General features: G+C 35.4%; 2 protein-coding genes and 1 long non-coding RNA gene across 3 annotated transcripts in view; all 3 read right to left on the bottom strand.

Moving 5' to 3' along the window:
• The window catches only part of LOC140164203 (uncharacterized), a 7,677-nt gene extending 4,451 nt beyond the window's left edge, over positions 1-3,226 (bottom strand). Inside the window, exon 1 of the long non-coding RNA XR_011860502.1 lies at positions 3,065-3,226. This is a non-coding gene — a long non-coding RNA (uncharacterized lncRNA). The remainder of the gene's footprint in view (positions 1-3,064) is intronic.
• A 10,100-nt stretch (positions 3,227-13,326) lies between these two features.
• Positions 13,327-13,767, bottom strand: LOC140164192 (uncharacterized). The gene has a single exon (XM_072187436.1). It carries the CDS (start codon positions 13,765-13,767, stop codon positions 13,327-13,329), a length of 441 nt encoding a protein of 146 aa, XP_072043537.1.
• A 1,660-nt stretch (positions 13,768-15,427) lies between these two features.
• Positions 15,428-55,722, bottom strand: LOC140163890 (bifunctional arginine demethylase and lysyl-hydroxylase JMJD6-like). Its single transcript, XM_072187203.1, is given in 5 exon segments — positions 15,428-15,522; positions 17,480-17,609; positions 20,424-20,559; positions 54,905-55,007; positions 55,010-55,722. Coding segments are annotated over 5 exon segments (1,077 nt in total). The 5' UTR covers positions 55,632-55,722; the 3' UTR covers positions 15,428-15,436.
• Positions 55,723-72,089: the final 16,367 nt, after the last annotated feature.

Raw genomic sequence — 72,089 nt, 5'->3', positions numbered from 1 at the left:
GTACAACTAAATTCATCAAATGTCTAAATAAAAGTATACCTCAGTTCTAAACAGTGGTGGCACTACTAGGGGGCAGGGGGCATTTGCACATAAAAAATAATTTTATTAAAGAACATCCATGGATCACTTCGCAGGGTCTTAGGCAAGATTTGAAGGTTTGGGTGTGTAAATTGAAAAAACTGGGTGTGTAAATTTAAACATTTGTGTACAAAGTATAGGCCATGTGGGCAAAAACTGGACGTGTACAAATTTGGGTGTGTAACATTTGCTGGCTGCCTAAGCCCTACAATCAAAGAAATTAATGTTGGTACACTCGGGCATACTAAATGTAAATCGCCACCCCTCTCCCCAGTTCAATGTTGATGAAAGCACTTTTTCCATTGGGCTCTCCAGTCTCCCCAACATTGATTGAGGGGGAATGGCGTAGGGAAGAGGAAAGGAGAAGGTATGTACTTCTCATCAAACATAGTTATACTAATTTCACTTAACTCTCAGAGCGGCAATGAAGAGTTCCAACATATTGTCAAGGTGTACCAACTATTAAATTCCTTGATTGTAGCTTCCAAGACTATTTGTGGTACTATTTGTGATTTATCCATCAGAATGGATAAAATAAAAATCAAATCAAATGCCTTGATCACACTTCATCCAGCAGGAATATCTCCAATATTCTACATTTCAATTTTTCATTTACGATTTAGCAAAGGAATATACTATAGATAATGCATGATGTACATGTATATATCGAATTTTTTATATGATGTATTTTATTGACACAAAATTTTATACAGGTAAAATATGCCCTTCCTGACTGCCATTCTGCCCTTTTTATGTCCTCTACCAACGGCTAAAATAGTACAAAATATTGCACCAAATGGCGTCATTTGCACCTCAAATTTTTAAAAATCGATAGCTTCACAGGGGGGACACCCCTCTGGCTCCCCCACCCCAGGTGCTAAAGCAGCCATTGAGTGGCACTTTGCTGTTTTCTTTTATTTCATGTGGCACTTCAACATATTTGAGGAAGCCTTATCTACATGATACTTGTGAACGCAGCGAGCAGGAAATTGGCAAAGTGTTTCCGTAACTGTTTTCCTTTATAAAGCCATTTTAGAGTGTTTTATTTAAAAGGTGCCCCTTACTTGATAACTCTAGCTTCGAATTTCAATTTTTTTTGCACACGATAGTTACGCATTCGATGCTAGAGTGCATTGCTAAAATGTTTTTCGGTGGGACAGCGGTGCAATCTTTTGTTATATTTATTCTGTTTAAATGTTGAAATTTGGATGAAAATTATTTTGATGAGTCAACTACAGTACGGTATCTTTTGAACAAGATTTGCCTATTTTGAACAGTCTAAAATTTTGCTAAAGTTTAATTTTAGCAACATTTTTGATGCGATCGTCTGTCGTGATCAGCTGTGTAATTTACTATTTTACTTCTGAACTTCCATTGCTTTACACGGTACGTGTCATGCTTCAGCGAATCCGACTAGATTTTGAATGCAATGGTCTCTAGAATGTAGGTATGCTAGGTGAATTCAAATTTGCCATCAAACTGCATCATTTTATATATCAAATTAAAGCCCTTGAGTAAACAAAGCCAAAACTGAAAACCTTTTTTTCATAGCACTTTCCGTAGCAAAGTTACATCTTGTCAAAGATTGACTTTCATCAAACAATGTCAAAAAGATTCAGCTAGCAAAATTCCCCAAAACGTCATTTCGGGGGTGTTTCTAGATCTTAGTCTCATTATGATAGCAGATTTTTTTAATGGAACTGCTATCAAAATCCCTCTAAAATTCCATGTGCGAGTGACTTATCACCATAAAAAATCATATATTTGGGTCAAGTGAAGTATAGAAAACATATTTATGTAGGTTTCTTTCTTCGGGCACAAGTTTTAAATTTCTATGTAAAAATGCATTGACATTGTCGGCGAATTTGGCTGACTAGCAAATGTGTTTGCCTGGCATACCTATAGAATGTGAAGCTATCGGTGAACAAATTATTGGCTATCTCTTCTCGAGCAAGGCACCCATGTGTGCCAAAAATCACTTGCTCCCCCCCTCGGCTCGGCTTGCCAAAAATTGCTTGCCCCACCCCTTTCGGCTCGGGAAAAATTTCTTGGCCCCCCCCCCCCCCCCATTTTACCGCCAGGAATTTTTATAGGGCATTAGGGGGTGCTTATTTTGTACAAGTGGACTTTTTTTCCAGGTGGGGGGTGGCAATTTACATCACACCCACCCCCCACCCCGCAACCCCTGGGCTCATAATTATTGCACAGCCCCTACGTCAGAAGTAGGTATAGTGCAATAGATAGAACAGTCCCCGGCATGCCCGGGAACAGCCCCGACCGAGAGAATGCTAAATATCTTTATCATGTTTACTAAAAGCTTACCCATGTTGTACATGGATCGAATCCATGGGTTTCTACAGTCACCCATGGAAAACAGTGTACTGAATAGCTGTACACCATGTCCATATTGGCCAAGGGATGGTTTGTTTACATGGCAATAATTCCTTCAGAATAGGCAATACAGATTCCAAACATATAAAACTTACCTTATATCAGTTTTAGTTGCCCCTAATAACTCCAAATTGACATGACAATTAATTCTATTTGCTCAATTTCATACCAAAATCAAGGAAAACATGGTTTTGTTATTGCAAAACAACATGAAAATGAGAAAGGTTATATCTGGTCATTTGCAGTAGGCCACTTCAGGTAATCAATATTGGTCCTTGAATTGCGTACCTGAGTGACTTTTTGCTCATTGTAAGAGTGATAGTGTTGTAAACTTGATTGCATAACATTAAGATTGCCAACTGACATCCTTTGTATTTGAGTTGTCTGATGATGGTATTAGAACTGTCATGGATGTAAACATTACACAAAATGTCAACAAAACATGCTACTGCAGAACTCTATGCCTGTATGTGTGTGTCTGAGGGCCGATCTGAGGGCTGATGACACACATTCAATGGGTGTACCCATGTTGTTACCCGGGCTAAGTTACTAAACACACGTCACACATATTTTTAGACTGAAGTACGGTACTTACTTATAGGTGATAGCTGCTAACGACGCCTCTTTCTTTCTCCAGGCATGCCAGGATATCAGTAAAAGTAATATTAGTGGTTGAATTATTCACTAGAAAGAATAAGATGACTGGAATTCTTCTTCGCATGTGTGTACATACCAATCCAGCTGATCAGCTGATTCGTTGATTAGTCTCCCACCAGTCGTAAACCAAACTGGTTACGGCATGTATAGCAAGTCAACGCTGCCATAAATCGTTTTAAATTGAAAGAGATGAAATTCCCCTCAAATTCGCATTTTGAAAAGGAAATTTTTAACTTTATCTGGCTGACCTGATAGCTTATGATTTTCTTAAACAAAATATGGCAAAAAATGTTTTTTGGAAAATTTTTTTGAGGGGTCTTGGACCACGCCCATTCCACCTCCCTTAATGAAATGATCTGAGATAATAAAACAAACCAAAGCTACAAATGTATGTATTATATAAATATAATATTTAAGTCTACATTAATCGAAGTGTCATTTGAAACTACTATTGCGTGCCAATTTCATTTTGTTTAAACAATCATGTTATTTGATTAGTGATTATTATTATCACTGGATGAATGATAACACTAGCGACCTATAATTTGAGGTACGTCAAGTTGAATATGAATAAACAGGAAAGGTCTACTGAACTACATGAGCTCGATTTGTGCAATACCTAAATTCAAATTAATTTGTATAACATGCACTACATTAGAATTGGGTTCTTTCTATCTCCGGATTTTTTTCATTTTGAAAAATTTCATAGTTTTAAGATGGACTATTTTAGCAGTGATTTAGGCGTTTGCTAGTTGGACATAAACATTACGAAACCGTACGTATTATAATATACGTTGGATGCATGTATACGCAGAGGTTTTGCTTTGTATGATGTTGAGAGATTCTAAAGAGTTAGGGCTAATGTAGGCCTCAATGTAGGAAAATATAGGCTAATTAATATTTTATTATGGAGCGAAGTTTTACGGACCTGGCCAGTAAAACACCCTTGCCTACCGGTCGTGGATAGAGTACCTGGGTTGAATCCAGGAAAATCTCCATTTTTTCATGTTCTTTGTTCATCTTCTATCCTTTTTCGTTCATTATTTCCTTTCCGATAGCAAAAAAAACAATTGACACCTCATTTGTAGCAATTGTCTAAATATTGACGCCGCACCGTACATTTAAATCAATGTAACCCAAGATTTGAAAGTCGCAGTAAATTCTATTGATATGTATTCAGTAGGATGGAAGGAAAACTGCTCGGCTCTCATGGGAATGTTCGTTTTGTTTTATGCATTTGGGGTAAAAATGTCGGGAATATCAATAATAATTGTCATTATTATTATCGTTATCAATATTCACTTAATCTCTAGTTGAAACATGAAGAGTTAACATATTTTTAAATGCCCCGCCAAGTTGTTATTTCAACGGTTAAGTTAAATCAGGTTAGGCTGCATGGCCATATTCGTAACATCTCACCTTTTGAACATGCCAGGGTTACAAGAGACTTTATCTTGATGGACAATAATGCAACTCCACATAGGGCCAATGGCGTAGCGGTGGTCATCACATGAGGTGGGGGGGGGGGGGGCACCGACCATGATTGGGGTAGTGCACCGGGTCTGATTGGTGGGCACAAGCCGTTTTTCGGCACTTTTCCTATTGGATGTTTTAAAATTTCAGATCGATGGGGAGCACGTGCCCCCGTGCCCCTGTGACGCTAAGCCACTGCATAGGGCTAGGATAACCAACCAGTTTCTGGAACAAAAGGTCATCAATCGTATGTAATGGCCTGCCCAATCTCCAGACCTGAACCCGTTGGAGCATTTGTGGGGATATTTAAAGTACAGGGTAGACAAGAGTATCAAGCCAACAACAACTTTGATTGGACTGGAACAAATTCTGAGACGGGAATGGGCAGCAATAGACCAGGGACGCATCAGACGTCTTATAAACAGTATGTGACGGAGGTGCTCGGCAGTTATTCAGGCAGAAGGAAGCCACACCCGATATTAACTGATATGAAAGTGAACATTACAACAACAGTTACAAGAGACATTTGTAAAAACCATTGAATTACATGAGTTTAAAACTGAAAATGTGTGTAATGATACCGTAGAAACCCGTCTACAAGGAATAGTAGCGACGGTGATGATAGCATATTTCACGCTAGCGCCCTCCACAATATTATATCATTATGGAATTTGAGCAAATCATTTACCGACACAAGCAGGTATACAATGTATTATTTTATCTTTATTTCGCATCTCACGAGCATAGCTCACTTGGCAAGGCATAAGACTTTGGTTCTTTAGATCGGAAGATGGCGAGTTCGAGCCTCATCACGGTCACACAAACTTTTATAAACAAAATATTGTTCAAACTTTTCATTTATATTTTCTTGCATTTTCTAAAGACTCCTTTCGTGATCATTTGTTTTTCATATTTAGTTTAATTTATTCTATTGTTTTTCTTTTATTGTTTCTTTTCTTTGTCTTTTTTTTCTTGTTTAATTTTATTTTTCTTTATTTTTCTTTGATTCATATAATATTGGCAGGATAAGGAGAGGAGGGAACTAAAGACCCATTCAGTGATTTGCTCATCCGGACGATCGTAAAAATCATCAAAATTCACCTTTGTCATTGTCATAGATGTGGTAACATAGCCTGCTAGTGGTTCAGCAGAAAACCGTGTGACACATAATATACATTTGGCTACATTTTATTATATGATAAATACGAATTTATTAAACATGGTAACAAATATTCTCTAGCAGATCGGTTATACGATGGAACTGGTAGGCATAGGCCTATTATAAATTCGGGATATTAAATATCTTCCTGACGAGACAGATCTGCGCATGTGGTCAAAGACGATTCCTTACTAGCCACAGACCGTCCGCTGGAATTAGTTGAACATGAACCATTCGCTATGGCTAGCTCGAGATACTCTAGCTAAAATACAGGTTTACATTTACTATCTTACATTATCTTGCTGTATTTCAGCTAGAGCTCCAAACGACAAGCTTCCGGGTTTTTTTGGAGAACAATACTGTTACGTAAGATGAAGAAGAAACCCACCTCGGAGCCCGCCCTACTCATTATTTCATTGTACTTATTGCAATTTGCCTCCACACATTACGTAATCAACACAAAGCTTTTGTGAGGATTAGTGAGTGGATAAGAAATTGACAGTGGAGGATGCGAAGGACACGCCGATTGTTAGTTGTCAATCATGAATTGCCGCAACGTATTAATATTTTACTGCATGGCATTCCGCAAACACCAAGACAAATTATGCCGTATTTTTCCAAAGATCATCTCATATGAAGTAAGCTGAATGCGATCTGTACTTTTGTAACATTCCGATCGCTTTTGATCACCTATTATCGGCGAATTTGCTTGAAAACACGTGAGTTCATGTTGTGTAAACATAATTAGCATAGACACAAATGAAATTACGATGCAATACAATGCAATTTGAATGCGCAGCAGATCTATAGAAATAACTTTGCCCGGTTTTATGCAGAATTAGACCCTGTCTGGCTATGGCTGTTGGTCGGACCTCTCATCTCTCCACATCGATTGTGACCTATAATCCCCGACATTGCCCTTATGAACTCACATCCTCCTGTTTTATTCCAATACGCTGGCGAAGTTACGTAATAATCGGATTAACTACCATAGCAATAGGTGAAAACAATTTTTGAATATACCGCGTTATACACTGATACGTTCAGGCGGTACCTCTTCATTGAACCATATCATGCTGCACCTGTAAGATTAGTATCTTTGAAAAGACCAGTATTGTATTCAATCTATGATTGCAGACATACACAGTACAGGTGATGAGTGTAACCTGCTTGTAGCGCAGCGCGATATGTTCAAAATTGTTTTCACCTATTGCTATGGTAATTAATCCGATTAATTACGCAACTTCACCAGCGTATAATCAGAGAGTTGATATTGGTATAATGGCCGAATAAATTCTGACCATCACTTGGCTTGTTGGATTCGTCTATACTACAATTCGCTGTCGAAGTGACGTAATAATCGCAATAACTACCATCAAGCAGATTGCACTAATCACCCGCGTATGTCACCAAACATAGATTGAATACCACTCTTTTCATAAATACTAATCTTACATGGCGAGTGATTAGCATTTCTTTGACAACTATGGTTTAATGCATAGGTGCCACGTGAACGATGAAGTGCAGGGCTATATATTCGAAATTGTATTCATCAATTGCTATGGTAGTTAATCCGATTAATTACGTCACATCGACAGCGAATAGCCTAAGTGGAACAAAAAATAGTGTATGTCCATTGCTAGCTATGGTAATTAATCATGTTAGTGTTTACATCACTACTTCGGTGAAGACAAGAGAAGTGTGCCTTCTCTACCAACGCCTGTGATATAACAGGTGCAAGCGAAACAAAATTGAATGACCAGAATAGTTTCCTTTGTCAGATGAATTGATTGAAGTTTTTGAAGACACTCTATTCTTGATGGGACAATAGATTCAAATATGGAATAATTATTATTCCTCATCTATTTTTTTTTATTGAAAAACTGCAATTGTGGCAACAGAACAATATTTATTTTGATTTCATTTCAAGTAGAATCAAAATCGTGCTTAAGCCAAATACGCACCCTACCTACCATTCCTCAAGAATTGGGATGGCACAAAGGTGCAACATAGGTTGTTATTTACAAAAACGAGGACAGACAAGTACATTAGTTACAACACATCTGTCTAACCGTGGGTTTCGCTATTATTTAGAATAAATGCTTTTACTATATCTATAAAACCACAAAATTACTAAAAAAAACTATAAAAAAAACTATAAAAAAAATTAAAAGTAGAAAGGTAGATTTGAAGAAAGATAAAAAGAACATGTCAAAAGTTAAAATTAAACGAGAATGAAAAAACGGAACCGGTGCCCGGACCATGCTCTCTTCAGCATGTCTTCAGTTCCAAAGTCTGACGCTCTATCAATTGAGCTATACGATCCTGATATACGAAACAGTCGTTATTATGTCAATACAATTGATTGGTGTTACAACATACTTAGATGGAATGCATAGCCACCCAGTGCCAGTATATATTTGCTCAAACTCCAAATACAAAAACCAACCAATTTTATTGAGGGCGTTTCTTAGGTATATCCTTGTAGACGGGGTTTTACGGTATTTGAGTGTTTTTGTATTGTTCTAAGTGCAACTTTCAAATCTGGACCTTACTACATTAAATTGACCGGCGTTTTATTGTTTTCTGGGCTATCGCATTAAATGAGGTGTCAAAATGCGCAGAAATAAATTCTGCTTTCAACACAAGTTACCGATTTGTAATACAATAGCCCGTTTTTCAATAATAGCCATTATTTAAGGGAGGTTAGTTACTGTTTTAAGCTGTTTATTTCTATTGCATTTCCAAGGTAGGCTCACAATTATAACGACTTTAGATTTACTAATTATTTCCAAATTTACGTCATCCAATGCAATATTGGTTTTTAAATGTTATGAATATAGAACAGTGGCCCTAACATTAAACCTTGTAGAATACATACATTTGTACATTCAGGGGAAAATCAATCACTCGGCGTGATATTTTAGGCCCAACGGACGTACTAAAATTAACTTGATTAGAACTTCAGTTTGTTTTACCAGAGTATAACAAGGAAAGTAGTAATGTCAAATTAAACAACATGAATAATAGAAGTAAATGCTTTGCAGAACAACCTCAAGTGGGACATCCAGGTTAATAACATGCTTAAAAAAGCCAATAAGAGGTTATTTTCTGAGAAATGTTTTGGTCCATCCAAAAGATAAACGAGATGTAACCCAAACTTCAGACTGTGTATACGAAATACCGTGTCTCAACTGTGACAAGTCCTACATAGGCGAAACATCTAGACTATTCGGCACCAGACTAAAAGAACATAAAACTGAAGCAGAAAAGACTTCAAAGAAAGCCTTCACTAGATCTCAGAGACAGACCTCCATTACAGGGGAGGATAACAAATCGGCAATAACTGATCATGTTTCTGAGGAAAACCATGTTACTGGATGGGAACAGTCAGAAATAAAGGACAGAGAACAGAACAGAAATAAGAGATATATCAAGGAAGCCATCTGGATAAGAAAGAAGGGGCCAAAACACTCAAAAGAGACCAAGGGAACTACTTTCTTCCGCATATTTATGACCAAGTCCTAAAACAAACAGCGCCACCAACGTCCGCTCCGCCAGGAAGCAGCCGTCGAGGTGCAGGAATTGGTCAGTCAATTTGAGAAAGTGCTAAGTCTTAGCACGAAACTGTCATTGATCGAGGTATGTAACATCTAATTCTGGATTTGCTAAGAAGAAATTTGCTATAATTATTTCATTGACAATCCTGATGAACTTATTTGCGGAATATGTTTAGAAAATGTACTTTCACATATTGTTAACCCAAAGAGAAAAGTATGACAAATATTCTTTGAGAGATTAATTGATTGGTTGATTTTTTTAAACTCGTAACCAGTATGACTGAGTGTTTACTTCATTTCTTTTTGTCCGTTCTAAACTATAATGCAGCACATTAGTGTTTAATGTGTATTGCGCTATTGGAATGGTCCAAAAATGGGTCTTTTTGTATAATCCAATTATCTCAGTGAGGCGTGAACGGATTTTGATGATTTGTGCACCACTTTAAAGAAGAAACGTCATGATTTTGAATCTTTAAAAAAGTTTTATTTTTACTGCCGACATTTAAGTCCCCCAATCCACACGGCCTATTTCTATAGAGACACCCTGTAAATATAGTTATATTGTTCAGCTATAATGACCTGGATATAAAAACTTCATACATCCAATTGGCTCCATAAAGTTATATCTCTCGATGAATTTGAATGTCTTACTGATTCCTACTATGCCTACGGTTATTGTTTAATTTAAAATAATGGTACAAACTCACCATGAAGAAATTATAGTTTTCCTTTTTTACAATGCTAGTCTTCGTACGTATAATCTGCAATGCTACGTAAAAAGATGCTATTCATGAGTTCTAGCCATCATGGCTTATGGCTGATTTGTGAAGCGCCACCGATTTATGTCCTCATGAAAATTGATGGCGTTCCTTAATATATAATAATGTTCAGTGGAAGTATTAGGGGCGCAAACCTCCAAATCCAAATAACCTCCCATGCATTTAAAAATCGTAAATAAAACAATTCTACCCCAATTGGTAATATTTTTCAGCTCTAAGTTCTCGTACCTGTGATAATTAAGTCGGATGTAGCTTGCGTATTATTCATGATCTGTTAACCAATGATATATCTAGCCCTTTTCTATTCATATATTATCCATTGTTATACAGGGTGTCCCAGAACAAATTACCGGGCAAACTAATTTGGCCGTGAGTTGAAAATTAAGTAACCAAATCAAAAAAAAAAAAAAAAAAAGCAGCGTGTAGCCCATCTTATTTTGCATCTTACATGTCAAGTTTACTTGAATCGGTTGACCAATTGCGAAGAAATGAGCGATTACATAATGCATGCGTCAATGCAGTTCATTCCAAGTTTGATCAACAGGCCCTTTTTCATGTTCACCCACCTCTTCCTAAGTTCTGAGTATCTCATTAAATCTAGTCCTCGTATCTATTTTATAATCGATAATGTTTTGTTATTCATGCTTTCACCTTTGAAGGTGGGCGACCTGAATTCAGTCAATGAATAAGGATAAAGCTGATGAATGAAGACATTACATCTCAAAAACTAACAACAAGCCCAACAACTCATCCCGTCTTCAACAATGGTTTTTGATATTCCGACAGGTTGGTTGGAGTGGACATTATTTTATAAATGATGGTTTAACAATGGGTTTTTAATTAACATGATAATAACTGGACAACCAGCATAGACCTAGCTGTCAAACTCAGATTGTACTTGTGCAGTCTATGCCCATTTCTTGAATGTTTCTTGTCAAACATGGTTGGCGAACAGTTTACTGCTCGTCAAAGGGCCTTCGTTGTCTTAAGATATGCAGAAACACACAGTGCTGTGCAGGCCCAGCAAGATTTCAGACGGCGATATCACAGAAGGCCTCCTTGTGAAAAAACAATCAGGAACAATTTCAAAAAGTATCAGGAGAAATGTAAGGGCAGGTCAGGGAGACCAAGAACTGTACGTATTACTTTGCACAACATAGCCGCTATCAGACAAGCCCTCCAACGCAATCCCAGAATGAGTGCAAGGCGGAACAACATAATGTCCAAATCCTTATTTAACAGGGTTACTCGTCTGGCCATTTCCTTCCATCCCTACAAGATTTAAGAAGTTTGTATAACCATTCCTTGGAAATATTCCAAAAATAAGAAAGAAAACCGATACTTTTAACCAGCTCGAATTCATTCTTTACGTTGTCCAATATGTTAGCATTTTCCAGACGAAGAAAGATATTTAAAGTACTGAGTATCATGCAAGGTTTCATTTTAATATTGTAAAGTTTGTTGGTAAGAAACAGATTGTTTAATAAGAACAAGAAGGATTTCACCAAACAAAATTTAAAGCATGTTAACCACTAGTGCATTGTGTGGAGTGAACTTTCTTGCAAACTTGGAATGAAGTGAATTTGTAATGTGTTATGTAATCGCTCATTTCTTCGCAACTGGTCAACCGATTCAAGTAAAATTAACATATAAGATGCAAAATAAAATTTTGCAACACACTGCTTTTTAAATTTTACGATTTGATTGCTTAATTCTCAAGTTATGGGTAAATTATTTCTTTCTGGGACACCCTGTATACCTCATAATAGATTCCTGTCATCTAATTGGTTAAAAGTGCAGTCATTGAATTAGCTATGCCCTCCTTTTTAAGAATTACGTAAACAGTGAACTATTCCCCGGACAATGGTCTTTTCAAAAGACTATTGCCCGGGCATAGTCATTTTCACGTCATCGGTGTGCGTCCGATCAAACTCTACGCGCGCGATGGCGTGTTCGCATTACGCACGCGGCGCCATCGCGCTGCCTGCCAGTTGCGGTGACGCGATGGATTCATAACGAAAAACCAGGGAAAAACTTTCTTTGTAAATTTACCATGGCATATGAACAATAAAATAGGCCAATCAGATGACAAAAATCTATATTAATGAGGTATATAAAACAAATATTGACTGCTTTATTCAGGTCATGGTTAACATTATAGGCCCACGGTGATCTCAAAACCATGCTATGACCCTCGTCTGCGCCTCGGGTCATAGCATTGTTTTGAGATCACCTGAACCTATAATTTTAACCATGCCCTCATAACAGTCAATATTTGTATATATTCTATTGTTCCAAGTTTTCCATTCATGTATTATCCATTGTAATTCTATTGTTCCAAGTTTCTGAGGTAATGTAGTTAGTAGTAGATGACATAATCATCCTATTCATTTATAATTATTCTTTTTAATGTGTCTCATTATCATTTGTTGTTGTACAAAGATTGGTGAATAAATATGCTTAAATGAATGACCATTTTTTGTACTTGGGCAATTCGTCGGCTTCATTCCATAGTTACGTATATTGATTTTTGGTCATTTTGTTTTTAATTGGTAGATATGTATTTAATAATGTTATCTTGCATACATTTATGCATCACATTTTAAAACTGAAATAGCAAAAATATATCCAGTTTTGTTCTGCAAAATTTGATGTAAATGTTTTGCCATAGTGACCCTTAATGAAAAAGATACATATTCAAAAGTTACACCTAAACTCATAAAATGTTGCTTTTGTTAAGAGCGTTTCTGTTCGTCACTGGTTATCTTTGACCAAATATATAGAGACTGTAATTGTACACTGACGGGAGCAGCTTTTTGAATGCAACTTACTTTTGATTCTGCATCTTTTTGCATTCAAGTGAGCTATTCAGACAAATGAGGTGTTGAAATTTGCAGCACTAAGATTAAAATTTGATGCAAAGATTTGGAGTTACTTTTAGTGATGTGTTTATTATGTCATTAGCAGATACAGTATCTTGAATGTTAAGTAATAACGATGCCAAATACTTTACTTCATATTCAGACCCAAATGTGTTGTTGAATTCGACATGGTGAATACTTTGTGTCATAAGATGCTCCTTCATTACATGCGGGTGAATATAGTCCTTCATCGTTTCATATCATTCCGTACCTATTCCAGTCACATTCTGATTCAATACTACTACTAAGGTGACGCAACTCAAGTTCAAGAACATGAGGCGTGTGACTAAAAGAGTTATAATACACAGTTATTTAACAGATCCCACAAGTCTCTGCCATTTTGTGCGGTTTTGCGCTACTCTGAAGGCGTCCTTAATTGTCAAGTTAATGGCGTTGAGATCGCCTATGAGCTGAGCTAGATATGTGCGGCGAAGTGCTCCACCACGGCGATAGGCTTCTGTGGCCTGATTGTTAGGATGGAGGATGATGGAAAGTGGCAGTTCCGGTCTCCTTATTGCGTGGCCCACAATCCGTAGCCTGTTGCGTGTGAGTGTCAATGTCGCGGGTGCAACTTTTGCCCTGGCATACAGATTGTCGTTTGATAGGCGATCTGGAAAATGCACTCCAAGGCAGTAGCGCATCAGGGCACGGTGAGAAGCGTCAATGGAATTGCCCAATGTGTCTGTGATAACCAAAGCTTCACAGCTGTATAGGAGAACAGATTCGACAGTGGACCTGAAGAGTTGCATTTTGGCGCCGTACTATTCCACACAGAGGTAAGTCGCCGAGCTGTGACCCATGCAACCTGTCTCCTTCGCTGGAAAGCACTAGTGTTATCTGCCACGTTACAGCCTAAGTAGTTAAAGTCATCGCAGACCATCAGGGTGGTACCCGATGTCGTGTGAATGTCCATGTGAGTAGTGTCGCCAATAAACATGACTTTTGTTTTACTGGCATTGAGGCGAAGGCCAACTTTTGCGGATGCTGACTCGAAACGTTGCAATTGGCGCTGGGCAGCCTCTCCACTATCGGCAAGCAGTGCGGCATCATCGGCGTATGCGAGAGCAGGGATTCTGATAGCAGGGTGATTGATTCAATAGAGATGCTAAGTTCTGCAGGATAATGATTTGTGTAATAAAATGCTCATTCATTACATACAGGTGATGGACGTCTTTAATCATTATATACCATCCCATACCAAATTCAGGCTCATTGAGATCAAACAGAGATTATGATTTCTGCAGAATGACTAATTTGTGTCATGATGTTCCTTCATTACATGCAGGTAAAGGAAGTCATTCATCCTGTCAGTACCATCTCATACATATTGTAGTCATATTCAGACCCAGCAGTGAGTGTTAGCTCTATGTGATGAGGATTTGTGGCATAAGATGCACCTTCATTACATGCAGGTAAATTAAGTTCTTCATCATTTCATACCATCCCATACCTATTCCAGTCACATTCGGATCCAATAGAGATGCTAATTCCTGCAAGATGAATAATTTGTGTCATAAGCAGGACATTTGACATTAGTAGAGTGCAGCGCCTGTGTCAGGTCGCTCTCACTTTGCTCTCAAGTTTTTTCATATTGAGTGTGTTTTAAGATCTTTTGCATGCTCAAATTCAACATGTTGGATATATAAGACATAGAGATGTTCATGATGTCACTCATTTCTAGAATAAGTGTGCCATTTCGATGCATTTTCCTACTACTTTTGGTAACATTTCTGCATGTGTTTTACGCTCTCATAGAGAAATACCTTCAACTGGTTGTAGGACAAGATCTTCCAAAGACACCACATTACTAAAAGCTCGTGTTGGTAAAAAATGCATCGGTGACAAATCGTTTTGTGTTGCGGCACCTTCATTGTGGAACAGCCTCCCACGTAACATCAGGGAGGCTTCATGCTTCATGCTTCATGCAGGTAAAGGAAGTTCTTCATCATTTCATACCATCCCATACCTATTCCAGTCATATTCAGATCCAATAGAGATGCTCATTTCTGTAGGATGAATACTTTTTGTCAAAAGATGCTCCTTCATTACCTGTAGGTGTACGAAGTCAATCATCCTGTCATATCTAATACATATTTAAGTCATATTCAGACCCGATAGTGATGCTGATTTCTCCAGGATTAATCGTTGTCTTGTGATACCATTGGTTTGAGTCCACTATAACTGCAATAATTAAACATATGAAATAAGAATAAGAACATTTAGTTGTGTTAAAAATTATATTTATTCACTGAATTTTAAAACACATTATGGTTTGCTGCAATTTGAAACAGTTCATGGAGCTGCTTATGTATAACAGTTTACATGTGTGACAAATTCTGTTAATGACAAGTTTGAGCAAAATATTGAAGCAAAAGATAAGTTTTGTGTACCTTGTTTCAATATCATCTCATACCTAATTCAGTCATATTCAGACCCAATAGTGATGCTGATTTCTCCAGGATGAATAGTTGTCTTGTGATACCACTGGTTTGTGTCCACTATAACTGCAATAATTAAGCATAAGAAGTATAAACATTTAAGTTGTGTTCATTTTTTCACTAAATGTTAGATCATATGGCTTGCTGCACTCTGAAACAGTTCAGGGAGTTGCTTGTCCCTCGTGTATCATACATGACGTGACCTTTAGCCAAACGCCACAAAAGATAATGAATTAAATATATGAATGCAAAACCCACCCAAGTCCATACGTTGGCCAAATTGAGTTAAGCATGGGAAATTGTTGTTATACATAGGCCTGACATATGTATGAAAGAACAACTCAAATTCATCATCTGTGTCTATTGAGCATGTGAGAAATAGCATGTATGAAAGAACCACCCAATTCCGTGATTTGAGTCTTGTAACACATTGATTGAAATCCAGTATGTATAAAAGTTCACTTGTAACACATTCATTGCTGGAGAGTGACTTTTGAAAAAAAATGGGTTTAATAAAGGAACGTGTGTGGTTTATATTACATGGTAGAATGCTTATCAACATCATACATACCTGTGTGCTTTATTTTGTATTATCTTACTAGTGGTAATCTCATTCCAACGTTGTTGTCTTTGTATATGATTCAAAAAACCACCCAAGTCCAAAATTTAAAATGAACCCTACAAAGTCCCTGAAATGCTAATCGTCATACTTTATATGGTTTAATCCACTCATTTGCACGTAAAACTTACCATATTGACCAGGTAAATCTAACTTAAGGAATTAAAATGATACACAGGTTTTTCTCTCAAAATCACTTCCCATGGACTTGGGTGGGTTTTGTATTCATGTATTTTGTACATTGTTTTATATTGTGATTTAGTTAATCGTGTCCCTTTTCACAGTCACTTTTTCAACCCCTAAATTTGTTACATCCCTTTCTGATGTCTTTGTTTATCATGTGCACTGTTCTTGCAGTTGTTTTGCTTTTCTTGCGTTGTTTTAGCTTTAAATGTCCTTGTTTTGAGCAGCTTCCTTAGCATTTATAACCAAATAACACCAAATGAGGTATAGGATTTAGATGATAATTATTTCAATTTGAGACAGCTTAAAATCATTGCAAATGATGAGAATCATCTTTTCTTGAAAAAAAATCAAATACTAGTACACTGAAAAGGTGTTCTTATCTCTTGATAGTCCAAATATTTGCATTTAACTGTCATGAAATACTATCATAGTGTCATCTATATTGTCATCGCTTTAGCATCAAAAAGTGTGCCACAAGGATGTCGTGAGGAAAAACAATGTACATGTACAAGCTTTATCATATAGAGGAAAAACAAAGGACATAATTTCACAATTTTTAATCGTATAGATAGAATCAGACGACGATTTAGTGGCCTCGTTCAATTTGGCAGTGATCCCGATCGGCCGGCTATGTATTTTAACCATTAGTCATGTAAATTTATTCGAAAACATTTGTAACATTGGAATCTTTTCTCCGATTCCAACGGATTTTTAATGACAAAATAGTGTTTCATGACATACTGCAAATTGACAACAAAATAAAATGTTTCTGAAAATGTCATAACTACGTGTTAAACCAAAAGAGTATGATATCTTGGCCACCTCACCCGAAGATTTTTTTTTAATCAATGCAATATAACATATTTTTGCTTCTTCAGTATGTTTCTGTACAGAGATTTTGAGGCATTGGGAATTATCATCATTACCATAGTAGAAGCAAGTAACCTCTATATTTTATAGAGTATTATACACAATTGAAAATCTCACAAAAATAATCTGTATTATTTTGATGCATAACGTGTAAGAATAACAGCATTTTGTAAGTAGTCATCTTTTTATGAAGCTTTGCTGCGAGCAATGTTGTAGGATATGAAAGATCTTAGACAAACTGAATTGATTATCTACATCTAACATCTTACACTCCATGCAAGTCTTAGAAAAGTTCAGACTAGAGTTCCCCATTTATAGGGTCACATGTGATATGTTCAATGCACGTACTAATATCTCCTTTGTTGACAGTGACTTCCACTGCTTGACAAACATTTTCACATTCAGGTGGTGGTATCAGCTGCCATGTTTTCTTGCCTGAGATCTGTGCTTGCCATGATGGCTTGTCAACATTATCAATCTGTGAGAGAAAAACATGAACACAACATAAGTCGTGAATACAAACTATAAAATTATGATTTGACTACAAGATCTTCTGGATCAAATGTGTGCTTCTCTTGCACAAAATCATTCAATATTCTCCTCAATATGGTTAGAGCCAGTATAATTGTTCTTCTCGATGTGTTGTTGTTGCTACCTATGCATTGGCGATTTTGTTGCAGAATTCAGTCTACTACTAGTAATTAAATTGCAAGAGACAGGAATTATCAATGGGTCGTGTAGCGAGTACCAATATCACCCATCATTCTACTAGCCATTGAGAAAACCCGAAATTTCTAATGCTAATGCTGCGATAAGTAAATAACGTTTTCAATGGAATCAAGCAAATTTCTTTTGCTTGCGTCCATACCCTTTATGGTTGTTTGACTTGTTTTCCCGTTTTAGTTTATTGTTTGTAGTTTAGTTTGTATGTAGGACTTTCCTTTAATGTATTGCTTTTTTGAGCACTATTATGTATTACCTCCCGGCATTTGCTGTGCTTTTTGCCAATTATAATAAATATAGGTTGTTTAAAATAGCATTGCGCTAATAGTAAGCATATGTGTTGTAACCTTGTTAAAAATACCACAATTGCACTAATATCACGAGGTACGATAATTAATGTTTATTGCGGAAACATCACTTTTTAAAAATAACACCGTTTTATGACAATTTGTATATAAAGTAATGATGAAATTGCGCAATTGCTATATATAGGTAGTAATATGGCTACTGTCAGTTACAGTGCCTTTCTCCTCAATATGGTTAAAGTCACTATATAGTGTAACATTTGCTTCTTCTAACATTCTTTGTTGCTAAAAATAATGCAGGGGTAATTTTCAGTATTCAGTTTAGTGTTACCAATGGGTCATGTAGTGATCGAGGGCCAACATCACCTATCAACCCATGATGTTGCCTCGCCACTGAGAAAAATCAGAAATTTCATCTTTCATTGGTACCTTAGTATGTACCTTGGCATGTCACAATCAACATGATCGAAGTATATTTGCATTGAGCATACACCGCCTTACCTCAAAGTGCTCACTACTATCGGACTAATTTACTAAGTGTGATACTTGAGTGTTGAAATGCTTACTTTTCCGTTTACATCATAAGTCACTTTGTTGAGTTCTATTAGAATCAAGTATTTGATGAATAGCAAATCCTGTTAGTTGAGTGTCACGTTCTTAAGTCATCCGTGATAAATGCATGAACATTACTAGCCCGCTACGTGTTTGAGGTGGTCTGGGCAAGATGGACCTCTTTGAAGATATCTTGAAGAAATCTAAATGACAATTATCTTCAACCTTCATATTTTTCATTTCCTTTCATGGGGCAAGTGCACATTTCCCTTTGCTAAGTGCTTGGGAAATCCAGAAAACAATATTTCCATACATATATTTTGCTTTCTTCTATTCAAGAGACTTTTCTCATAGACTTGTTTACAAGCGAAATGAACTTAATAACACATATTGAAAATCAATTTCTAGTTTTCCTAGAACCGGTTTTCATCAAGTTTGAAAACGTGACTATGTTTTGAAGATTTTAAATTTAAAATCATTTATCAAATTCGGTTGAACTTGGGCCATTTTCAAAATGTATTCCACAATTGGCCATCAGTTGTTGTTTTTGCAGCTAGAGTGTTAATTCAGCAGCACTTTCTTATCCCATTTAGTAATCAGTATGATATCTCAACAAAAGTCAGTGCTAATAACTCCAGATTGATTCGTCGTAAATAAGTATTATTTCTTTAATCTTCTGACTAGAGAAACATTTTAGAACAGGTTTTTAATTTTAACCCCTGTGCATTTTTTTACCCTTGATATCTTGGAATACCCAATGGTGCCCATTAGGTACCTGTTAGATTGAAGTTTGGAATTAAATCAAAATACTGGACTTACTATTTTTAGCAAACTTACGTGTGATACCATCACACTTCGTCAGGCAACTGACCCGCTGGACTGGTCATTAGAGCGGGCATTTAGTTACTGTTCACCTAGTGCATGTCTGTCTCTGATTATTTTAATGTTTTTATCAACAAAGAAAAATGGAAGGTTTAAAAAGCAATTTTCTACCTCACATGTGCCTGTTGTATGTTCAAATTTAAAAAGATATGAAAAAAGTATCACAATTCCATTGCAAGAGGGCACATTGCAAGAGTTCATTCACATACTGCAAATAGGCACTTGAATCTGAAATGTTTCAAGGGTGTTTCAATAAAAACGCAACCCATCTTTAACGCTTTTTTCTGCAGATATTTGTATATTCCATGTCGGGTGTTGTATTGTTTTCTACTGACAGTTTCGCCAGAAACGTTCTTGCTTTCTCAAAGCGTTGATAGTTGATCCATCTGCTTGGTCCAGGAACCTTGACCAGATGTTTTGATTTTCCCAGAAGTGGTACTCCTGTCTCCAGTTATGGTCTTAAGCAGAGTATCAAATATGTGACTCAGAAAGAATTCATGTGCCCTCTTTTCTTTTTATGATGAGAAAGCCCAAAGGCGTCTGCCGAAACTGTCAACAGCAAAACGTCTTGGTCATGACAAACGAACTCAGAATAGCTGATTAATAAACAGACCCGATGAACCTCTTCAATCACGTTGTGTAATCAGCCTTGGCATTCCGAGGGCCAAATTCCTGATCATTGGCAAATCTGTCCAAGTTCGAGGAGAAAGAGAATTCATAAAGGACTGATTATTTTTCCATCCCCGCATCCTCTTTGAAATTCTTGCTTAAGAAATTTTGTAAAATTTAGGCAAAATGAGTTAAAATCCTAAGCACTATTCTTAGCTTACATGAATATCGGCACCAGGCCCTGGACCACCCATGAACATCCAGTCTAAGGCACTTGACTCTGATGTAGGTGGTATAAAGTAAGGTCTCTCGTAATGTTTTCTTAGTTCTGTTTGGACGCGCTGGTCACAGTTACTCCTGTGTGTAGAAAACAAGAACACAAATGGAATTAAATTAGATTAAATAATATTCAAAATTTCAAAGGTAATATAATGATACAGGTGTCCAAAAAGGCCTGACGACCCGGGCTATCACCTTTATCCTGAGAACAAAAGGTTTGAAACATTACTTAGAAATTACATTACACGAAATGAGTAAATACATGAACAAGGTACTCCATTACATAAAAATTAAAATTGTACAACATCGCTATTATGTTTGCTTATAGTGTGGCGTACACTATAGCAGTTCTGTTTGATCAATAATATCTAGCATTTAGACATGTCTCCAGCAACAGAAAGCATACGAAATAGAAGCAAGTGCCTTGTCTGATGTCAAGATCTCACAGACATCCAAAGGAGCTGCTTTTGAGATCCTTTCCAAGTAATACAGACTCGCGTCTCTGTACAACACATCTCACTCAAACTCACGTAGCCATAATTTGCAACACCTGTCTGAAATGTAAGATACGTTATTTGAATCCCAGAATTCATTTTTTACATGATGAGATGTGTGGTATTTACCTATTACCCTACAATACGCAGACACAATATTGTATTGATCAGAATTCTTTGCAGTATACCATTCAATCAGGGACAATATAATTCAACACAAGCGTCACAAATTGCAATTCCATTCCCTTGAGAAAAACCTCCTGTACAAAAACTTCAGTGCTTTGTTGAATTTCATCAAGAAAACAAGATGTATAAAATGAGAGAGAAGATATCCAAATTAGATTAAAGATTCGTCAGAGGATTAATTCACAAAAATTGATCACACATATCCCAACTGAAATTAGATTAACCGTTACAACTAACAACACGCCAAGAGTCAACAATCTACTTTACCTAAGTAGTTTTTTAGTTCAATAAAAAGTGACAATTTCTTATGAAATAGTTTTCATCTTGATAATCGTAAACCCATTCCATATGATTAAAATTCTTATTTCTTATAATCCATGTATTTATTAATATATTTGTCAGTGTTCTTGGTATTTTGACAGGGACATCTTGGCATTTATTTTCAGATGTTTTCCCGTTATTTTTAGGTTAGGCTTACTTCAAGATTAAAAGATTAAGAGAGATTATAATCTAAAAATTTAAAAATTTAAAACTTTTGTACCTTTCAGCAAGACTTTAGGGCGTATTACACTAAATCACTGCGCGAAAGGTGCAATGGTGATGAGTTCCGGTTAAAAGTATATGGCTACTGGAGACAATGTGGTGTCCTTAGGGACCATATTCTTCGTGAGGTTGACATGTTCTGATTTAAATGAAAGATGCTAGCCTATTAATGACTAAAATAGATATGAAATTATACAAATCGATTTCACAAGAAAAGTAGGCCCTGTCCGAATTACTGCTAACGGAACAAGTTTTAATGCTAGTTTTGGCGTTGAAATAGCGGCGTCGCTTTTCAACATTTTTTAATAAAAACTGATTCTATAAAGTTCCCCAAAATTGAAGCTTAAATAAAATGTCAGTCCTTAATTAATACAGGGATGACGTAAAAAAGTGAAAAAATATTGTCACGCCTGGTAGAAAACGCCGTTTAAAAAAGTTGATTTTTACGTGCTTTTCAATGGAGAAGTTATTTGGTGGTTTACGCCCTTGAAAGCATGTTAAAAATGGTGGAATGAGCCATAAAATTCGGAATTTAAAGTTATTAAAGAACGTTTTCCCCTTAAACTGATTTATTTTGAAATGAGAATATTCTATTTTATAATCCCGAAGCTTTCAAACAAGATTTTAGAGTATAAATTTCTGGAAAATTCGCTGGAAACAGGGTTTGGTACCAAAGCTGGCAATGGCGGCCATGTTTGTTCAGATATACCATTTTGAGCTTAAAATCGAATAACCATTCAACTTTTAAAATTTTTGTTTAAGAAAATGGTACAATAATTGAAAAACGTATAACATGAAATGCGTTTATAAGATACTCTCGGAAACATTTATCCCATCAAAGTTATCCAAGTACCTCCAACTGCCTTATCAATAGCGTTTAAGGTGACGTTTCTATTTTCCTCTCAATTTTAACGAAATTTGGTCGGTATCTGGCGTTATTATATACAATGCGGCCGTTTTCAATTCTCTAGAGGGAAATTAATTAACAAAGTTTGTGACGAGTTTCTTTGATTGAAGATATTGTAATAATTATTATCAGACATTGGGAGAAAATATGCACGCAAGGGGGGGGGGTGTTGTGTCTTTATACCCCTACCCCTAACGTTTTCGACCTGGGCGTATACTCGTGCAATGAGATGATGCTTGTCGGGGGGGGGGGGGGGGGGGATTCAGAAACCTTTGTGCATTTTGCTTATGTAATGTGCAACTTAAGTTATTTGACTCACTGTTGTTAAAGTTTTAACTATTATGACGTCATAATTGTATTTAATGATCGATCAAACCTGCTATAAACTCTGTATATATCCATAATTGGTCAAAAGTACCCAAAATGGCGGGTTTTTAATGTATCAAAAATTGTTTAGAGAACCCTTTATAGCAGATTGGTGTAATGTATGAATTAAAGAAATGACACTTTTTCTTAGAATGGTTTATAGTTTCCAAAAATAGAGAAAAGTTAAAAAAAAATCAAACCTCTTGTGCGGTTCAAGGGCGTATTACACTAAATCACTGCGCGAAAGGTGCAATGGTGATGAGTTCCGGTTAAAAGTATATGGCTACTGGAGACAATGTGGTGTCCTTAGGGACCATATTCTTCGTGAGGTTGACATGTTCTGATTTAAATGAAAGATGCTAGCCTATTAATGACTAAAATAGATATGAAATTATACAAATCGATTTCACAAGAAAAGTAGGCCCTGTCCGAATTACTGCTAACGGAACAAGTTTTAATGCTAGTTTTGGCGTTGAAATAGCGGCGTCGCTTTTCAACATTTTTAATAAAAACTGATTCTATAAAGTTCCCCAAAATTGAAGCTTAAATAAAATTTCAGTCCTTAATTAATACAGGGATGACGTAAAAAAGTGAAAAATATTGTCACGCCTGGTAGAAAACGCCGTTTAAAAAAGTTGATTTTTACGTGCTTTTCAATGGAGAAGTTATTTGGTGGTTTACGCCCTTTAGTTGAACGAGTTACCAATATCCATAAATCTCTCATGCTATAGCTGTCTCTTCCCTCTGTACTCTCGCTCTCTCATCTATCCCTCCCTCTCTTTCTCTCTAAACCTCCTTTTCTCTTTCTACTTTCTTCTGTCTCCCTCTTTCATCTCCTCTGCCTTCTCCTCTTCCTTTTATTCTCTCTCTCACTTACTCTTCTGTTCTGTCCTTTAATTCCACTGTCTTATCTCTCTCGTTCTCTCTCTCTCCTTTTAGTTCTCCCTCATCCCACATATTTCTGCCCCAAATTAGAGGAGTTAAAAGCATCTGATGTTATTAATGCATTAAATTCAGGACAAGTGGTTTATCTAGTACATAGGGGCTGTAGGTCTCACCTATTTGTAATGTTATTATTTTCATTGTGGTCGCCCGAGACATTCATTTAGGTTCTCTTATGAGCGTTTATTCAGTTAATGTTTTGAGAGCCGAGTCTACATTGAACTTGAGTATTTATGTCTGCACTAAATGCTTGCAGAGTTGCCGGGGAGCAGAGAAATACACAAACAAACAAAATAAATGTTATTTCTTGTCCATTAGAGGCTCTATAAATTTCTTTAAACTTACAATATCAAATTAAGTTCACGTTAAGTTTTATGATAATCAATGAAATCATTAAATTAATATATCACTTTGATTTTGAATCAAATAATAACAATCGTTATACGACGTACATATAACCTAAATTTGGAAACTTTTTTTGTTTAAGTTTTCATTCTATTTTGTTTAACAAAGCAATCAAATACTGCCCTTTTGTCTCATTTTACCATACCTGACTATATTTTACACAGTCACTGTTTTACAATGTAATACATCAGTCGCAGGTGACGGGATAACACTTAAAGAAGTTGATTACATTTCTTCAGATCAATCGTTTTCCTCATCTCATAGAGCTTTGAATTGTGCATATTTAATTACGAATATACTTTATTTATACATAATGTAATGCAGCTTCATGGTTTCATTTATTTCAGAAATGTATTAAATATCACCCAGCTGAAAACTGAAGGTATAATAGGTTTGTCTGGTTGACCAGATTAAGATTAAATCTTAATTTCAAAATAATCAGATGACTGGGAGTTTACACAATTTTATAAAATATCAGCATAATAATATATCACAGATAGGACATAGTTTTGTATATTCAGTATGCTTGCACACTTTGAGAATATAAAAGCCCATTATTGGCTTTGCAAATTGACTGATTCACATGTACTTCTCTTTATGTGTATACGATGTATTGTTGGTCGAAGCAGCCAAAACAAAAAGTAGTTCGCAGCATCTTGCGAATGGTAGTGAGCTTTAGCAAAAATTGCATTGCTCAATTCGTAGCGAGCGTGTAGAAGAATTCAAATATCACAGATATACTTTTGTAGGTCCTGTGGTTCTTGAGTTATGTCGTAAAGAGGGCTGAAACAACAATACTTTTGTAAAACGTACGTAACTCATTAACAACAATAAATTAAGCAAGTTTTCAAAGTATATGATTTGTAGAATGAACTTTTGCAAAACACCAAAGTGTTATTTTTCAATAATATATTGATTCAGATAATAAAATGAAATGAAATATTTCGGCGTAAAAATGGTGTAATAATCGGATTAACTATCACAGCAATTAGGCCAATCAAATTAAATAATCACCCACCATTAATTGTCACAGAAACCAATTAATCACCATTCATTTTAGAAAAGTGTATTAAAGAACACATTAAAATTCTCCGAAAGTCCAAGTCGTGGAACAGTGCCTAATTTGCATTAATCCAAAATGGCCGCTTATGCAGGGGTGAAATTTAAAATTTGGTCAATTGTTGTTAAAAACCATTCCAGTGTATTTCTTTCGTCAGTATAGTTTGACCTATCTCCGATTCTTGAGTTATGGGGAAAAGGTCAAAAACGTGTCATAACACATATCTCTCATGAAATAGCTTTAAGGGGTACTACACCCTGCCCAATTTTGTGCCTATTTTTGCATTTTTCTCAAAAATCATAGCGTATTGGGGACAAGTAAGATTACTACAACTACTGCACTGGAAATTTTATTTCAGCACAGACAACAGTTGTGGAGTTACAGTCAAAAATGAGGAAAACCAATATTTAATCAATAAATCAATAACTACTTACTTTGAGTTGCCGAATTTTCAGTACAAAAGTTGTAGTCCTTGCCCCTATAATATACATATCCTAGCAAACACAAAAACGTTTTAAAAACGTTTTAAATAAGTTATATTTTGGCTTTTGGTTTAGGTAAAAATGTTTTAATAACATTAAAATGTCGGGTTATATAAAGGTCATGATAACGTTTTAAAACGTTTTGTACGAAAACACACTACAGCAATATTTTTAAAATGTTTTCAAACTGTTATTGTAAACTATTTTTGCAAACATATTTGGCCAAATATTTTGTCAACACTTAAATAACATGATGTTAAAATATTTGCATCCAGCAAACACAGAAATGTTCTTAAAATGTTTTTTACAAAACGTTTTAATAACATTCAAATGTCGGGTTATATAAAGGTCATGAAAACGTTTTAAAAACGTTATTGCTAATATTTTGGGCAATCATTTTTCACAAAATATTTTTTCAACCCCAAAATAACATTCTTTTTAGAATGTTTTGTATCAAGTTTTCATAACTGTTTTTGGAATGTTATTAAAACGTTTTTATACCCTTTATATAACCCGACATTTAAACGTTTTCTGTAAAACATTTTCTGTTTGCTGAGCAGTAGATAATCAAAAAATGTTTTTTAATTTATGGAAACGTTTTATACCCTTAGTATACCCTTTATATAACCCGACATTTAAACGTTTTCTGACAACCTTTTATAACCTTTTGCGAATGATGCCGAAAACGTTTTGTGTTTGCTGGGATCTTACTTGTCGCCAATGTGCTATATCTTTTGAGAAAATGCAAAAATAGGCACAGAATTGGCCAGGGGTGTAGTAACTTAACTTGTAAACAAAGATAAATGATCAAATTATATTACTCAGGGCACATACCAGTATACACTGCATAATTAATTTGAAACACTTACAATTTTGACCAAAAGTGACATTTGGTTAAAATAAGTGCACAATATATAAAACTAAGTTCCATAGAAGCTGAAACATTCTTGTCAGAGCAAAATATTCAAATCATTGCAACAAATTGCTAATACACTCATATCATACTCAGAAAAAAAAAAAACTTACTTGTTCTTCGCTAAAAGCATGTTGAATTAAATCCATCACAAATCCATCAGAAAGAGATTAAATTAGCAGCAAAAATCCTGCATGATTGATGACTCTTTTATGTTAGACTCCTTCCGTGTATATGTTGACTAAAATTGATTGGATGTGTTTTTGACACAAACACTCAGGAAACGAGTCGTGTAATGGCATAAATAAGCAGCACACAATAAAAGCCTATGCGTGCCTATACAGGCTGTAAGACTTGCATGAGTGATTATGATTGTAAATTGATAACCAGGGGTTCCCAAAGCAACGTGTTTTCATCTCAATTTTTGGCAGTAAGGTCCAGTCTAATTATAGTCCAACGTTTTTGTAGTTTTTATAGTCCAATGTGTTTTTTGTTGCAGCAAATACCATTATTTTCTGCTCTCTGTTGCAACTTGGTTCTCGGCTACAAATGAATGTTTAACGTTATTTGGGGCTCTGTTCGGCTTCCTAAAATCTCGAAGTGCAACAAATGCAGTGGTAAATTACCTCCCCAACTGTTGTAACAGCAAAAATCACGCAAAATGACATCAACCCATATACTGGCCCTAAAACGCTAACAATTCTTGTTGTTGTTTTTTTCCGTTGTTACTCATAAAGTCTTGTGTGACCAATATTTTAGCTCACAATTGCCAGGTCGAGATGTCTTTTGGGGCTAAAACCCATTAGGATGGACTGAACGTTAATCTTAATATCAAATCACCTTTTTTTGGATTGTGTTTCACCTCCAAACAAGACGCAATTATCTGAGGGGCTGTGACTGTGATATTGTGTAGGTTCGGTCACTAGTGCATTTTATGACACAAACGCACTGAGTCTTTTTACACAAGTTTTTGGTGTCTCCACAAAATGAACCAAAATGGCAAGATAATTCCTGCATTTGCCGGTATCCATTTCATTCATTTACTGAGGATGGGGACATAAGTGGGTTGGAGTTTATGTTCATCACTACACATTTTTACTCTACTTTTCAAGTACTTTCATGGTACTGTATAACGGAATATTTTAGCTGCAAACATTGTTCACAAAATATTCGATTGAGGGTTTTATTCAGTTTCAAACAGCTGATCGTTAAAGCTTTTGAGTCAAACATTTTTTTCGCGGGCTTTTAAATTTGCGGTGACTGAAATCAGCTGTGTAAAGTGAAAATAAACACCTCGCAAACAAATCTATTACACAGAACTTATTTCTAATGGATTACATGTTACCATTGCACTTATGAGTGTCCTTATTTAGGACAAAGCACTTTACCAATTTATGACAAAGATGAAGCGAGTCGTTCCTTACCCTATTGACTCAAAAAGTACAAAAGCAGAAGCATTATAAAGTAAAATATCAGAATATAACATAATATTACTAGTATAGGGCGGCGCTATGGGGAGATATTTGAGTTAGCATTTTGTCCTGCTACATTAGTGGAACCAATAATTTTTTGTCATCCTTACACCTCAAAATTTGCCTCAAATCTTCAAAATTATATCATGTTTCATTTTATTAATAGGCAATTGTTAAATAATCCCCCCCCCCCCTTGTGTCTTGATAACATCAGTGTCACAACCAATGGCTCTAAAAAGTCGAGTCAACTTGTTATGTTTCAGATTTGTAGGAACAGGTTCTGGGTTTGCAGAAACAGGTTACATCATACATGTGTATAAAATACAAGCTACGCTAACCCAATAGGAACACATTTTTCATTAGTCCTGTTTTAATTCTGGGTATAGGACTGGTTGTCTTTGCCAATGGCACGCTTTGTTTACAACAATGACTTCAGGCATTTCAGGTGTTTTTGTAACTTGACACTGTTTGGCAGTTTTCTTGTAGTAAACATTCTTAGTCCCTGGACTTTTCCTCATTTAAGGAATTCACTGTATAATGCTATTAGGTGTCACATACTCAACACACTTTGTGATAAGCGTTATTGTAAGCGGACACTTTTGACCCATTTTCCTTAAGTATGTTGAGTGCGATGCTCGCTATGAGAAGAAAAGAAGAACTTTAACATTCGACCTCTGGGAATTCAATTTGTTGAAAAAGAAAATAAAAGCTTCTTTAAATGAAATTTAAGGTAGGCCTATACTGAAACAAGTTGTGCTCCTTTCTCAAAAAAGTTCTTAAATGAGCTATGCTTAGCTTTAGCTCTGTGATAATTTGTTTTTCTGATACTTTATACTAAATAGATTTATTCTTGGTGCATTCAGCCCTGCACGAATTGTGAAAATTGAAACTTAGTATCATGTATGATATTTAAACTACACTCTAAATTATGTGTTCATTAAATTATTTGTGCGACAGTACCTTGCTCTTCTGTGCATCACTGCACTAAGACAAAGACTTTATAAACACAACTTGATTGCAATGAGATACACGTTAATATCTATTCACTGTAAAAGCAGATATTTTTGCAAACATTCAGTTTCTGAACATATCTAATTCAACTTGATAATTAGATAATGTCATTTATTGACAAGCAAAAACAATTGTGAATGTGATGTGTGTTTTAATTCACTTCATTTTAATATAATCAGTGATATAATAATCATACTACGTTTATCCATGTGTTTACCTATACCAGAATACACCAGCACTACAAAAATGTTGTAATCAAAAACTACACATCCTCAATAGATATTATTTATGACTGCAACTCATCAATCCTTCAGGTTGACCTATATCTTGGCAGATAACAACCCTTGTCTATCCAGATTTCATTTGAAAAAAAAAAAAAAAACTTTAAAAAACAATGTTGTGGGCCATAAATAGACAACACCTTCCACACACCTCTCCTACGCGGTCTGAATCATCAAACATTGATGGCTACTCCCAATTCCAAAATTAAACATCACTAGATTTTTTTAAAATGAAGCATATACAAAAAGTATATAATTATTTGAAATGGTATTGTGTACACCTGTTACATGCTTCACGGTGTATTTACTTTTCGTGTGCATCACGCCGTACAAGTCTAAAAGTCCAGTAAACAAAAAGTAAAAGTGCATTTTGAGGAAATTCAATCTGTTTGACTTCCTCCCTGTAATAGACTTGTTACTATTATGGGATGACGATGATGGATCATGGGTAAACAGGGTTCATTGTCGTGCGCCTGTAATGGGTTTCTATAGTTTCAGTTAGCATTTCAACTCGTGTGCTATTTCCAAGCTTAGTTTATTATTAGTTAAACCCTGTTTGTTTATGCAATACGTAAAGATAAGGTCGTATCAAATGAGAATGAAACGAGGCTATGTAAACCACAAATGTATGAAAAATGTCTTATTCCAGAGTTTTTCCCCAACCTCATATGGAAAAAAATTACATCAAAAAAGTATTGATAAATATTGTCTGATATATCAGTTTATGACACTACTAACTCCCGATTGGAGATTTTAAAGAAAACAATTAATTGTTACACCTAAATCTAGAGACATGTAGAAGTTCAATGGAAATAAATACCATTCAAACTACAAAACTGCATGTGGTATATTTCAAAGAAAAAAAAATGTACACCTAAATCTTGGGACACGTAGAAGTTCATTGTTTAAAACAAATAGCATACAAATCACCGAAATGCAGACAGATACATTTGAAGCTAAATGTGAAAGTACATTGAGTAAAACGAGCTTAATTTTGTACATATTTTACATATTGAAACACATCCCTTTTGTTAAACTGGAAATACAATTTAAACTTTAACATTGGGCACCTTTTGGGAAAAAGGGGCGAAAACATACAGTAATATTGTGCACGTTTTCTTACATTTGCAGTCACAAAATTTAAAGACATGGTATTGGTATATAAAACATTCAGAATCTTAGGTAAATTGGCTAAAATATAACTCTTCATTTTGATAATTTATGTTAATGTTAATAATTGATTATGAGAGAGGATATAAAATGTGTTTCCCAAAATAAAAATAAAAACGCATTAGTCTTTATGCAAGTCTTTGGCCTTGATTGTCACAGAATTAAAAAAAAAGACATATCCTAAAATACATGTAGTTGTTTGTTTGCCTTCATTCTAAACAAATGGCCAAATATTAAACTCCTATTTTATTTTCAGTTACATATAGTTCCGACGAGCGGGTTGAGCTATGATTCATTTGCCATAACAGTATTTTTCATCCCCAAAATTCTACAATTGGCACTTCGCTTATGGATACAGAATTAAGTGCTAATGGGAAAAAAAAAGAAGAGGAATCGCATCCAAAGCAGAGCAACTAAGAGCTGTCTCTTATGACACTGTAGACTCACAGACTAGATTAAAGTATTCTCTAGGGGTTAGAGGTCAGACATTAAGATGCATCTTTTATTAGGAGAGAGATATTGAATATAGCGTTGATTTCACAAACTTTGGTCAGACCAGGAAATCCAATGATTTTACTAAGACTTGTTTGATTTGTTTGTTTTTTGTAGGTCATGCAGGATATGTTGTGAATATTATATTGGCAGGGAATGGCATTTCCATAACAATTGCAGTCACAAGATTCAAAGACTTGGCACGGGTCTACTAAAACATATAGTATATAGGTTATGGTATAACTCTTAATTTTGATAATTTTTGGCGGTTGTAATAATTGAATATATGAATACAAAAGCCACCTAAGTCCATACTTAAACCAAATTGAGTTAAGCATGGGAAAGTGTTGCTTTACATAGGCCTGTCATATGTATGAAAAAACAACTCAAATTCATCCTCTGTGTCTATTGAAAATGTGAAAAATAGCATGTATGAAAGAATCACCCAATTCCATGATTTGAGTCTTGTAACACATTGATTAAAATCCAGTATGTATAAAAGTCCACTTGTAACACATTCATTGCTAGAGAGTGACTTTTGAAAAAAATGGGTTTAATAAAAGAAAGTGTGTGGTTTATATTACATAGCAGAATGCTTATCAACATTATACATACCTGTGCGCTTTATTTTGTATTATCTTACTAGTGGTAATCTCATTCTAACATTGTTGTCTTTGTATATGATTCAAAAACCACCTAAGTCCAAAATTTAAAATGAACCCCACGAAGTCCCTGAAATGCTAATCGTCATACCTAATACAGGTTAATCCACTCATTTGCACGTAAAACTTACCATATTGACCAGGTAAATCTAACTGAAGAAATTAAAATGATACACAGGTTTTTTTCTCAAAATCACTTCCCATGGACTTAGGTGGGTTTTGTATTCATGTATTCAATTGCTTATGAAAGAGGGTAGAAACTGTGTTTGCCTAAATATAAAACGCATAAGCCACTTAGTCTTTATGCAAGTCTTTGGGCTTGATTGTCACAGCAGGAACAAAGACCCAAAGACCTATCCTTAAAATACATGCTGTTATTTGTTTGTCTTTAATCTCAAAAACATTGGCCAAATTTTAAATTCCTACTTTTATTGTCAGTTAGTTCCCACGAAAGGCTTAGGATTGAGCTATGTTACATTTGACAAAACAATATTTTTCACCCCCAAAAATTCTACAATTGGCTACAGAATTAAGTGCTAATGGGAAAATAAATAACAATTGTGCTAATTAAGTAATGCATAATATCATTTTCCTAATATCACTGAAAAAATCATGAAAATCGAACAACGCGTTCAAGAGTTATGGCGATTTTATCATAGAATATTAATAGATTATTTTTTCGATTTTATCAGACAATCCCGCGCGAAATGCTTGGGACAGTTTGTTTATTTTACGCATCCCCGCTCCCCTGTTGAATGCTGAAAAATAGTAAAAAGTGGTTGCGCTCAATGTGTACACCAACATTGTTTCCAGGGGGAGGGGAGGGGGAGCAAGCAAGTACATAACATGAGCTATGAAACATATCATGTTTTTTCAGCCTAATGTTCAATTCACATGAATTTGATCTATAAAACATCATCTGTCCCAACGATTTTCGCACAAGATTGTGAGTCTACTTTCCGAAGCAGTGGTCAAAACCTAACAATTCTCGCCGATTACGAGCTGATTAAACTATAAGTGCTAATAGGAAAAAGAAAGAAGAGAAATCGCATCCAAAGCAGAGCAACTAAGAGCTGTCTCTTATGACACTGTAGACTCACAGACTAGATTAAAGTATCAAAGGTATATTTTAAAACTGGTCAACAACACTCACTTTTTGAACCGAATATTTCAGAGAAACCATTCTCCGTCATCAGCGGTGTAATGCTGTTGGTAGACTGATGATTCTCCAGTGTTTCTAGATGTTATTGACAATGTCCTTTTTGTCCTTTGTGATGGTGTTTCTAGTAGAGAAACGAGAGAATGACGGAGAATGGTTTCTCTGAAATATTCGGTTCAAAAAGTGAGTGTTGTTGACCAGTTTTAAAATATACCTTTGATGTCTATTCCCAACACGTATAAATCTCTTCATTCTAGATTAAAGTATTCTCTATGGGGTAGAGGTCAGACATTAAGATGCATCTTTTATTAGGAGAGAGATATTGAATATAGCGTCACAAACTTTGGTAAGACCAGGAAATCCAATGATTTTACTGCTATGAGACTTGTTTGATACGTTTGGTTTTTGTAGGTCATGCAGGATATTTGGTAAATATTATATTGACAGGGAATATGATTTCCATAAAACAAACTGCCTTTTGTGCTGATATTTTCCTAACTTGGATGGGATTGCATGCAGTAACCAATGCTATTTTCGCATTTTTGTACGTAAGTACGTAAGTTTCTTTCAACTGCTGGGGTGGTAAGTAGGAGGTGCTCTATGTATTACCTGATCTACCCCTTTCAAGGAAGACACTCAGGGTTGAGACAATAAAGTTATCAGATGTAACCCTGCTGGGTGATAAGTAGGAGGTGCTCTATGTGTTACCTGGCCTACCCCTTTCAAGGAAGAGACTCAGGGTAGAGATTATAAAGTCATCAGCTGTAACCCTACTGGGGTGGTAAGTATTAGGTGCTCTATGTGTTACCTGGCCTACCTCTTTCAAGGAAGACACTCAGGGTAGAGATAATAAAGTCATCAGCTGTAACCCTGCTGGAGTGGTAAGTAGGAGGTGCTCTATGTGTTACCTGGCCTACCCCTTTCAAGGAAGACACTCAGGGTTGAGATAATAAAGTTATCAACTGTAACCCTGCTGGGGTAAGTAGGAGGTGCTCTATGTGTTACCTGACATACCCCTTCCAAGGAAGACACACAGGGTTGAGATAATAAAGCTATCAGCTGTAACCCTGCTGGGGTAGTAAGTAGGAGATGCTCTATGTGTTACCTGGCCTACCCCTTTCAAGGAAGACACACAGGGTTGAGATAATAAAGCTATCAGCTGTAACCCTGCTGGGGTAGTAAGTAGGAGATGCTCTATGTGTTACCTGGCCTACCCCTTTCAAGGAAGACACTCAGGGTTGACATAATAAAGCTATCAGCTGTAACCCTGCTGGGGTGGTAAGTAGGAGATGCTCTGTGTGTTACCTGGCCTACCCCTTTCAAGGAAGACTCTCAGGGTTGAGATAATAACGTCACCAGCTGAAGAGCCTGTCCCAAGACATTCGATATATTGACAAAGGGGGTGATGCTCTGCTTGTTGGTATGTTCAGGGGTCATTTGAATCTTTTGCATGTGAGACAAACTGTTTTAGCATTATTTATTTACATACTTGAATATTGCATTTTGTAACTTTTAACCTCTATATGACACAAACCTACATGTTTAAGGGTTTTTTTAATGTGTATACACCATATCATGCTATATGGCTGTTTTTCATCTAGCTATGCATCACTTGCTTTGTTTGATATTACCCATCACAAAAATAGAAGATAATATAAATAATTAATAACAATAGAAAATGTTGACACAGTTTCTTGTTACTAACACCTATCGATGCAGAACTCCCTGAAAAGTAAGAAAATAAAATATTGTTTGTAAAAATGCTATGAATTTTTTTTCTAAAGACTACACAAAAAGTAACGCAGCTGTTATAAATATGCCTATAGCTTCAAAACTAATAATTGTTTTCACAATATTTTAACATAATATAGAAAGAAGGATAATTATTTACTAGCATTTTGATACCCCATTCGTTCAATTATTTTAATATTTTGGTATTTAAAAGCACTACTGTGTTGTTAATATTGAACGACATTTGACAAATGGGATATCAAAATGCGCTTAAATGAATCATCCTTCTTTTTATGTTAAAATATTGTGAAAACAATTATTAGTTCTGAAGCTATAGGCGTATTTATAACTAAACAGCTGCGTTACATTTTGTGAAGTCTTTATTACAGTTCTGTGCTCTTCTATGGTTTGCATATCTGATGCGATCAAGCAAAATGAGTCGGATGATCGGGAATATTGATTTTGAGATTATATTGTATTTTATTGTTCTGAGCAACACTAAAATGGCCATATCTCTGGAACCATTAGTCTAATTATAATGGGGTTTTCAGCAAAATAAAGCTCTGAAAATGGCTCATTAACGAAATTGAAAACTGCATTTTGATTTTGATCGACATCAGACTCATTTTGCTTTAGTTTTACATCATACATTGTCCTTGTACTATTGTTCCCCTATCGGGATGGTATACCTGCCTCAAATCCTTTTATACTCCTCTAAGGCTTGCATACTGCTTTAGTTTTATATCTTTAATACATTGTCCTTGTATTACTTGTTCCCTCATCAAGTTGGTATATCTGCCTCAAATCCTTTTATACTCCTCTAAGGCTTGCATACTGCTTTAGTTTTATATATATCTTACATTGTCCTTGTATTACTTGTTCCCATCAAGTTGGTCATAGTGCAGTTTTGTCCACGGCAAATTCACCGTGACATTTTCAGCCATAAACCCGCTTAGTGAAGATTAAACCGAAATATGCAGTACTAAACTATTATAGAATAGTTTGTCCAATGCACATTTCTTACCACGTGATAATATTTTGTCTCCTCAGCTCTTCAACATCTATGCTGAGAGCATCATGAGAGACGTTTTAGAAGACTTTGGAGGAGGTGTTACCATAGGTGGTCAGCGGATCACAAATCTCAGATATGCAGACGACACACCCCTGGTTTGCAGTAGCAAAGAGGAATTGATGGATCTATTGAAAGCAATAAAATCGGCAAGTGAACAGAGGCGACTCATCTTGAACACAAAGAAGACGAAAGTCATGATTGTAGACGCAGGACGAAATGACATAGATACAAACTTTTCCTCAGAGGGTGATTTCATTGAAGAGGTGGAAAGCTTTGAATTTCTGGGTTCCATCATTAACACCAAAAGTGACTGCACCCAGGAGATAACACGAAGATTGGCAATAGCTGGAGGCGTAGTCTCAAACCTGACCAAACTGTGGAAAAGTAAACTTCCTTCATCCCTCAAGGTTCGTTTGCTAAAATCAACTGCATTTGCTGTGGCATCATATGGATCTGAATCCTGGACGATGAAACTATCTGACAGGAAGAGGCTGGATTCTTTTGAGCTGTGGTGCTATCGACGAATCCTGAGGATTCCATGGACTGCGAGGAAAACAAATGAGTAGGTTCTCCAAGAGCTTGGAGCTCAGAAGACCTTGCGAGCCGATATCATTTCTAGAAAGTTATCATACTTTGGCCACATCATCAGACATTACTGTCTTCAGAAAACAATTGTCCAAGGAATGGTTGAGGGAAACGCAAGAGAGGCAGACCTGCAGCGAGCTGGCTTGACGACATCAAAATTATCACAGGCCTGAGCATCACTGAGGCTACCAGGGCTGCCGCTGACCGCATTCGATGGCATACTCTCATAAGAACCACACCTGCATACGTGTATGCAATGTGACCTTAGAGAGAGAGATAATATTAATCCAATGAGCGATCGAATTGTCCGCTACGGTCGACTAATCCAATCGATAATGACGCTATTGACATGCACAGGCGGAGCTCCACTGACTGAGTTTTGGGGATTTTTCACTGGTTAACGTGCTTTATATGGAAGCTTATAAATAAAGGTCCATAGAAAAAGCGTGTTCAAATAAACGATCATTCAGGTTAAAAACAACTTTCAGAACAAGAAGTCTTCGCGTGATCGCCACTAATACTTGACAAGTGCTATATTAATACAGGGTTCAAAAGAAATAACCCCCCTAAAATTACGAAACATTTTGTGCATAACTTGACATACATTTTGTTGATTTGAAAAATTCAAAAAGCTGTGAATAGAGGAATCGTTTTGCAACCCTCCCAAAGTTGTTTCATTTGCAAAAACAATATTTTTGGTCAAAAATAATCACATTTTCAAAAAATGATAAATTCAAAAAAAGTTGCACTTTACGACATTATGTGCAAAACGTTCTCGATATTAATGTTAAGGTTGATTTAAGTCTTGGTTTTTCCTTCACCTTTCTGTCTCTGATCCTTCAGGCACCCATGCAACCATAATTCAGTGCAAAACAAAGATTTGTTGAACTTAATTTTGACGTAAAATGATATTTTCTTTGAATTTTTTAAACAGCAGTTGTTTCAAAAATGGTAAAATCACTAAGAAATGAGCTCTCCACGCATACATTTGACCAAAAGGGTGAACATTTACCTGTATTGGGTCGGTTGAAGCATCTTGCATTTTGATTTAAAATGATGACTTTCTTGGATAAATGTGTAACAATCATGATGTGGCCACAAGAGATTGGCTGTTGGCTGGATGCTGACTTACAACCTCCAATCTCTGTTGGCTATTTCTCCTTTTCATGTACGCCTTTATTCAAGATAGCCGTTGCTATAGATCTTTGCAACTGTTTCAGTCTACTTTGCAAATAAAATTTTCATCTCTTCTAGCCAACGAAAGAAATAAGCATCACACTACAAACCTTATTTCTACTCTAAAATTGGTGATTTTACCAATTTTTAAACACCGACTGAAAATCCCATTCATGTCAATGAATCATTGTTTTATACTGAAAAATGATTGCATGGGTGACTGAGTAATTGGATACATACAATTTAAGAAAATAAACTAACAATTAAATCATTCAAAACATTGATCACGTTGATATCGAGAACGTTTTTGTACATTACATGTATAGGATGTTGAAAATGTGATAATTTTTGACAAACAAAAATGATTTTCAAAAAAGAAGAAAATTGGGAGGGTAGCAAAAAGATTCCTCTATTCACAGGTTTTTAAATTTTTCAAATCAACCAAATGTATGTCAAGTTATGCAAAGAAATGTTTTGTAATTTTAGGGGGGAGTTATTTCTTTTGAACCCTATAATGGTCACATGGTCACACAAAGTAGAGACATGCAGTAATGCAAAGTCCAAATATAACTGCGGAATTGTAGATTTTACTCAATGTACATTTGAATCTACAGGCCACCTTGAGCACTTGACATGCATGTTCTACGGCTATTGGCCTCGTTAATGTTATCACTTCAAACCAAAACCAATGTTTACTTCAGTTACTAAGTACACTTCTGATTCATTGGTTTTACTGAAGTGTTAAATAAAGCACTATAAAGCACATTGATGTCAACACTTCAAACCAAAAGTAATGTCTGCTTCAGTGACCAGTACACTTCTTATTCATTGGTTCAGCTGAAGTGTTAAAATAAAGCACTATAAAGCACATTGATGATAACCATTAACCAAAACCAATGTTAACATCAGTGACCAGTATGCTTTTAATTCACTACTTATTTTTTCTGAAGCGTTAAACATAGCACTATCAAGTACATGTGAGATTTTACCCTTCAACTGTGCTCCTGGATCATAAGATCGTCTGATTTGTGTGTATGCGCAATATTGAAAGGGTGCCTCAGCATCAGAATATTGTGAACCAGAAATTATTTTGTGGTTCTTTTTGATATACCAGTACCAAAATAAGCTTTTGCCTTTAGGCCAGCCACAAAAATTCTTACCCTTTGACTAAATACAAATCGCTCCCCTTTCTTGAGAACACGTAATATACTTCACCTCTCCTGTCAAGAAAACATGCATTCTGAGGAAAATAACAGGGGCTATTTATGATATGTGTGTACATATTTCATACAGAATTGGTGTTTTAATGAAACCATGAACTTCTTTGATCATTGTAAAGATACTATGCAGATATTCTAGTTGCAGATATACTATAGCTACCAAGCAATCTGTGTAAGCATTTGTATCGCATCGTGTTTGAACAGACTCATGATAAATGACATGTTATATATCATTGTATCCTGTCATGACCTAGATTTAGTAGCTCAAATTGCTGCTACGTAGTACGTTTTACCAAAGGATATTATTCAAAGGGAGAGGAGAAATTTGCACTTATTTATCCCCAAATTTCTTTGTTATGTAATAATTAGGGTTTATTGATCCAAGGAACGTTAATATTAATTCTTTACCAACCATAATAATGTAATATCAGTAATAACTGTTTTCTGTCGTCGAAATAATGAAGTAAACTAAACTAAACCCCACTGGCAATCTTGGCATTTTATGTGGAGTTTTATGTGGAATTTAATATCACAATTAATTCAAAATAACTCTGTAATCAAAGAAATTCAATGAATTTGGTTGATTCAATTAAGCGTAAATTGGAACACGTGTAACTTTACAAATATGCCATATGAAGTTATAGAATATAATGCCCCCTCATATAATTTTTTGCAATTTTAGGACCTGGTCTCATCGCTTTTATTTTACATATGATCACACAGCAGCTATATTGCTTAGCCTCTCATCTCAAGAACCCGGTGTTTGCTATTACAAATGAGCATATTGATTACAGGAAACCAACCACTAAACGAATGGTTACTATGGAATGAAACTGAAACACAATCTGCTGACCAGTGTCAGGATTTCTTGATAAGATTGACAATTAAACCATCAGACTTGTAATGGTGTTCTAAGATATCTTACGTTAATATTCTCACAGCTAGTGACGTGTACCTCTATTTAACCATCAAGAAGATCATGTTGAAATACCAGGCAACTAAGGGTCGTTACTAGGTGAAGTTTTAGTGCACAACTAAGTGCAGGGTTATTTACCATGTGAATGCTGAAATAAGGGAGATTTCTTTTGTCCTTAGGAAGTGATCTACACTAATAAATAGATATGTTGTGTGGGGAAAAAGAGAAAATGACAAAGAAAACAATTTTTATATTTTAACTATATATAATATATGTAAATAGTAAAGAAGAAGGCGGAATACATTTATAATAAATGTAATTAAAATACAGTTTTATCAGGGGTAGAGAACAACATACTTTATATAACAAAGGTATAGCGCTATCAGTAGTAGCTAGCAACTCACTACATAACATAAATATACAAGCTGTTTCAAATGTTTGGTACCCTTTGTTTTTATGTTATGACAAGCCTAAAGCATTAAATCCTCTTGAAATGCCCAGGATTTATAGTTTTATGACCTTTCATAGCATTTATCTGTAAAGAAGGTAGCACCTATGTTGCATTTTGTTGTGGTAGTCTTTTCCATAATTACTGGAAAGTGATAAGTACGATCATTTTGATACATCTTGTAGTGCTATCAGGGGTAGATACCAACTTACTATAACATAGCTATAGTACTAGGGGTAGATAGCAACACAACACACTATAACATATAGCGCTATCAGTAGTTAAAAGCAACTAACTATAATAGCGCTACCAGTAGTTGATAGCAAGTCACTAAAACATATAAATAGTGCTATCAGAGGTAGATAGCAACACATTATAACATAGATTTAGTGCTATCAGTAGTAGATAGCAACTCATTATAACATAGATATAGTGCTATCAGGGGTATATAGCAACACATTATAACATAGATTTAGTGCTATCAGTAATAGATAGCAACTCACTATAACATAGATACAGTGCTATCAGGGGTAGATAGCAACATACTAAATATAGATATAGTGCTATCAGGGATAGATAGCAACATTCTAAAATATAGATATAGTGCTTTTGGGGGTAGATAGCAATTTACTGTAACATATATGCTGCCAGAGCCTTTGGTTAACTTTAATTAATCAAAACACACACTTATTGAAATACACTTGTTTGATGTTTGACCTTGTCAATTAATGAAAAAACAAATCTTAAAAACAATGTTGCTATTTTAATTATGTTCATATGACAAACAATGAATCACCTGCTATACCATTCGTGGGTGCTTTCAAACAAAATTATACGTGCACCACTAAAACTAAATTGCAAATTGGCAAAAGGAAAGAGAGTGTTATAATAAAGAACACACTTTCACTGTTAAACTGTTAAGCAATTTCATACCCGTATTTAATATAGCATTAAGGACAATTATGTGATGATGCAGTTATTTGAAAAAGAAAACATCACATGTCTGTCCTACCATGTCTAAAGACAGTATTTGATTACTTTATGAACAAACAAAATCACATTGTAATGACTCCAAAATGTAAACACTCTATCTACTGTGTTGTTTACTTGTGCATATTACATTTTTACGTTAATACCTGATTAAAAACCACTTGTCTTGTCTCCCAAGTAAATAGCAGTATCATGTCTTGTTCTTTATTTGCATCATACTTCATTTTACTTGGAAGGCAGAAGTATAAATATGGGTGTCATTTTCTAAATGTCATTCCATGAATCAAGATAATCATAGCTATACATGTATATGACGTTCACACACATGCATATTGTGACAAAATCTATGGCTTATATTGCAATACTTCCGGTCAATTTTTTAATATGCTTTGTATCATAGATAAAGTTATTACTCTTCACTAAGCCAATGCAATAACATAAATCTAAAACATGTTATTCTGGTTTCTTCCTATCCATTCCACTTTGTAAAGGTTAATATTAATATCTTTAGTTCTGGTACCAAATCAATTCTTGATATTTTCCTATGAATCTTATAATTTGTTATGTTGTGCTTCTCATATTCTTTTATTATGACTTCTATTTAAAGTATGTAATAAAGTATATAATCTGTGTTGATAATCTATAGATGACACCTTTGATCTAAAGTACCTTAATCAAAATTGGCTATTCGTGGCTATTTCAAATTACAGTAATAATTAGATTGATATTAACAGAGAGCTCAATGGATAAAAATAAAATACCAGATCGATGGATCAGGCCAGTATTATTAAGGCGGCTGTCACGTCTCAGAAATGCATTGAGTAAAAGTGTTGTATATCAGCTTTATTAGATTCCTTGACTCTTTGTCTTTCAAAATATGTAATTTTGTTTGCTGTGTATGAATAATTAATTTCAGGAATTTTTACTGAATGCATTTCGGACTTAATGCATTTCTCACATCCTCCTTAACACATGTTTTAAATAATTTTGTTGTAGTGTATATTTGAACAGAAAATTGCAATCCTACTTAGGTAAATAACTTGACAGTATTTTGACCAAACCCTTAGATTTGTGTTATTTTGTAGCAACAGAAAATGTTCTTATTAGAGAGGTCTGTATTAGTAGCAGTCATGTGTTCATTAGACGGGTATTTATTCACTAATGTGACCCAATTCAATCCATATAGAACAAAGAAGACAATTTTTAAATTACATTATCATCATCAACTTATACAATAACCAAGCTTGTTGATGACATCCCTACACCCCCTAATAACACCCATGTGTGCTCATTAGAGGAGTATGTATTCAACAATGTGACCCAATTCAATCCAACGAGGACAACGAAGACAATTTGTAAATTACATTATCATCATAAACTTACACAATCGCAAAATATACTATTGCTGGAATCCCAATATCCCTAGCATACTACTACTTGGTTGCAAAATTGTGGCCTTTTACAATGCCAAATTTGTATGTGTATTGTTGGCTCCCTATTTTGCCTGTCAATTCCACAATCACCACTACATTTGAGCTTGTTGTAGATCATGGGTTTTATATTTCAGGCAAAAAGAGTGCATTGGTTTCAATATGTGTATCGTTTTTTTATCTATATTTATCTGCAGAATCAAAAGAAAATTATAAAGACCAAAAAGTGTGTTATCTGAAATCCTTGCACACATTTCTTCAGGTAGGTGTTCCAAGAAAATATTTAAAAAAATAAATAAATAAATAAACAATTATAGTTTTACCTTTGTCTTACATTAATTCATTTTCGATCAATCATTCATTTATTCATTCATTCATTCGATCATTTATTGATTGATTAACTCACTTATTTCATTATGTTATTTTTACTTTTTTATTTATTTTATTATTCACTATTTTACATGTTTTTTTATTAATGTATTTATTTAGAGTTTATTCATTATATATTTCTGATGCAAGGATAATAATGAATACATGCAAAATCAAATTCTTTACAAACGAAGACATGCACCTAATGTTGTTTTGTTTAATTCCAAAACAAAATTATTTTTCATCATCGCTGTCATCATCACTTTATTTCGCTCTGGGTCCTAATCCAAGAATGACCCTTAACATTTGAGTATCAAATAATATTATCTCCAGTGATGCTATCAAATGACAATAACACACAGAATTAAATTGTTAGCGCAAGTTACCGGTCAAATCCCAAAACAGTCACCCAATTTGTCTCCTAATCATTGGTTTCTATGTGACAAAAAATTATTACAAATAGCCCAATTGGGCTATAAATGTGCAGTTTCGGCAACTTGGAATTAAACATCCTGTTATTTGAAGCAATCCTAGCCAGCCGAGATTTGAATTGTGTTTAATTTACACAATATAAATCCCAGTTGATTATAAAGCTTTTACAAATGGCTATTGGATTATTTCATGCAATATCATCAAGTAATTCTGTGCTATCAGGGGTAGATAGCAACACATTATAATATAAGAGCCAAACGAATTGAATAACTAACAGTGATTAATTCAGTCTACCTCTGCTTCTCCTTCTCGTTTCCCTTTTCTCTGTCCCCCTTTCTCTATCTGTCTCAATGCCTCTCTTCTCTCTCTCTCCCTCTCACCCCCAATACCCACACCACCACCCCCCACACACACACACCCCCCACACCCTCACGCAATCACCGTCCATAGCCAATGGTGTTGGTTTTATGATACTACTCAGAACCCAGGTATGTAACCAGCTTTGGCATTCCATGGGGGGACCCATTCACTGAGAATTTGGTCTTATTTAGAGGAGCAAGAGCTTCCAAAAACGACTGATTCAACAAGAAATCTGTTCTTATTTCATCGGAAAGCATTTTTCATAGTGAGCAGTTTGTGCATCCTTCCCCGCTACTTACCATCCGTCACTATCTGAACTATTAAACCATTGCTGTGACGTCAGTCTATTCAATAAACTGTAGATTATTTTCTACGAATCAACACTTTTCTGCACGAATCTACAGTTAAGTGTGGATTCGTACAGAGAAGTGTGGATTCGTACAAAACATGTAATCTACAGTTTATTGAATAGAATTACGGCTGTTTCTAAATTAAGTGATAGGAAAAGGAACATTATCATAATATCATGAACAAATAAAATAAACTGAAAGACATTCAAAAATTATGAAACCATTTTACACTAAAAATACAATGAATACAATACTTTATTTGTACATGCGCCTATAATAGGCCTACCGAGCTTTTATAATTGTATAGGCCTACAAAATTGTATCTGTAAGTAAAATAATAACGCAAATTGTGCATTTTGAGTGTAATTCGGCCATTACACTTTCATTTGTGTCATAAATATATTATTCCGCCAAGATTTGCATAGACCTATGTTTTTCTTTTTCAACTTATTTTTAATTAAAAATATTTTATCTTTTGTGTTTTTTTTTCTTTTCTGTTCTCTTTTCTTTTTCTTTATTTCTTTTATTTTCTTTTATTTCAGTCGCTTACGTATTTTTTATTTAGGAACTTTGCTACATAATACACATTCTGTATCAATGCATTTAGGCCTATCTGTTTATTTATTTGTTTGTTTTGTGCATGTTTATTAATGATATTAGCCACCGTAGATCTATTTTCTGTTTAATTTTTATTTGTCTTTCGTGTAAAACTACATTTTGTTTCATCTGGTGGTATTTTGGCATGCTAGAATATTTACCTATATCGATCAGTAGCCAGTAGGCCTATCCGATATTATTAATGATTAAATATTATAAATATTTATTATAATTACATATTTTAATAATATGATGAGTATCATTTTATTATGAAATGTAAAGCTTAGGATACTCTGAGACAGGTTTTTCTGTCTGATATTAAGGGGGTACTACACCCCTGGCCAATTTTGTGCCTATTTTTGCATTTTTCTCAAAAATTATAGCACATTGATGACAAGTAAGATATGTATATTATAGGGGCAAGGATTACAATTACTGAACTGAAAATTCAGCAACTCAAAGCAAGTAGTTATTGATTTATTGATCAAATATTGGTTTTCCCTCATTTTTGCCTGTAACTCCACAACTGTTGTCTGTGCTGATATACAATGTCCAGTGCAGTAGTTGTATCCTTGCCCCTATAATTTACATGTCTTACTTGTCCCCAATAAGCTATGATTTTTGAGAAAAATGCAAAAATAGGCACAACATTGGGCTGGGGTGTAGTACCTCGATATTTTATTTATTTTATTGCTGTTATGGGTGCTAAAGATAAGATATTTTACAAATTGTGTGTGCTTACATTAATGCAGCTTTTACTGTTCGTTCAGGTATTTCATGTGAATTTATTTTATGTTTATTCTAGTACATGTAGTGTTTCTAGTTATTATACTGCTTTTGACTATACCTAGTTGTGTGGTAATTGTCAATAAAGACCACATAATTATTATAATGTTAGGGACACTCCATTTGACTTGGGGGCTGGAAGTTGAGGTCGAGGCTTTTTTCCGCGTCGAAGTTTTGTTGTGGTTTCTTTTTTATTTGTTTGTTTTTTGCCGCTTAAGTTCAGGGACATGTAGGTATTATGGTTCAGACCAACCAAATAAAACGAATTCTTCCTCTGTTTACAAATTTAAAATAGGACACATGCTTACCTTTGTTCGACTAATATAGAATCATGTTTTTGGTCCTTTTCCCTTTTCGAAAGACATCTTCAAAACAAATCCCGTGAATCAACAGTATATCCTTTGAATGATTCCATCGAATAATTGCAATTATCCAAATTTATTATAACGGGATGCATTTGAACGAAGATAACAAATAATTTCCATAATTGCATGGTTGTTCCTAAACCGAACACTCGATACACGGAGAAGAGTTTCATTGCTTAGTATCCTTACTTCTGAGTATATTCGATAATTTCCGTATATGGCAAATAAAACAAATCATCATGAAGATCTCCAATAAAATTGTGTGTAGTAATATACAGAATGCAACACAGGTCTAGCTACCTTCAGGTGCAACGCTGTAATGATTTGTTATTGACCATTTGATGTGAACCCGTGACTATTATGGCAATTGTCCTTGTTATGCAAAATAGAGACCTATTAAACGCATCAGAAGTGCATGGCTATTGATTGTCTAATCACTTGAAGGACATTATAATTATGTACGAATCTACAGATATAGAAATTACAGGTGTGTCCAGTCTTGCGTGCGTGAGATACCGTGTAAATGTAAATATATCAATAATACTTTAATACGAATCAACAGATAAAGAAATTACAAATGTGGAACAATGTAATGTTTGCTTTCTCCATTTATCATTACTAGTAACTTACAAATTCACAGCTTTAGAGAATATTATTGTTAGTATAAAGCAATGGTTTAAGTCAGAGAATACACTCGAAACTGTTGATTCTTGAAAATAATCAACTCGCTCCGCTCGTTGATTATTTTCAAGAATCAACAGTTCCTCGTGTATTCTCCTTAACATAACTTTGCACAATTATTGTGTGCATGCAACTATTCATAGATTGTCTCGGCGTGTGGTTTTGTTATTATTTTTGTGTCACTTGTCATTAATCTCTTTAAATTAAATTACAGATCAACTGAATATTGACATTACATTGCTATTTAAATACCATGGTTGTTTGATTCTTATATGTTTGGTCAGTCCACACTGACGGTCAACCTTCCACAATCAATTAATGCAATCACTGAACCATACATTCATTCATCCAAAATGGAAATACTTTGTCACATTTATGCTCCTCGCATTTCTTTTGCCGTGCACGTGCGTCTCTGCGAAATCAGAAAGTAAAGGTTTTGTTTGTTGTTTTAATTTTTTCCCTTTTACTTATTTTCAATTGTGATGCGATCAAGAAAAATCAGTCGGAACTCGGAAATATTAATTTTCAGTTTCTTATAGGACAGCCAAATGCATTTGCATAGCTGCATTTTGCAGAAAACCCCATTAAAATTGAACAACCAGTTCCAAAGATATGAGCTATTAAAGAGTTTCCAAAACAATAGAAAACAAAAGGAAATATTTCCTTTGCTTGGCTATATCTCAAACTCAATATTTCCGAATTCCGACTGATTTTGCTTGATCGCATCACAATTGTGAAATCTATTCCAAATCCTTATTTTGTGTGTCAATAATTTTCTTGAACAAAGTACTGTTTTGCACACTATTTAAACTTGAACACTCATGTTGAGTATAAATTTACAGCCCTCTTCTTGTAAAGTTCATTCATCAGCTGCTGATGTTGGTGCGCACCAATATCAACAAAAGCCTCATCATATTCACATTTGGCAGCAGTGTAAGCATACATTTACAAGTTTGTAATGTCAAACATCTTAGCCAAACATCTTCTATCAATATGATAACATCGTTTTTCGGTTATATATACCCTGTAGGCTATATATTTGAGTCAATCAACTGATGAGGCAGGGTCCATTGATTTTCTTGGCTTGGCGTGGCATTTCTTTACTATCATTACACGTTCTTATTAAAAGAATGCACGGTTTTTACTTGTATAAACATAACATGTAATGACAACAATGGTGAATGTTCCTTGCATATCAGGAAGTATTTATTCATGATATTAAAGGTCATGACAAATAAAAGGTTCAAGACTAAATTAACAGTATTGATTTTGTGTGATTTTAAACATTTATTAAAGTTCGCAATTTCAATAATGTACACTCCATGGTGCTGACATATTTGTACAGGTTTTTTCAGTTTGCGGTTTTGAAATACGGTAAACTGGGCAAAGCTTGAAAATATACCTATTGCATTTGAACAGTAAATCTGTTATTCCTCTGAACACAATTTGCATAGAAATACCAATATAACATCAATTATTAAAATAAGTATAAAGGATTCAATCTCTTTCCTGTTTTACTCCTTGCTTGCTTGTGTGATATTATTCTTTCTTTCCTTCTTTCACTCTCCCATCCTCTTTTCTTTCTATTTTCTTTCCTTTCTTCTTTCTGCCCTTTTTCTTATCACGTGCGCCTTTTGTTTTATGTTTTCTTTTTAGGTGATATCTATTCCAATATCTGCGCTTTAATATCATTATGCTCATAATATATGTTTAACACCATATTTATGTTGTAATATTATTATCATGTAACAGATATCATATATCTTTAATACAGATGTTAAACTCATAATAAAATATGATGCTGTACATCAAGTGGAAAGAACATGGATGAGATTGAAAGATGAGAGGAGCCTCTAGTTACCCATATATGTACATAGATCATTTCATTTGGGGAAACCATATTTATAATAAGGATTCACGGGACATCAATTGTTAGGATTTTTGCAAAACTATGCCCAAAAGATTCAAATTGTTGAGAGAAAATAACAGCATTTTTGACAGAAAATAGAGTGAACATCCACACAACATGCAAGCAACCTTTTAAAGGTCTACATCTTGAAATCTGACCACCCCTCCTTGAAAACATTCCATGCATTTCTGAGTTCATGTTTTCGTGCCTTTTATTTCTTCTTTCTTCAAAATAATGAGATATATATTGTCCTTCTATAATAATCAATATCTCACTTAGCAGTGTCTTCATCAGTTGATCTAACGGCAACTCAACCATTATAAGTTGCTCTAAGATTTCACCAAATCTTCTGTGCATTATTACTACTAGGAGTTACCATGGCAACCCAGTGATTAGTCTCTGGCTGCAAATAGATACCATCTATAAAGTGTAACAAAAGTTATTGCTAATAAAAGGATTAGAATGTATCTAGATTTAATCTGGTAAAACAGGATAATGATGCATTATTTAATGAAAGCAACCATGGCGTATTTTCTTGATTCTGAATACAGGAAAATCTTTTCCAGTAAGCTGCTACTCTCAAAACATTGATCCAAGAACATGTATCAACGAGATTCTATGCAACTCTGCCATTTCGTATTAATGTATTAATAACTCTTCCTAGTTCGTCTTACACAATTTAAGGCAGCTGTGTAAAGTGGTAGCGATAAAGCAAAGCAATGAACATGTTAAATAGATTTAAAGCCACAATACTTTGTATACCGGTATACAAAAGTGCTTCCTTGACTATATCGTTATGAATTCGGCAGAGTGACGAATCGAGAATTTTGAGCAAATTGAGTTTTGTATGCTTATGATTAGGTTTCAGGTTATCATTTATTTCCACCAAAAATTAATGGTAAATCTTACTCACCGACGTAGTTAATGAAATTTTGATTTGGACGAATCGCGCCTAAGTGCGATAAATGAATTCGGCAGAGAGACGAATCGCATAATTAGTTGTACAAATCATGTTGATCTATAGTATTGTATAGCGGAAAACCCCGAATTTTTCATATTACATGTCCTATACTAATATATGCCTGCTATGGTTTACACGTAATTGAATGCGTATTCGACCTCTCTCTGCGCAGTGGTTGAGACATTTTGGATACAGCATAAAGCCAAATAACTGGTAAAACGCGTTTTGATGGATATATCGATTATTTCATAACATGCAAGTATTGCCAATAATTCGTGTACATTCACTTCTATAATATATATTTTAAATGAGTGCTCACGAATGTTCTAAATTTTCAGAAGGACCAATGGAATGGTACCAAGATTTTCAAACGCCATTTACTCAGAACAGTCTATAATAGACCAAGAAATTGAGCATAAATAGTTTCCATTGGATTGATTAAAGTTTAAAACTTTTGATCCAATCACAAGAAATTTATTCCTACCTAATTTGCAGATAGTTACCCCATTATTCCCTTTGATGATAAACGTACGTATGTTGAACATAGATTCAGAATTTGACTATACCTTGCTCGCAAAGGAACTACTACCGTATGTCATTTTAATCTATCTTGACATACACACACATATGTGATGCGATCAAGCAAAATCAGTCGGAACTCGGAAATATTGATTTTGAGATATAGCCAAATGAAGGAATTATTTCCTTTTGTTTCCTATTGTTTTGGAAACTCTTTAATTGCTCATATCTTTGGAACTGAATGTTCAATTCCAATGGGGTTTTCTGGAAAACCCAGCTTTGTAAATGTTTTTTACTATTCTGTTAGAAACTGAAAATTTATTATTGCCGAGTTCCGACTGATTTTGCTTGATCGCATCACAATTATGTTTAATATGTTGGTAAACATTGTAAAAACTAAAAATGTAACCAATGACAAGTACAGTGGAAGTGTGGGTTTTTAAATGAGAGAACAAGGATTTTTCTAAAGCGGAGAACACATTTGACAATGTCTTTGTCAAACGACCAAATCTGCAATCTGCAATGTTGTGCACACAAACATTATGTAGATTAAGTTTCTGATGATATAAAAATCTCAACTTTTTGGAATAAGTGAAGAGATGAGGTTGCCCCTTGGCACAAAGATAAATGATTTTGTTTTAAATTGATGTGTATATATTATTTTCCATTTGTCTTTTCTGCGTTACTTTCTTTTTTATGTTCTCTTTTCTACTTTATCCTCTCATTTTCTCCTCTCCTCTAATAATTTACACACCTTCTCCTCTATCTCTTTCATGTGCTTCGCTCCCCTCTCGATGTCTATTTTTCTGCCTGTCAATTTGGCATTGATCAGAAATTCTCTCTTTATCTCTTTTCTACTTTCTCCTCTCATTTTCTCCTCTCCTCTAATAATTTACACACCTTCTCCTCTATCTCTTTCACATTCTTCGCACCCTCTCCGTGTCTATTTTCTCTCCCTGTCTATTTGTCATTTGGTCAGACATTCTCTCTCCATATCCTTTCTACATTTTGCTCTCATTTTCTCTTCTCCTCTAATAATTTACACACCTTCTACTCTATCTCTTGTTCTTGGCTCCCCTCTCCATGTCTATTTTCTCTCCCTGTCTATTTGTCATTGGTCAGACATTCTCTCTCCGTCTCTTTTCTACTTTCTCTCATTTTCTCCTCTCCTCTAATAATTTACACACCTTCTCCTCTATCTCTTTCGTGTTCTTGGCTCCATCCCCTCTCCATGTCTATTTTCTCTCCCTGTCTATTTGTCATTGGTCAGACATTCTCTCTCCGTCTCTTTTCTCCTTTCTCCTCTCATTTTCTCCTCTCCTCTAATAATTTACACACATTCTTCTCTATCTCTTTCATGTTTTTTGCTCCTCTCTCTATGTCTATTTTCTCTCCCTGTCTATTTGTCATTGGTCAAACATTCTCTCTCCATCTCTTTTCTGCTTTCTCCTCTCATTTTCTCCTCTCCTCTAATAATTTACACACCTTCTCCTCTATCTCTTTCGTGTTCTTGGCTCCATCCCCTCTCCATGTCTATTGTCTCCCCCTGTCTATTTGTCATTGGTCAGACATTCTCTCTCCGTCTCTTTTCTCCTTTCTCCTCTCATTTTCTCCTCTCCTCTAATAATTTACACACCTTCTTCTTTATCTCTTTCATGTTTTTTGCTCCTCTCTCTATGTCTATTTTCTCTCCCTGTCTATTTGTCATTGGTCAGACATTCTCTCTCCGTCTCTTTTCTACTTTCTCCTCTCCTCTAATAATTTACACACCTTCTCCTCTATCTCTTTCATGTTCTTGGCTCCCCTCTCCATGTCTATTTTCTCTCCCTGTCTATTTGTCATTGGTCAGACATTCTCTCTCCATCTCTTTTCTACTTTCTCCTCTCATTTGCTCCTCTCCTCTAATAATTTACACACCTTCTCCTCTATCTCTTTCATGTTCTTGGCTCCTCTCTCTATGTCTATTTTCTCTCCCTGTCTATTTGTCATTGGTCAGACATTCTCTATCCGTCTCTTTTCTACTTTCTCCTCTCCTCTAATAATTTACACACCTTCTCCTCTATCTCTTTCATGTTCTTGGCTCCCCTCTCCATGTCTATTTTCTCTCCCTGTCTATTTGTCATTGGTCAGACATTCTCTCTCCATCTCTTTTCTACTTTCTCCTCTCATTTTCTCCTCTCCTCTAATAATTTACACACCTTCTCCTCTATCTCTTTCACGTTCTTGGCTCCCATATCCTTGTCTATTCTCCTTGTCTATAAGTCATTTGTCAGTCATTCTCTCTCCATTTCTTTCTCTTAAAAAAGCAACATCCTTTGTTTTAGTTTAAGGCTTCATACAAGTACGATCAATTGTACTTTTTAAAAATAGCACCTTTATAATAATTGTAGTAGCATCTAAAAATCAATCATTTAGCTGATGCTGGCATGCAGGAATTATCAGAGTATTTACCCACTGATTTCTCAACAGTGTCTGAAATAATATAGCATTGGTCGGTAATATTTTATCATTCTAAAATTGTATCTTCTGTGTTAGTCCATATTGTAAGCAGATAGCAATTGTTTTGCTTTTATCAGCAATTCTCAAAAATTATTTCTCCTCTATATATGATTATGTTTATCCCAGGAGGAATGGATGAGTTTGGGTTACATATTTTCCCCTATAGAAGTGGGAACACAATAATACTTGAATACAAGAATGACCCAAGTCCATATTGGACTTGAGTCAATGTTGCATTAAGGTATTCAATTGTTTCTGGTAAAAGAGACCTGGCACACACATTTTTAGGATATGTGATCAATTTGGGGAGACACGACAATTTTTTGCAATCATGATTTACAGAAAACAATATTATATTTATTCTGTCCTATAACCTTCTATCTTGCATTTCTTTGCGCCAATTTCCATTTTGTTACTTGTTTCTATTGAATGATGTTACTTAATATGCTACCGTATGCTGTAGGGTCACTTCTAAATTAACACATTTTAGCTGATTTCTGTTCCAATACTGTGTTTGCTTAATTTAATTCAATGTCACACTTGTGTGTACATAGAGTTTTATTATAAATGTACATCTTTAAAGGACACAAAGATAGTGGAATATTTCTCAAGCGACTGAAAATATAAGTGACACCAATTTTACAGAAATGATTAATTTTTCATACCAGGTCAAACCTCCGATATAAAACATGAGAATGTGCCAACACTGGGATAGACAATGGGTTATCAAGAGAAATATTGCATTTGATTTGGACAAAAACAGGATGAACAGGAATCTGGCAAAATTGTTCCTGCAAAAATTAGGCTAAACCCGGTACAAACTATGTGTGGCTATTTTGAGCAGTTTAATATGAAAGAGTGACCTTCCTTCTGCGGTGTTTATTTTACGTCTATCTAACTTGCACTTTATTTGTATATTATTACCCAGTTAAGTGGATCTAATAACCTATGTGTTGCCTCAAAATATTTTTCCAAGAATTCAGCTTTAATTCTGTACCCCCCCCCCTTTCCCTTGTACAGGGCAGACAAGTACAAAAACACATCTTACATTTAAATTTTTAAACCGTTATAATCATGGCTATGTGTCTGATCAAAAAGATACCAAAGTTCAACTTAAAGTACATATTATTATAACTAACTTGATCAATCCATGAGAGCCTCATCAGGACGTGTTTGGTTACAATAATTATTATTCCCATCCAATAATTCAACGCACCCATTCACATGATACCCTGTGTACGTCACGTCACTGATCCAATTGATATTATATGAAATTGCAGTTTAATCTTGATATTAAAGAGATTTATTCCAAATGGTGGGTCATTTTACACATTATTGCTAGTTGTAGGTCACTGCCCAGTATAATATTACGTGGTCAATGGAAATCTTACAATTTTTACATGTAGTGTTACACAGGCTGATTAGATTATATCGTTATGAACACGGCAGAGTGCCGAATACGCAAAATTGCTGTTCTGAGTAAACGGCGTTTGAAAATCATGGTACCATTCCATTGGTCCTTCTAAAAATTTAGAACATTTGTGAGCACTCATTTGAAATGTTTATTATAGAAGTGAATGTACACGAATTATTGGCAATACTTGCATGTTCTGAAATAATCGATATATCCCTCAAAACGTGTTTTAACAGCTATTCGGCTTTATGCTGTATCCAAAATGTCTCTACCACTGCGCAGGGAGAGGTCGAATACGCATTCAACTACGTGTAAACCATAGCACGCATTCTTGATTTGGGGGGTTTTGTGTAGAAATTACTGGTTGTCCTAAGCATACAAAAACTCAATTTGCTCAAAATTCTCGATTCGTCACTCTGCCGAAAGCATAACGATGTAATGATTTTGAGCCCAAATACAAAAGAGGAAAAAATAATTATAAGGAGATGGAGAAGATGGGACCAAAAGCGAACAGGCTAATGACGTTATCTTTGTGAAATATAACTTAGATAAAGATATTAAAATATCTAGATGAACACAACATACACAATGCTAAAACAAAAAGACTAAATGACTTGTATTACATCAACAAGCAAAATTATATAAACCCATTTTTACCTTCTTTTTAAAATTGAGGTTAAAAAAAGGTTAGTGTATAAATCTTTCCAAATTGTTGGAGTTTATTTTTTGAATCAGCATTTAAGGACACTTGGTGTTTGGACCAGTGTTTAGTTTATTTCGTTTTTGGACCATCATTTAGTTCCAACTTACTGGTTTTGGTAAGGGGTCACATAGCCTAGTATAGATCACCTAGTATAGATAAACAGTCCTGATGAACCTGATGTAAATTTGGCTGTGCGGAGGGATGTCATCAGTTACTTGGCATGTCATGATCATAATGATGTCGAGGGGTGACCTATTTTAACCCAAGATGGGTGGCATTTTTTCAGACCATTTCAGAAATTCATATTATAGAGACAACAATAATATAATTATGATATAAAATAATAATAATAATTAACAGCTTACCATCCTATATACCAGCCTGCTTCTCCTTCCCTCATAGCCGCCTGATCATCCGACATATTAAACGCTTCTTCTAATGACGTAAAATCAGTGTTATAGGGAAAAATTGACACTCATCTTCAATCTTATCAAACGAACCTGGGTACTTCCTATATAGGTCTCGAAAAAAATGAAAACTGAATTTCTCCATAGCAGTCCAATTTGCTGTAGCACCGGATATGATAGCTGGTCGGCCTGAATAAGCGTGTTTATAGAGGAATTCCTCTTTGTCAATGAGATAATAAGTTGGTACTTTAGTTAGGTTTTTACACATAGCGCATGGAGCTAGTGGTCGTGCCATTTCCATGATGAAAAAGTTATTCTCTATGATGCATGGGGTTTCTCGTACATCGTTCATAAAGTCCTCCCAATCATACTCAGCTCGATGACATACGTATAGAACACCTAAAAGAACTGGAATAAGTGCAAAAGTGAAAGTTACTAGTCTTCTTCTCCAAATTGGACGTACTTTCCGTGTATCTGATGAATTAGCACTGCCATTCCGCGACGGTAAATCTGTGCCTTGATCATCACTCGCTTGCCTACCACTACCACCACTTTGGAAGCCGGCACATGAGTTGAGAAACACTTGGCGAACATCGCCAGATTTCAACCCACTTCGACAAGATTGTCTCTTCAACCGTATGAGTTCTCGCACCAACTGCTCCTTTACTTTGGCTGCCTTTGTCATTGTTTTGAAGTATTTCAACTTTGGTAGATTTTTCTGTACCACTGCACTACGTTATATTAGTCGGTCTGTTTTGTTTTGATCGAAACACCACTTTACTTCCTGGTTTGGACGTGGTTTTGTGCGATGCAGCCGACGATAAGTGTTTCTAGATCAAATAGCCTACTCATATTTCCCTTAAACTGCTCAGTTTCTTTTTGTAGTATGTAAAATCAAATATCAAAGGCAAACCACTAATTGTTTTCCAATATGTTATGAAACAGGTCATCACATAGTAATGCTAGCAAGCTGTATTTTGTAAGGAGTGGATATTTATTATAAAAATGTTACAATAAACCAATGACAGAGCCCTCTAGCGTCATCAGTAACCAACGTAAACAAACCCATGGACGAACAACATTGATTACGCAGTATCGCCATCATGCCCAAGATTATTATTAACAGAATCAGCATCCACTCAGCAATGCCCGGGAACAGCACGTATAGAGCTGAAATTTCGGAAACGATTTCTATCAATTTCAATCCGGAATAATGTGGTATATTTTTCATAAAATAATTATTAGTAGCCCCTAATAACATATATAACTACCAGGAATGATTTCTACCAATATTGAGCCCAAATAATGAGGCACTAAATGAAAGCAAACACTTTGACCTTTAAACCGTAGAGCTCTGTGCGTATTTATAATCGTAATACAAAAGGGTGTTTTTTTGTTCTTTCACAGTGAATAGTCAGAATGAATGAAATGACGTCATACAATTATATTCAGTGTGGTGCAATCGTGCTGGCAAACTTAAATGGCATTAAATATTCTATTAATTGTGCGCTGGCTCTGTGCTATGGTTACTTCGTTCATAAGAAAATAATAAAATTTACACAAAAAAATTGCCCAGGCATGGGTTCGAAACTCAGGCCTGCCCATAACCATACACGCAATCCGGCGTATTGTTTTTATTTTGTTCATTGACAGTGCCAGAATTACATTCGTGCAATTATTCATCATGATAGGCCTACGTCTAATCCGATTTTTTCCGAACTTTTTTTTTCCTTCCTACTCTTCTTTTGTCTATTTTCTTCGTTCAATCTTACTTCCCCATTTCATTGGCGTTTTCTTTCTATCTTTCTTACTTCGTCTTTTCTTTCTCTTTCGTACTTCGTTTCTGTCTTCCTGTATTTTTTTCATATTTGTTATTAATTTTGTTCTTTTTCAATTTTCCTTTCTCTCTCTCTATTTCTTCGTATTCTTTCTTTCTTTTTCTTGTTCTTTATTTTTTTCCCTCTTCCTTTCTTTTGTTTACTTATTCTTTTCATATTAGCATGTTTTATCTCCCTAGATTCTTGCATAGTAAGTCACTGTATTAACAATAAAATAATTATAGAATAATCACACTAAAGTATAAATAGACTAATTGAAACTTACGTTCAAGTACACTGGCTCAGTGTAGTGGTTACATCGCTTTGTTGCTTTTTACTAGTATTGGGTCTAGGGTGAAAACTGACTAAGGGTTCGAATCCCTACAGGACCACACACGCTATCCGGTGTACTGTTTTGGTTCACTAGGCTGTTCATATTTCACTCTGCAAAATTAAAAGATTCATCTCCCAGGTCCGGTACCCAGCTTCAATAACTTTTTTTACGTTTTTGAGATTTTCATTCACATTGCAATTGTGTCACTTTTTGCATGCGTAATTTTCCAGGTTTTTCATACTCAGTTTGTCTCGTATCTTTAATTTGACATTCACAAAAAACAGCAAATAATATACTAATCCTAAGAATTAAATATACATGCATGATCTAAACCAGATACAATATTGGATAGAAAAATCGGAAATAAAATATAAAATGACCTGAAAATGTTAACAGACAAACGATGGTAGTAATGTGTCATAGTATGAGAAATGTGAGATTAAGTACATACAACCCGAAGAAAATGCTTACCAAGGCCGATGGCGGCGGATTAAAAGCCTGGGAAATAGGAGCCGAAAATGTTGTAGCGGGAACAAATGAGCGATGATGGCGTGCTCACTAAAATGGATACGTACATACACTATTGTTCATTGGTAATATAAACAATACTTCATCAGCTATCTACTCTTAATAGCGTACTACTTCATCAACTATCTACTGCTGATATCACGCTACTTCATCAACTATCTACTGCTGATAACACACTACTTCATCAACTATCTACTGATGATAGCACACTACTTCATCAACCATCTACTGATGATAGCACGCTACTTCATCAACCATCTACTGATGATAGCACGCTACTTCATCAACTATCTACTGTTGATAGCACGCTACTTCATCAACTATCTACTGCTGATAACACACTACTTGCTGATGGCACGCTACTTCATCAACTATCTACTGCTTTATAGCAGGCTACTTCATCAACTATCTACTGCTGATAGCACACTACTTCATCAACTATCTAATGCTGACAGCACGCTACTTCATCAACTATCTACTGCTGATAGCACACTTCTTCATCAACTATCTACTACTGATAGTACACTACTTCATTAACTATCTACTGCTGATAGCACACTACTTCATTTACTATCTACTGCTGATAGCACGCTACTTCATCAACTATCTACTGCTGATAGCACGCTAATTCATCAACTATCTACTTCTGATAGCACGCTACTTCTTCACGCTGGGATTGTGGAGGTAAAAATTTCTGAATGACCCTCGTATAAATACTGCTGATAGCATAATGCTTCTTCAAATATCTACTGCAGATATAACCATACTTTATCAACTACCAAGCAAACACAAAACGATTTACAGGAAACGGTTTAAATTCGGATCATAATAGAGGTTATAAAACGTTTAAATACCATTCAAAACATTTTTTTTAATTGCTGCAAAACATTCTAAAATAAATCAATATTATTTATATGTTGACAAAACGGTTTTTATATGGCTAAACTATGCAAGTTTGATAGCGCTGATGGGTTTCGCTCTAGCTCCCACTAGAAGCTCAGCCGATTCTGGCTGGAGGTAATTGGACAAGGTAGATGAGCTGAGTATGAAAGGAATGTTCTTTGGTGAGTGACCAGGTTGATCTTGGAATTCTGGCACTTTAGTCGTGGGATCTGATGGAGCGTCGTAGACCAGGCTCAATGAGCTTACTATCTGGTAACAGGTTTTGAAGGAATTCTGGAGCTTCGTATTTTTCTTAGACATCAATGATGCGTACTTTTCTTCTTTATATAGCATCAAGCTTAGACAGAGAGGTGGATGGGACACCCGTTCATGCAGGCCTGACATATTCCATATAGGACCGGATCATAGTCTTGTATATCACTGATGAGATGGGGCAAGGTAGGGGATGCATTACGAAGTAGATCGACAGGTTGGCTGTCTATTCTTGCCATCTAGTTCATTACAGGAGTCCACGACAGGTGTTTGTTTACAGTAAAACCAAGCAGGTCAGCACTATCTGCCTCTTCCAAAGCTGTCTTCGAAATAATGGAGGCTATGATGACTAGTTAGAAATAGTGGTGGTCTTGCACTTCGCGGTATCAAACAGAACAATAACAATAACTATAAATAATTACATAATACCCTATGAAAAAATGCCAAAGTCCTGTAACCCCATCCCCTTGGTTTTCTCAGTGCCAAAAACCCATTCCTCTACCGCCACTGATTGAACACACAGTCGAACCATGCAGCAATATAGAAACCTACTCGTATTATTAGTAAACGCGAAAGTCCAGTGAACGCTCGCATTCCGAGACTGAACGAATCTGTTTTGAAACCTCCTTCCAAATAATCGTTCAACGAAGCCCGGTGATTCCGATGTCAATAACGAAAGCCCCGCCCCAGTTTTAATTCAAATATGGTAGCAAAAAGCTATGCCGCGGGATGTAACGCACTGCTATGGCGATCGCGATGGGACACTTGTCAACAACTGAGATGTATTGAGCTGAACTGGCACGCGCCTGATAGACCCATGGTACGTGCAATATAAAAGGCAACCACTCGACTCGGACTTAGTCCTATTGTCCGTATTGCGTATATTGTCGCGTGCGGTTTGCAAATGTTCGCACATTGTTTATCTAGGGAAGGCTCTTCAAATATCACCGCGCTGCCGGGCTGCCTTGATTGGTTGGATGCAATATCGTTGTTGTAGTCGCTTACACAAACGTTAATGCAGTGAGAATACGGACGTGGTATACAGAAAGATCGCGTATTCCAGAATCAGTTAAACTGAATTCCCACAAAGTACTGGGAAGTGGAAGGCAAATTGCCTACAGATTCGGAGGGTCCATGTATTGGGTTGGTGTTTGATGTTATATAGTCTACATTACCAGTCGTTATCCATGGACCCGAGGGAGGGTCAACTATCGCCTTGAGGTCTACATCGTGTGATGTTGCAACACCTGTTCTATCCGTGACTTCTCTCTAGTCCGAAGGGTCACTAGTCAGACGGTTCTCTAGTCCGAAGAGCCGCTAGTCCGAAAACCAAATTAAGTTGGCTAATCCGAAGGATCTCTAGTCCGAATATAGGGTTAGGGTTATGGTTATGGTTAGTGTTTAAGGTTATGGTTAGGGTTAGGGTTAGAGCCTGATTCTATATTCGGACTAGAGAACTTTATTTATTATTCGGACTAGCAAACCTTCGGACTAGAGAACCCAATATTCGGACTAGCGAACCTTTTTCAGAATTCGGACTAGCGAATGGTAAATTATGTGTTCGGACTAACGAACCTTCGGACTAGCGAGCCTTCGGACTTATATTTATAAGTCTTGAAGTGAAGTGAAGCCTTGAGGTCTACATCGTGTGATGTTGCAACACCTGTTCTATCCGTGACTTCTCTCTAGTCCGAAGGGTCGCTAGTCAGACGGTTCTCTAGTCCGAAGAGCCGCTAGTCCGAAAACCAAATTAAGTTGGCTAATCCGAAGGATCTCTAGTCTGAATATAGAATAAGGGTAAGGGTTATGGTTAGGGTTAGTGTTTAAGGTTATGGTTAGGGTTAGTTAGAGCCTGATTCTATATTCGGACTAGAGAACTTTTATTTATTATTCGGACTAGCGAACCTTCGGACTAGAGAACCCAATATTCGGACTAGGGAACCTTTTTCAGAATTCGGACTAGCGAATGGTAAATTATGTGTTCGGACTAACGAACCTTCGGACTAGCGAACCTTCGGACTAGCGAACCTTTGGACTAGGGAACCTTCGGACTAAAGAGTTGTCACCGTTCTATCTTCTTTATATTTATAAGTCTGAAGTGATGTCGTCGATGAAGATGATAAGCAAAAGAGGTCCAAGGATGAATCCTCGTTGGCCACCAGCCTTTTCAGTTGATGATATGTCATTCATTGAGACTCTCGAGTGGCTTGTAAGGAAGTCATCAAGCCATTTCAGCAGCTTACCAGTGAAACCTATAGCTTTGCCAAACAGATAGCTTTGCCAAGAGGTCGGGGTGCCATACCTGTTAAAAGCCTTACTGATGTCCAGGCAGGCAACTGTACTTCTTTTTCTTCTCTGTCGTTGATGGAGTTTGATAGCTGATGGGAGACATTATGTTAGGGTATCAGAGGTGGAATAGCCAGCCCTGAAGCCAAAGTGTTGCTTGGATATCAGCTGATGTGTGTCAAGATGGCACCCATAGCTTCGTATATCTGTCTCTCAATAACTTTGGACAGTATGGTTTGTATGTTCTGGGGCAGTGTTTCTAAGCACAATGGATGGAATACCATCTGGTCGTGAGGAGGCTTAATGACTTGCTTTGACCAGAATACAATGTTGGCTCACTTGAACGCAGTCTTGGTTGGAATGTTGGGGACTGGCTTATAGTTCTCAGCATGAGGGATGGTTGATTCCTTAATGATGAATGTAGCAAACCATTCGTTTTTAGCTTCTGAGGTTATGTAGGTATTGTCATCAGATTTAAGGACTGGTATTTTACTGCTTGCCACCTTTGTCCATGAGTCAATGTGCAGTTCACCATCGAGACTTTGATCCTGTCTGGAGTTCGTCTGTCATCTTTCCTGAACTCATGGACTTGTAAGTAGGTGCCACTTTTCTTAACACAGTTGTATACTCTGTCCTGGCTCTGTTATATTCAAGTCGGGTCTCAGGAGGGATTTCTAACATCTCTATTTGCTATCTTTCTTCTTAAGTCTCCGTTCACAGCCATTATTGTGAGACAGTTCAAAAAGGCAGTTAAAAGCCACTTTTTATCTTGAATCTGTTTTATCATAATTATGCAATTTTGTCATATGCAGTTGTTTCACCAAATGTGCAATAATTTTTTATGTATTTAATGTTTTTATTATTAATAGGACCCCAATGGAAATAAGCCCTTTTTAGGGCTTTCTTGGGCTATCCTTGGCATTGTGTTGTTTTATAAATATGTTGTGTGATGTATTTTAATGCATTTATTCTGTTCTGATGTATCGTATAATGTTTTTTGAATTGCCAAATAAAATCTATCTATTCCACCATTCTGGGTAGTTAACATAAGAGTGCACAGATTGTTTTGTGTGAGCAAAGTGTTCAACGGTGCTGCAGCTAAGCATTTCAGAGAACATTTCAATGTGTCTGTTTGTGAAGCCCTACTCTTTTGGGTGGTGGTTCAGAGAGGTTGAGCTTGCAATATTGTCTGGATAAGGTAGTTGGTGAGGTAGCTATGTTGTGATGTATGATGACTGGGTCAACAGGTTGGGGGCATCTGCATGATAAGATCTAAACAGCTGCCAAGCTGGTGGGTGACTCCTGCAACGATCTGGGTAAGATCATGTGCACAGCAGAAGTCATGTGCCACCCTGCCCTTTTCATCAGTAGATCTGCTGAGAAGCCATTCGCTGTGGTGACAGTTGAAATTCATAACCAAAATAGAAATTTTGGCTTTGGTTTTCGTGATTAGGGGTTCAACAAATATTTTACAATAACATTTTGACAACATTTCTGAAAGGTTGTATTGCTTTTCCATATAAACTGTTTTAAAAACATTTTCATGACCTTTATATAACCAGACATGTAAATATTTTTTTACGTTTTAAACGTTTTAACCAAAACCAAAACATGTTTACTTTAATAAAAATATATTGTGTGTTCACTGGCTATCATACTGCTGATGACTTCGTTAACTATCTACATGAATACCATACCACTTCATCAACTATCTACTGCTGGTAGTGTTCTCTAGACTCAAGACAAAGATAAAACAACATACAACATTATCTTTCTGTTGTGAAATTTTATTACAAAAGCAGTCCATTTTTAATAAATTTCATTTCATATATTGTGTACACTCTAACAGAAATGTACAATTCACATTTTTATTCATAAGGCTGACATTGACAACCTAAATATTACATGGTACTTCATAGGGTTGACATCCTACAAGCCAGCATGCTCTTTTGATTAACCATGTAGCTAGGTCACAATCACTAGTAGGTAACTCTTTTAATTTGGATTGAATAATATTCAACCCAGTTTATAACAAATACAACTTGTATAGAATTGCAGATTCATAGGTAGAGGTAATAAAATGAGAATAATTTAAAATTAGCCTTCAACATGACTTATTTCGCTTACCGAAATAAACAAGTAGTGCTGAAATAAACAAGTAGTGTTGAAGTCCAATTTTATTATTCTCAAATACAACATGCTTTATAAGCATACTATCAATCTGTGCATTTTAAAAGATATATTTTTTGAACATCAAAAATTAATTTCATTTTATGTTGAGAATAATACTTTTTGAGTTATCATTATTTTATGTTTTGGTTTAATATAAATGCCTAAATACCCTGTCTGGGTTTATTTTGTCAAAAATTTATACTAAACAAAATCAATTGATACCATGGACATTAGTAATTTGTAACAAAATCAAAATCAATTTGAAATCAAGACCCACTTTAATACTCAAATACCATAGCAACCAAGTTTGGGAACACACTCTTCATTTTGGAAAAAAATAAAATAAATAATTAATTCCATAAAACAATCATATATTTAGGGCAACCTATCCATGGCCAGTTACATTTTTCTCCCTCAAACATCAAATGCAGCTGCATAATATAGTATATTGATCAAAATTAACACGTTTTTTACCACAGCCATGTCAGACAAGATTTGAGTTGCCTAATAATGTTGTGAAACCTCAGCCAAATAAATTGCCTAGTGAACAAACTAAACATTCACTAGCATTGTGCTCCTCTAAATCTTAACTTTAACTCCTTTATTAGGGTTACCACTCTCCTAGCTAGAGTTATACCTCTACTAACTAAAGTTATCTCTAACATATCTACAATAACCTAAGTTTACAAGGCATAGCTAAACCAGATGTATACATGTTAATATGGAATTTTATTGCATATTATGGTAAACTTGATTTAAGATATAAGTTATTGCACACATATATTGAACCAAGTTTAGAAGATATTTAATTAGGCTAACTTATCAAAACATTTATTTTCAATAAAACTCCACAAACCTGCAACACAAAATGAACTAGACAGTTTATGTTTATTCTAGTTCATGGCATGCATAGTTAACTAGGTTTTGCTAGGAGATGGGCGCTTAGTTGTGAACAATTTACATGCCTAGCCTAGTGTTATGGCAGTACTTTAAATTAAGATTAAACACCAACTTAGTCAATTAATCCAAATTTAAAGCTTTGTTAACTAGGTTTAATAACTAGTCACTGGTTTAAACAAGAGCACAGTTTGTCTTTCACAAGCACTTGGGGAAGGATAGGCAATGGCATTAAACTTGAATACAAAAACCAACGTCAAAGTTCAAGATTTCAATGACAGTTGCCAATTTAATGACACTAGCCCTCTCGTATTGATACAACCAGCAAGTGTGATAACAGACATAAATGTTCACAAGTTTTCACAAAATTTGCTTCTCTATACAAAAGTTATTTCTTATAAAACATCTTGCACATTATATTTGTGATTTTATACAATTTTGTAACAGTTCCCGCTGAATTTTTAAAAACTATTTAACAAACGTATCTCATATTACCATATAATTGCTTTCTTGTGTTGGCCAGATCTGCTGCTTAAGCAGTTTCAAGATGAACTGTTAAGGTTTATATGGCCTGAATATGAAAGACTTTTTCTTCAAAAATATATTCAGCCACACAATGTCTACATTGTCATCAGAGACATGCTGCTATTCTTATAAGGTTTTCTGGTGCACTAATTGTAAAAGTTCATCCCAAATGTTAAAGGCTGTACGTTTATTTGTTTTTATGTAAAGTGTTTACAATTTAATACAGCTATATCAAATTGACTGTAGTTAGAGCTCTGTTCACAAAATAGACTCTGCATAACAACAAATGTGCATTCTACAAAGCATAATATTACAAGCTTGTGCAAGAGTCTAGACCTCATTTATGGTCTGTGTATAAAAAGTGTTTCACATCGACCATATGAGTTTATATGCACATCATGTGTATATCACATGCACATCATGTGTATACCACATGCACATCATGTGTATATCACATGCACATCATGTGTATACCACATGCACATCATGTGTATTATCACATGCACATCATGTGTATACCACATGCACATCATGTGTATATCACATGCACATCATGTGTATACCACATGCACATCATGTGTATACCACATGTACATCATGTGAAATCTATATTGTGCTCATGCATATATCTTATTGTACATGTGTATACTATTATGTACACCACATGGATACCAAATGCACAACACATGTACATTACATGGATACCACGTGTACATCACATGGGTATGAACACCACATTACAAACCAGGGTTCAAATTCAAGAACACTTATGGTTGTATCGAAAGGTTCACAGTACTATAGGTTCAATCTTAAGTCCTCAAACACAAAATATCTTGCATACTTCACTGTTCCAAGTTTTGTTACATGGTAATGATTGTGCACAAATTTTAAGCACTACCATTCCTAATGTGAGCACTATTGACTGCAAAAGACTGCTCTTTGTGTTTGAGACATTAGAATTCAAGTATAAAATACTACAAATGGAAAGTAGAAATTGGTTCACAAATATGGGGTCATGTTATACAAGTTATGGGGTCATGTTATACACATGTTTTCAAAGGTCAATACAAAATATAACTTACTTCTGTTAGTAAACATGTACAGATCATCTACTTATGGAATGACACCTCATAAAAGTCACAACTTTGAAAGTTTAAAATTAATCCCCACAATGTATAATTGGCCAAAAATTGATATTTAAATGACGAAAATCTGGTCAGATGGTCACAAAAATTGGGACATTTAAATACTATAAAAGGCAGCCTAACCTGTAACTACAATATATGTAGTTCAGTTAATTTTCCAACACATCATTGTGTTTAGCTCAGATTACTTCATGATCCAGACAGATGTTGACCAGTTTGCTAACCACCCTATAATGATTTCACAAAATAAATGTTTTGCTTATTTCTCATCATTCAATCATAACAGTACAAGTAGAAATCAGTGTTTTAGCATTAGATTCATATTGGATTTCATTCTCCTGTTCAGCTGCACCTGTTTACTCCACCCATACCCTTCCCAATAGGTACATATATTACTACTAATCTAAATGGCATAACATAAGTGTACCAGAAGTCTGTTTATTTGTTTGTTGTGTGACGGCAGCAGGCGGGATAAAGGCAATACAGTGACCAACACACAACACAGCTTACATGAGTATCAATGATTGCTAATTGTGCTTTTGTTTTATTATACATTGTTATATTGATACACATTGATAAACATACTGGCACTTTTTAAGAGTAGAATGGTGTATGTCACGCTTACTGTGCTATTATTATACCTCCTTTTGTTCTAGATCCTTATTTTGTCACTGTTGTTGAGTACTAAATTTCATGAAATCTATGTGCCATTACACTCAGGATAAAAAAGTATCATATCAGCAAACATAAGTCACATAATTTATACACCATACTGCTATTAAAGTTTTTTATTACTCCATAGTTCATCCCAAGTTTTGAATTGACTTATAAAATTTTCAGCTATTACACAAATACAAAAGTGGAGGATTTTTCTTTGAGATGAACTTCAGAATAATTTTTATCATAATAATATTATAAGACAACAAAATAGGCAATATAGTAATACACTCTTGAATGTCACAAAGATATTCCAATGTCTGGTTGGACTCCCTCGTGCATCAAGCTCAGTACAATTAGGCTGTTCCAAGTAAATTGCATACTCAAATGCTACAATTAGGCTGTTCCAGGTATATTGCATACTCTCATGTGGAAAATATACATTACGCCTATATGTGGACAACATACATTAAGAAGACAACTTATTGAAATGAACCCTTGCATCATCCTACATGTCTCCTACAGGACACCCTTGCATCATCCTACAGATCTCCTATAGGACACCCTTGCATCATCCTACAGATCTCCTATAGGACACCCTTGCATCATCTTATAGGTCTCCTACAGGACACCCTTGCATCATCCTACATGTCTCCTACAGGACACCCTTGCATCATCCTACAGATCTCCTACAGGACACCCTTGCATCATCCTACAGGTCTCCTATAGGACACCCTTGCTTCATCCTACAGATCTCCTATAGGACACCCTTGCATCATCTTATAGGTCTCCTACAGGACACCCTTTCATCATCCTACAGGTCTCCTATAGGACACCCTTGCTTCATCCTACAGATCTCCTATAGGACACCCTTGCATCATCCTACAGATCTTCTATAGGACACCCTTGCATCATCTTATAGGTCTCCTACAGGACACCCTCACATCATCCTACAGGTCTCCTACAGGACACCCTTGCATCATCCTACAGTTCCCCTATAGGACACCCTTGCATCATCCTACAGGTCTCCTACAGGACACCCTTTCATCATCCTACAGGTCTCTTATAGGACACCCTTGCTTCATCCTACAGGTCTCCTACAGAACACCCATGCATCATCCTACAGGTCTCCTATAGAAGATGCTCATGTAGTGCAGGTCCCCACAGCAGCAATCATACATTTATATAAAGAATAATTCTCATGCAGAAAAAAAGTGCTCTAAAAATTGAAAGTGCAAGATGTGTTTTAATAAAACAATAAATTATTAGGCAAATACATTCCGAATATAATATCTCTGAACACATGCTCGTTCAATTTCTGTTTTTGTTTCAACTACATGCAATAAAAACAATGTAATCTTTTCTTATATCCAATCTACATGTAAATATTTTAAACAAATGGCGCGGTATGAAAAATAAAATAAAACACACATTTTCTTTCTTTCACAAAATATTGGAATCACAATTTGTCCATCCTGACCTGCAGGTTGTTATCACATATTGGGCTATTCCAGTTGAAATCCATACACCCCCTATGCAACACATGACCTTTATCTTGCACACAGGGAGTGTGAATTTCATATGGGGTATAACGGAATGGGTGGCTCCATTTGAAATCTACACCCCCTATGTGGAAGATCAAGGCCATGTCTTTCATATGGGGTGTATGCCAGGGGCAGGGATATAGGGGGAATGTCCCCCAATCTTGGACTTTCACCCCATAAGAAATTGGTGAAATTTCAATTTTTGGGGCAATAAAAAAAACAAGTTCATTTTCCCCCACCCTTAAAATTTATTTTCCCCCTCCCCAAAGAAAAACTGGCACTCAAGTCCAAAGCCAGGGGGTCTAATTTCTGTATTTTAAAGTTTAGCTTGCAGTACCTTCAGACAGCCTGTCATCAACAAAATCAATTCAAACCAAACTTGCAACATGTGCCAGTAACAATGAAGCACCCACAAGTAACCCTCATAATATGTCAACTGATATCCATTATAAGGCGACAAAAACACTCACCGCTTTACGAGCCCGACAGACCCAGCTTTGTGAGAATTTCTTTTTTTAATTCTGCTAAATCATGTAAAATCAGCCATTTTTCGGCTAAAATTGGCTAATTTTGACTAAAGAGTTTTGAAAAAACATAAGGCGATAATCTCTGTTTTATGATTTTGTGTTTTGGGAGGATGTTTCATTTGTTTTTGAATTTTGCTAAAATCAGCTGGTTTTGGGCCAAAATTAATTGATTTTGACTGGAAAGCTTGAAAAATACATTTTCTCAAAATATGTTGCAAAAAATCATCAAATTTTTGCCAGATTTTTCAAGCTTTCGTGGATATTTTAGGGTTAAATCCTGACCAACCAACCCTATTAGAAAAGTCCATCCACCCATAAATGAAGGTGGGTTGTTGTTTTTTAATCGCCTAAGCATGAGTTTTAAAACTGGATTACCAATTCATTTTCTTCTTTACAAACAACATTTCATCCATTTTAACACAGGATAATACAATACAAATAAACCATTTTGCATTTTATGCTTGGAGCTAAGAATTTTAAAGTGTACTCACAATCTTCATATTGCCATTTTTACCTGTATACAATGACTACCACAATATATCACCTTACATGGACAGTAAGTGTAACTGCATACTAATAATGTTAAGGTTACTTCCATCTGTCACAGATTATTGTCAAGAATTAACCATATTGACAAAGGAAAGTATTTTTCTGTAACAATCACAATACATAGCTTTTTCCCCCAAATAGGTGATCATATTCACCTGCTACACATCTGATACAAGGATGGCATCAGTTATACCTTTTTGCCATCAGTTGATTTCTGCATATCGGGTAAAATGAGAAATAATTGACATCAAACAATGTACACACCAGCACAGTACAACTAGAACCTCAACCAATGCATGCTAATGCAAAGTCACAGTCACAATCCTTTAGTACCTCAACCAATGCATGCTAATGCAAAGTCATTGTCACAATCCTTTGGTACTTTCCACAGAAAGGTGAAGTATCCTACATGTATGTGACTTTACTTAATGTGAATTTAATTGGGTATCTGCATGGTAATTCATGACCCGATGTAATCAGTAAAACAACATACTTCATCATGAAATGAAAAAGAATTTTGAGTGTGAATATTGATCGGTCACCATTGTTACTAACCAAATGAACATTTATGGGTGTTTTTTTTTCATATTTTGAAATAAAATAACCAGCCTGGTTTGGCATATTTCAAATATCTTTTTAAAATTATGACTACATTTCATGTTGATTGTGCCCAAGCATGTCAATTAACAAACCACATTCAAATATTCATTACTTTTTTCTGTAATAATTCACCAGATATCATCAATCCAGTTGGCATTTTAATCTACCCCATGCATTTCACTATTCTACTACATCACAAAACAGTCACTATCATCACGTCAACATCAAACCACATAGATTATCACATCAAAATGGTACAACAAAATCGGTATAACAGACATATAAATTGCTCTTAAATAAAATCACATCATTAGAATTCATTAATACATCAAAAATAAAACGTGCAAAGTAATTATCAAATATACAAGGTACAATTTGTGGATATTAATAAATCTATCCAAGACCGACATCAAAAATAGTGAGAAAAAAAATGGTTTTATACCAGATATGCAGAAATCTAATAGATTAGGATTCACAAAGGAGCATCAAGTTCAGTCCTGGAATTTTATAGATTTTATTACACATTCAGGTGACCTATATCAAATGGGAGAATATTCAAATGGGCTAGGACCACTTATTTTCCCACTTTTATGACATTTCAGAGAATTAAGCTTAACAACAATACCCAAAGTATTTGCTTATATCTCATCAGTCAAGCATTTTTTATATATTTTTTACATTTAATTTTAAAACCCAAATTGTGTGATTTTGAATGCATTTTCCAATTTTATTTCAAAATGCAGCCAAATTGGCAAATTGGGTGCTTTTCTAAACCTACAGGTTTTTTCCTCATAAATATTAAGGCATGTCGGGTTACGTACGCCGCTAATTACCTTTTTGTCCTATAAGGCTTAGCTGGGTTTAATGTTAGGACTGAAGTTAGCCTGTTTTTGTGAATACTGACCATAACATGTGACTTTGACAAATAAATCAAGAATGTTTACAATTTCGTTGCCATGCCAACCAAAACTATTTACATTACAACATTTCAGAACCTGTTCGTCAAATTGGTGAAAAAAATATTAATTTATTTGAAGAATTTTTTTAATGTTTTATGAAATAATTGCCAATCAAAGTAGTCCTCATTACTGAGGTATCAGTAATATCTATAAAATCCATATAATTTCAAATTTTTATTAATTTTTCCCAGTTTAAGAACCAACATCAACATTATTCCCATATCATAATCCTTCATTGCACAAAATTGTACTCTTACATTGTGTTATACAAATGGTGTTAGACAGGTTAGCAAAATAAAAATAGTAGGTAACAAAAATATCAATATAATAATCATTTACATAGATACATGGTGAGTTGGTATCACGTAGGTTAGCGGTGAAAATAATTTACCTGGTGAATGCTGAAATGCAGTAAGTGACAATGAAATATATGTGCACTTAAGATATTTTCTCATTCTTGAATCATATTTATCAGGTTCAGTTGTCATAATAACAAAAAAGATTCAAGTATCTACCGTATTTCCTCAAATAGTCACCCCCTTCAAATAAACGCCCCCACCACTTTTTTCAACCAAGATGTTTCAAAAATGCCGATATTTCCATTGCTATACAATGGCTTCGATAATTGGCAAAAATCCTGGCCGGAAACCCGGAAGTGAACCAGAAGTCAGTGTTTCTAGTTCGTCATTTATGCGTGAGTTTTAAGCTTACCTAATGATTTTAACGGGAATTATCGTTCTAAAAATGACCTTTAATAAACACCCCCCGTTTGGAAACTGCAAAGCCCCAGGGGGCATTTATTTGAGGAAATATGGTATAGACATAAAACTATTCAAAACTCACTCTGAAATCACTGGTCTGGTGTTTCTAGATGTTACATAAACAGAATAATTTTAATATCAACTTATACAGCAACCAGGACATTTGTTGATGTCATCAAACCAGAAAAAAGTGTTATTGGAAATAACATCTAGAAACACCAGACCAGAAGAAACATGATTCCTGACAAGAATCAAATATTTCCGAGTGATATGTAAGAATATTTGAACATTTTCTGTTTATATTCTTGCATTCTGTTTGCTTTATAACTGATTAGGAAACAAAATGGCTTCCTACATGATATCATATTAAATCGTTGTATTTTACTTTAACAAGCGCCCTCTAGAGATCTACATATAAATACACTTTGTGATCCAACATTCTATCTATCGGCTTTCAACAACATTCGCTGTCATATGACATTATATAAAGTATACATACAAAATTTCCTTTCAAAAATCTTCCAAATTCTGTTGTGCTGCTGTATACATGCACTAATAAAATACTTTATCTCATTGGCTGTTTATATTATATAGTGACCTTTGACCCTTAGGTTATGTCAACTGATTGCGTACACTGACTACTCAGAGGTTTGGATCTAGTCAAGGTTTTCTTGGGCAAGATTGAGT

This window comes from Amphiura filiformis, chromosome 11 (assembly GCF_039555335.1).
Source record: "Amphiura filiformis chromosome 11, Afil_fr2py, whole genome shotgun sequence".
Lineage (NCBI taxonomy): Eukaryota > Metazoa > Echinodermata > Ophiuroidea > Amphilepidida > Amphiuridae > Amphiura > Amphiura filiformis.
The sequence above is the reverse complement of the archived record's forward strand: the minus strand, read 5'-3'. Positions and strand labels throughout refer to the sequence as shown.

Coding starts and splice junctions, on each gene's coding strand:
- LOC140164192 (XM_072187436.1), bottom strand. CDS start 13,767: ATGCAACTCTTCAGGTCCACTGTCGAATCTGTTCTCCTATACAGCTGT.